This window comes from Oncorhynchus mykiss, chromosome 3 (genome assembly GCF_013265735.2).
Source record: "Oncorhynchus mykiss isolate Arlee chromosome 3, USDA_OmykA_1.1, whole genome shotgun sequence".
Taxonomy (NCBI): Eukaryota; Metazoa; Chordata; class Actinopteri; order Salmoniformes; family Salmonidae; genus Oncorhynchus; species Oncorhynchus mykiss.
The window spans coordinates 34,325,043-34,388,593 of NC_048567.1; the positions used below are offsets into that span (position 1 = coordinate 34,325,043).

General features: G+C 43.6%; 4 protein-coding genes across 8 annotated transcripts in view; 2 read left to right on the forward strand and 2 right to left on the reverse strand.

Annotated features, from left to right (window-relative positions):
* Window positions 1-3,781, reverse strand: part of klhl32 (kelch-like family member 32) — a 37,314-nt gene extending 33,533 nt beyond the window's left edge. Inside the window, exon 1 of one of the 2 annotated variants that reach the window (XM_036973916.1) lies at window positions 3,554-3,781. The gene's annotated coding sequence lies outside the window, so the exon portion shown is untranslated. The remainder of the gene's footprint in view (window positions 1-3,553) is intronic. The other variant, XM_036973915.1, reaches the window with a different exon arrangement.
* An 18,305-nt stretch (window positions 3,782-22,086) lies between these two features.
* Window positions 22,087-26,722, forward strand: LOC110519256 (calcium homeostasis modulator protein 6-like). Of its 3 annotated transcripts, none has more exons than XM_036973921.1 (3): window positions 22,087-22,374; window positions 24,364-24,600; window positions 25,826-26,722. In XM_036973921.1, exons 1-3 carry the CDS (start codon window positions 22,363-22,365, stop codon window positions 26,261-26,263), a joined length of 687 nt encoding a protein of 228 aa, XP_036829816.1. In that variant the 5' UTR covers window positions 22,087-22,362; the 3' UTR covers window positions 26,264-26,722. The 3 variants fall into 3 exon arrangements, with proteins under 3 accessions (XP_036829816.1, XP_036829815.1, XP_021452108.2); XM_036973920.1 differs by lacking the exon at window positions 22,087-22,374 and adding an exon at window positions 23,017-23,386; XM_021596433.2 differs by lacking the exon at window positions 22,087-22,374 and having other exon boundaries at window positions 23,463-24,600.
* Window positions 26,723-31,041: 4,319 nt separating this feature from the next.
* On the forward strand, window positions 31,042-34,470 carry LOC110519270 (calcium homeostasis modulator protein 5). The gene is made up of 2 exons (XM_021596437.2): window positions 31,042-32,945; window positions 33,203-34,470. The coding sequence occupies exons 1-2, from the start codon at window positions 32,403-32,405 to the stop codon at window positions 33,545-33,547; spliced, it is 888 nt and encodes a 295-aa protein (XP_021452112.1). The 5' UTR covers window positions 31,042-32,402; the 3' UTR covers window positions 33,548-34,470.
* A 3,490-nt stretch (window positions 34,471-37,960) lies between these two features.
* LOC110519284 (fasciculation and elongation protein zeta-2-like) lies at window positions 37,961-59,065 on the reverse strand. 2 transcript variants are annotated; one of them, XM_036973924.1, is made up of 8 exons: window positions 58,669-59,065; window positions 57,642-57,750; window positions 57,304-57,417; window positions 56,828-56,963; window positions 56,369-56,640; window positions 39,868-39,943; window positions 39,593-39,658; window positions 37,961-38,638 (listed from the first exon to the last, which is right to left on the reverse strand). In XM_036973924.1, the coding sequence occupies exons 1-8, from the start codon at window positions 59,037-59,039 to the stop codon at window positions 38,622-38,624; spliced, it is 1,161 nt and encodes a 386-aa protein (XP_036829819.1). In that variant the 5' UTR covers window positions 59,040-59,065; the 3' UTR covers window positions 37,961-38,621. The 2 variants fall into 2 exon arrangements, with proteins under 2 accessions (XP_036829819.1, XP_036829817.1); XM_036973922.1 differs by lacking the exon at window positions 37,961-38,638 and having other exon boundaries at window positions 39,205-39,658.
* Between the last annotated feature and the right edge of the window lie 4,486 nt (window positions 59,066-63,551).

Here is a 63,551-nt window from a genome sequence, read left to right on the forward strand (position 1 = left end):
AGTTCAGGAGGTTGCTGACTCAATACAGAAGGGTCTTGGGCCATCTTCAACCTTCCTGGTGTTTCCGACGCCATCGGAATTTCGTGATTACGGTCTCGTCGCTGCAACTCCCCAATGGGCTCGGGACAGGCGAAAGTCAAGTGATGCGTCCTCCGAAATATGACCTGCAAAACTGAGCTTCTTAACACCTGCTCGCTAATCCCAGAAGCCAGCTGCAACAATGTGTCGGAGGAAACACTGTTCAACTGACGACGAGGTCAGCCTGCAAAAGCCCGGCTTGCCACAAGGAGTTGCTAGAGCACGATGAGCCAAGTAAAGCTCCCCCTGTCAAACCCTCGGACGACGCTGGGCCAATTGTGCGCCACCCTATGGGACTCCCGGTCGGTAATGGCACAGCCTGGGATTGAACCCGGACTATAGTAATGCCGATGCAGTGCCTTAGACAGCTGCGCCACTCGGGAGGCACATGCCCCCTCCCATGCTATCGGAAGGAGTCGGGAACATTTCAGCCGACTCGTTGCTCTAAACAAATACCTGAAGAAACTTTTAAAGGTTTGGGGACAAAGATCGTACTTTTTGGAGAAATGTCCTCTGGTCTGACGAAACAAAAATAGAACTGTTTGGCCATAATGACCATCGTTATGTTCTGAGAAAAAAGGCGGAGGCTTGCAAGCCGAATAACACCATCCTAACCGTGAAGCACGGGGTTGGCAGCATCATGTTGTGGGGGTGCTTTGCTACAGGAGGGTTTGGTGCACTTCACAAAATAAATGGCATCATGAGAAGGAAAATTATGCGGATATATTGAAGCAACATCTCAATACAGAAGTTAAAGCTTGGTTGCAAATGGGTCTTCCAAATGGACAATGACCCCAAGCATACTTCCAAAGTTGTGGCAAAATGGCTTAAGGACAACAAAGTCAAGTTATTGGAGTGGCCATCACAAAGCGCATACCTCAATCCTATAGAAAATATGTGGGCAGAACTGAGAAAGTGTGTGCGAGCAAGGAGGCCTACAAACCTGACTCAGTTACAGCAGCTCTGTCAGGAGGAATGGGCCAAAATTCACCCAACTTATTGTGGGAAGCTTGTGGAAGGCTACCTGAAACGTTTGAGTCAAACTATTTGAAGGCAATTCTACCAAATACTAATTGAGTGTATGTAAACTTCTGACCCACTGGGAATGTGATGAAAGAAATAAAAGCTGAAATAAATAATTCAATCTGCTATTATTCTGACATTTCACTTTCTTAAAATAAAGTGGTGATCCTAACTGACCTAAGACAGGGAAGTTTTACTAGGATTAAATGTCAGGAATTGTGAAAAACTGAGTTTAAATGTATTTGGCTAAGCTGTATGTAAACTTCTAACTTCAACTGTATGTTACCCCTTGGCAGCGTTATCAGAAAGCATGGCATTGATTTTCACTGCTACCTAGACGATACACAGCTTTACATTTCTGTATCACCAGAGCCATTTCTGACCCATCATGATTTTATTACAAGCAGGCTTGAGTACGTTAATGCTTTCCTGTCTGGTCTAACCAAGAAAGCCATTGGTTAACTGCAAAACATACAGAATGCTACACACATTACACTGGTTTCAAAGTCTCTGCACTGGCTGCCTGTGCATTTTAGAATACATTTTAAGATTATTCTATTGGTTTTTAAATCATCCCACAATTGTGCACCCCAATACATATCAGTCATGCTTTTGAGTTATGTACCCAGTAGGTAGCTCAGGTCCTCTGGCACTGGCATTTTAGCTATCCCAAAGCCTAGGACCAAGAGGCATGGAAAGGTAGCCCTTAGTTACTATGCCCCCAGCCTCTGGATTAGCCTGCCAGAGAATCTGATGGGGGCTGAAACTGTGGACACATTTAAAAGAGACACCTTTTTAGCTTTGCTTTTACTTAGGGTACTTTTTAATTTATTTTTATTATTCAGTTTGCTCATTTTTCTTGTTATTCTTTTGTTTTTTAATCCTCTTGTGTTGTTTGTGTAGTAATAAATATATATAAAACCCTTTCCTGGGTAGCTTATATAAAACTGATATCATTATAATACGCTGTATTTCTAATCATTGTATTTCTCATAACAAATTCTTTTTCTGATTTTATTGCAGATAATGTTCAGCAGATGCCTTATCTGGTTGAGTTCAGCTGCAGCAGGGTGACACTTCTGCATAGATGTCTTGCTGGACTGTTGGTCTCTTCTGACTAGGGTGTTTTCCTGTTAGCATGGGTGGGTAGTGAGGTAAGGGATGCTGTCCACTCTGGAAGGGGCCCAATGGTGTAGGGTGGAGTGGTGCTGGTCTCTCTGGGTGGCTGATGGTCATGATCTTGGAGCATATATGGCAGAGTTCCTCTTATTTTGGTTTTTGCTTTGTCCCAGAGCAGTTTCTTTCAGTTTCCTAGCAAAGATGTTGACACCTGTTTTTTTCAAGTGTACTGGGTCGTACATCAGCTGGGGGTGAATATCAAAGGGATTGTTCTTTAGGGAAACATTGTCCAAGAGAGCTCAGCTTTGTTGCTCGGAATAATGTGGAAGGGCACATCTCCATGTGGCAACAGGGTGGACATAGTAATTTTGGCTGCCACATGCTGCATTGCAGGAGGTACATGTCCTTGCATTGCCATCAAATCATTGATAAATCATGTTAAAATGCAAGAGTCATGGATTTACAAAGGCCTACAATACTATTTGGCCTGTAATGTGAAATCACGTCAGATGGCTTGTTGTGTGCGATCGATTACATTAAGGTAGGATACGCTATGCATTTGTGATAATTTAATGATTATCTGAGTGCCTCAATTTTGGCCCACCTACATTTTTTTGCTGGCCCTGCCACCAATAGATTTCTGTCTACACCACTGGTTCACGGAGTGACCTTCAGATGCATGACCATAGGAATCAAGAGAACGAGAGAGAGTGACGGGATACCACATTACACATCTGTCCTGTCCAATACCTGCCTTTTATGCTGCTCCAGTGAAAATGCCACTTCTCGTTTTTCAAGCTTTGGACAAGTAGCCTAGGTTGGATATATGCTAACCTACTTTGCTGTACCATATTTTATTGCCAAACATAATGTCCATACATGACTCGCGAATTGAACGATGTTTGATGGTTAACACGATATGGCCATGTTTATACATGGATAACGTAGCCTACAATTGACATCGCATGAAAAAGTACGCGCTGGTAGATTAAATAGAAGCAGGCCGGCGGTGGTGAGTATTTAATCAGTGCCGCTTGAGCCCGTTTCAGCCGAGGAGTCCGCAGGCCTTGGTCATCCCCTCTTAAATATCAGAGCTGTCAAACGTTTCCTAGCAACAAGGCAGCGGATCGTTCGGCCGAGAGAGAAAAAAACACGGGGTATTTGGGATAAACCCCGGTCTCACCAAAGTGTCCTGACCGCATAAACCTAGTCTCCGAATTGAACCCAAAACATATTTCCCGGTATAAATATGCACTTCTCAAATTTAATAACCACCCAAACCACGTATGCAGTAAGATTCTCCTGATGATGCACACCCAACGAGCTTACGCACCTCATACGACTGTTCTCTGGCCCTGTCCCCTCAGCGGTTCCGTTTTGTTGACAATCTGTTTTCTCCCATTTGATATCCGTTCGTGTTGCATTTGTGGTGAGCAGTTGAAACGAGTGCTGGTAAACAAGTTGGTCTGCGGTTTTACAGTCAGTTGTCTTGGACACTTGAGATGGTTACATTGTATTAGCTAAATTGTCACATTCAAACCCCTCCTCTTGATGTGGTCACATGCATTCGGTCATGTGGTATACAGCGCCATCAAGTGGTGAAATTGCTGTATGAGTACGTCTAGTAGGTTATGGGGCTTAGCCGTTATATTTTATAGGCTAGTGATAGTCTATGGGCCCAATCGAGAAATGGTCCCAGTTTGTGCTCTTGATTTGAATCGATTTTTTAATTTGATTTTACCATTTAAAATACATGAAAATGTTAAACCAGGCATTTCAAATGTGCCGAATACAACAGGTGTAGTAGAGCTTACCGTGGAATGCCCATTACAAGCCCTTAACCAACAATGCAGTTCAAGAAATAGAGTTAAGAAAATATTTACTAAATAAACAAAAAAAAATAAAAAAATAAGAAAATGACATAACAGTAAGGAGGCTATGTACAGGGGGTACAGGTACCGAGTCAATGTGCGGGGAACAGGTTAGTCAAGTTGTTTCCATTGTGGTCCTCTAGCCTACTCTGTTGTCATTGTGAAGCTAAACATTCCATACAGAGTTGGCAAGAGAGCAGAAACAGACTGGAAACCAGGCTAAGAAATGGGGCCTATCGAAATTGGTAAGTCTTTATGTCCAATACAACATTCACTGCAGTGTGTTTGAATAGTAAGGCCTATGCTAATTACCAGTTTACAAAATAATGTCAACCCATTTACTTATTTAGCCTAGAACTCTGTGTTTGGAGAATGAGCTGACAGCCCAACCTAGCACTGGCCTCCTGGCGAAACTGAGAAATCGGGGGAGAAGGGCCTTGGTCAGGGAGGTAACCAAGAACCTGATGGTCACTCTGACAGAGTTCCGAAGCTCCTCTGTGGAGTTGGAAGAACCTTCCAGAAGGACAACCATCTCTGCAGCACTCCACCAATCAGGCCATTATGGTAGAGTGGCCAGACGGAAGCCACCCTCAGTAAAAGGCACATGAAAGCCTGCTTGGAGTTTGCCAAAAGGCACCTATTGGACTCTCAGACCATGAGAAACAAGATTCCCTGGTCTGATGAAACCAAGATTGAACTCTTTGGCCTAAATGCCAAGCGTCACGTCCAGAGAAAACCAGGCACCACTCATCACCTGGCCAATACCATTCCTACAGTGAAGCACGGTGGTGGCAGCAGGGAGACTAGTCAGGATCGAGGGAAAGATGAACAGAGCAAAGTACAGAGAGATCATTGATTAAAACCTTTCCAGAGCGCTCAAGACCTCAGAGGGGGGGAAATAACAACCCTAAGCACAAAACCAAGACAATGCAGGATTGGCTTTGGCTTTGGGACAAGCCTCTGAATGTCCTTGAGTGGCCCAGCCAGAGCCTGGACTTGAACCCGATTGGACATCTCTGGAGAGACCTGAAAATAGCTGTGCAGCGACGCTCCCCATTAAACCTGACAGAGCTTGAGAGGATCTGCAGAGAAGAATGGGAGAATCTCCCCAAATACAGGTGTGCCAAGCTTGAAGAGTCATACCGAAGAAGACTCAAGGCTGTAATCCCTGCCAAAGGTGCTTCAACAAAGTAAACTGATATCAGTTTTTTTTATTTTAATACATTTGCAAAAATGTCTAAAAAACTGTTTTTGCTTTGTCATTATGGGGTGTTGTGTGTAGATTGACGAGGAAAAAACAATTTAATCCGTTTTAAAATAAGGCTGTAACTTAACAAAATATGGAAAACGTCAAGTGGTCTGAATACTTTTAGAATGCACTGTAGCTAGGCTAGCTAGCTAGATTATTTATAGTTAAAAAATAATAAGGATCCACAGCAGGGAAAATATGAACTCCCTATGGACAGACCCCAGCCAATGTAAGTTAGTCTTTCAAATAATTTAGCTAGCTAGTTCCTGAACATTAACACCTTATTCTTCATCTGGTGTGGAATTGTTTTACTGACTCTGTCTCTGCATTATCCACAGGGTAACTGTCAATTTGTGAGTCTGGACACAGGAAGTTAAGGAATCTGCATTGTAAGTAGCAATTTGATGTTCATGATTATTTGTCACGACCTGATTAGGTTAGGCTACCTGATTTGGTCGGTGTGCATTGTAGCTTTACCCTAACCTAATTAACATAACCTGCCACTTTCCATTGCATTTGAAATGCATTTAATTACATTTCTTGTACATGCAGTTGAAGTCGGAAGTTTACATACACCTTAGCCAAATACATTTAAACTCAGTTTTTCACAATTCCTGACATTTAATCCTGTTAAAAATTCCCTGTCTTAAGTCAGTTAGGATCACCACTTTATTTTAAGAATGTGAAATGTCAGAATAATAGTAGAGAGGAGGATTTACTTCAGCTTTTATTTATTTCATCACATTCCCAGTGGGTCAGAAGTTTACATACACTCAATTAGTAGTTGGTAGCATTGCCTTTAAATAGTTTAACTTGGGTCAAACATTTCAGGTAGATTTCAGGTAGAAGCTTCCTACAATAAGTTGGGTGAATTTTGGCCCATTCCTCCTGACAGAGCTGGTGTAACTGAGTCAGGTTTGTAAGCCTCCTTGCTCGCACACGCTTTTTCAGTTCTGCCCACATATTTTCTATAGGATTTGAGGTACGCGCTTTGTGATGGCCACTCCAATACCTTGACTTTGTTGTCCTTAAGCCATTTTGCCACAACTTTGGAAGTATGCTTGGGGTCATTGTCCATTTGGAAGACCCATTTGCGACCAAGCTTTAACTTTAACTGACGTCTTGAGATGTTGCTTCAATATATCAGCGTAATTTTTCAATTCCTCATGCAGCCATCTATTTTGTGAAGTGCACCAGTCCCTCCTGCACCAAAGCACCCCCACAACATGATGCTGCCACCCCTGTGCTTCATGGTTGTAATGGTGTTCTTCAACTTGCAAGCATCCCCCTTTTTCCTCCAAACATAACCATGGTCATTATGGCCAAACAGTTCTATTTTTGTTTCGTCAGAACAGAGGACATTTCTCCAAAAAGTACGATCTTTGTCCCCATGTGCAGTTGCAAACCGTAGTCTGGCTTTTTTATGGTTGTTTTGGAGCAGTGGCTTCTTCCTTGCTGAGCAGCCACAACTGTCAGTAAGAGTGTCCATGATTGAGTCTTTCATGTTAGCACATATTGTATACAAAAATACAGTTAAACATCACACAATGTATAAATAAACCTATTACAGTTGTAGCAGGCCAATCCTGCTGGAGATCTGCTGGGTGTGCAGGGTTCTGTTTTAGACCAGCAATAACACACCTGATTCAATTCATCAAACCTAATGAGTTTATCATCAAGTGTGCTATTGCTGGGGTGGAACATAAGTCTGCTCCTTATTGTCCCTAGAATTTCTAAGCAAACAGTTGGAGGCAGAGCTTTCTCCTATAGAGCTACATTTTTATGGAATGGTCTGCCCATCAATGTGAGAGACTCGTTGTCCTGTTAGGGTGCGAAGGTGAAGGGCAAGGCACTGGAGTGACAAACCACCCTTGCTGTCTCTGACTGGCTGGCACCCCTCTCTCCACTGGGATTCTCTGCCTCTGACCCTATTACAGTGCATAGTCACTGGCTTACTAATGCTCTTCCATGCCGTCCCTAGGAGGGGTGCGTCACTTCAGTGGGTTGAGTCACTGATGTGATCTTCCTGTCTGGTATTGCAACCCATCGGGCTCGTGCGGTGGAGGAGATCTTCGTGGGCTATTCTCAGCCTCGTCTCAGGTAGTAAATTGGTGGTCTGTTGATATCGCTCTAGTGGTATGGGGGCTGTGCTTTGGCAAAGTGGGTGGGGTTATATCATGCCTGGTTGGCCCTTTCCGGGGGTATCGTCGGGATAGCGCCACAGTGTCCCCCTCCTCCCACTATGCTGCAATAGTTTATGTGCCGGGGCTAGAGTCAGTCTGTTATATCTGGTGTAATTATCCTGTCTTATCTGGTGTCCTGTGTAAATGTAAGTATGCTCCCTTGAATTCTCTCTCTCTCCCTCTCTCCCTCCACTCCCGGAGGTCCTGAGACCTAGGACCATGCCTCATGAATACCTGGCCTGATGACTCCTGGCTGTCCCCAGTCCACCCATTTGTGCTGCTGCTCCAGTTTCAATTGTCTGCCTGCGGCTATGGAACCCTGACCTGTTCACCAGACGTGCTACCTTGTCCCTGACCTGCTATTTTCGACTCGCTCTCCCTCTCTCTACCGTACCTTCTGTCTCGACCATCTTTAATGCTCGGCTATGAAAAGCCAACTAAGGTTGCATCCTCTACAACTACTGTGATTATTAATTGACCCTGCTGGTCATCTATTAACCTTCTGAACATATTGAAGAATAATCTGGAATTAATGGCTATGTACTCTTTTAAATCTCTACCCGGCACAGCCAGAAGAGGACTGGCCACCCCTCAGAGCCTGGTTCCTCTCTAGGCTTCTTCCTAGGTTCCTGTCTTTCTAGAGAGTTTTTTCTAGCCACCGTGTTTCTACATCTGCATTGCTTGCTGTTTGGGTTTTAGGCTGGGATTCTGTAAAGCACTTTGTGACATCTACTGATGTGAACAAGAATTTGTTCTTAACTGACTTGTCTAGTTAAATTTAAAGAAATGGCTTTATAAATACATTTGACTGATTGATTGCTCACCCAGTAGATCAGGCATCAGTAGAGCCATGTTGGACACTGCTGGTATGGAGTTTTTTTTGTTCACCTAAAACGATGCTTTAGTAATACTAGCCTTGCTTACTACACATCTTTACATACACTACCATTCAAAAGTTTAGGGTCACTTAGAAATGTCTATCACGGATCCCTCCGGAACTGTGTCATTACGCACACCTGGTCCCCATTCCCACTGAATGTATTTGCATAAATGTGCCCTTTGTTTCACCATTGGGTTGTCGATTATTGTTCCAATGCCCGTTGGTTGTGTGAGTACCTGTGCTGTGTTGTTTTGGCTTTCGTGCCAAGTGTATTGCGCAGATGATTACGGGTCTCGTCGCAGTATTGAGGGAGAGAGTCTCCTAATCCCCAAAAATGGGAGAATTATTTCTATTTTTGAGAATGTGGGAACGGTCCGTGGACACTTAAGGGACAGTCATGTCGAGTGTGTTTCATTTGGTGATCTCATGAAGGACAGGAAACACACATAACTATATCTCTTAATGTGTACATTTCCCAGCTATCAGGTGTTTCCTCCAGCTTCTTCACAAGGTCCTTTGCTGTTGTTCTGGGATTGATTTGCACTTTTCGCACCAAAGTACGTTCATCTCTAGGAGACAGAACACATCTCCTTCCTGAGCGTTATGATGGCTGTGTCGTCCCATAGTGTTTAAACTTGCGTACTATTGTTTGTACAGATGAACGTGGTACCTTCAGGCGTTTGGAAATTGCTCCCAAGGATGAACCAGACTTGTGGAGGTCTACAATTTTTTGTCTGAGGTCTTGGCTGATTTCTTTTGATTTTCCCATGATGTCAAGCAAAGAGGCACTGAGTTTGAAGGTAGGCCTTGAAATACATCCACAGGTACACCTCCAATTGACTCAAATGATGTCAGTTAGCCTATCAGAAGCTTATAAAGCCATGACATAATTTTCCGGAATTTTCCAAGATGTTTAAAGGTACAATCAACCTAGTGTATGTACATTTCTGACCCACTGGAATTGTGATACAGTGAATTGTAAGTGAAATAATCTGTCTGTAAACAATTGTTCAAAAAATTACTTGTGTCATGCACAAAGTATACATCCTAACCAACCTGCCAAAACTATAGTTTGTTAACAAGAAATTTGTGGAGTGGTTGAAAAACGAGTTTTAATGACTACAATCTAACTGTATGTAAACTTCCGACTTCAACTGTATCGGCTATGAGTTTCCCGCTCTAGAGTGGTCCACACCCCCTTTCCTTTGTCGTCATATCAGTCATATCAGTTTTGTCCGCTACGGGACTTTTTCTTTGCGTCATGTTAAGTAAACCATGTATGAACTAATTGTGTGTGTTTTAAGTAAATCCGTGATTGATTAAGTTAGTTAGAAAATAAATAAATGAGGCCAATTTGTTTTTTGCTGGTTCATGATTTTATGCAAGGGTTCGTGCAGATATCCAAGGGTTTGCGACGTTCAGTAATGACACTGATGAGGTAATACAATTCATTAATAAGCAACTGTTTTGATAAGATAAGAACATCTGAAGAGTTATATTCTGGGAAATTGTCACTATAAACAAATTTTCCGTGGTGCCCCGACTTCCTAGTTAATAAAAGTTACATGTTTAGTTTAATGGCATAATTAAAATACACATTGATTATTGATTTACAGTGATATACAGTCTTCACATTTAATGATATTCCAGATATGACAAGATCATTGGCCATTTTAATAAATGACTAGACACTTTAATAATGCTACTTTAAAGAACATTTACATATCTCACATTACTCATCTCATATGCATATACTGTATCCTTCACTATCTATTGCATCTTAGCCGCTCTATCACTGCGCATCCATATATTTTATACAATATATATTCTCATCCCATTCCCTAGATTGTGTGTATTAGGTTTTGTTGTGGAATTTGTTAATGTCATATTTTTTGTACATTTTTTTTTGTGAATTTTTACCCCTTTTCTCCCCAATTTCGTGGTATCCAATTGTTGTAGTAGCTACCTACTTGTCTCATCTCTACAACTCCCGTACTGGCTCGGGAGAGACGAAGGTTGAAAGTCATGCGTCCTCCGATACACAACCCAACCAGCCGCACTGCTTCTTAACACAGCGCGCATCCAACCCGGAAGCCAGCCGCACCAATGTGTCGGAGGCTACACCGTGCACCTGGCAACCTTGGTTAGCGCGCATTGCGCCCGGCCCGCCACAGGAGCCGCTGGTGTGCGATGAGACAAGGACATCCCTACCGACCAAGCCCTCCCTAACCCGAACGACGCTAGGCCAATTGTGCGTCGCCCCATGGACCTCCCGTCGCGGCCAGTTACGACAGAGCCTGGGCGCGAACCCAGGGACTCTGATGGCACAGCTGGCGCTGCAGTACAGCGCCCTTAACCACTGCGCCACCCGGGAGGCCTAGATATCAGGTTTTGTTGTGGAATTGTTAGTGTAACGGCTCTCGTTGGATCTCTAATGTCAGGGCGTGACAGTACCCCCCCCCCCCCCCCAAAGGTGCGAACTCTGGCCACAAACCTGAACCTGTAGGGGAGGGTCCGGGTGGGCATCTACTCTCGGTGGGGGCTCCGGTGCGGGACGCAGACCCCGTTCTGGTGCAGTGATCGTCTCCGGGACCTCCGGACTGTAGATCGTCGCTGGAGGCTCTTGACTGGGGACCGTCGCTGGAGGCTCCAGACTGGGGACTGTCGCTGCAGGCTCCGGACTGGGGACCGTCGCTGGAGGCTCCGGACTGGGGACCGTCGCTGGCGGCTTCTTTCCCTGGCTCATCACTGCAGGCTCCGTGCCATGGATCATCACTGCAGGCTCCGTGCCATGGATTATCACTGCAGGCTCCGGGTCATGGATCATCACTGGAGGCTTCGTGCCATGGATCATCACTGGAGGCTTCGTACGTGGAGCCGGAACAGGTCTCACCGGACTGAGAAGACGTACTGGAAGCCTGATACGTGGAGCTGCCACAACGCATCCTGGCTGGATATCCACTTTAGCTCGGTGAGTGTGGAGAGCTGGCAAAGGACGCACTGGGCTATGAAGGCGCACTGGAGGCATAGTGCGTAGAGCCAGCGCAGGATATACTGGGCCGTGGAGGCGCACTGGAGGTAGAGCTGGCACAACCTGTCCTGGCTGAATGCCCACTGTAGCACCGCAACTGCTGGGAGCTGGCACAGAGCGCACCGGGCTGTGAATGCGCACTGGAGACACAGTGCACATCACCGCATAACACGGTGCCTGACCGGTCACACGCTCCCCACGGTAAGCACGGGGAGTTGGCTCAGGTCTAAACCCTGACTCCGCCAATCTCCCGTGTGGCCCCCCCAAAAATATTTTTGTAGCTGCCTCTTGGGCTTCCGTCGATGACTTAATTCCTCGTATCGTCGCCGTTCCTCTCTCGCTGCCTCCATCTGCTTCCTTGAATGGCTATTCTCCCTGGCCCTCATCCAGGGTCCTTCTCCATCCAGGATTTCTTCCCATGTCCACTCCTCCTGGCCACGCTGCTTGGTCCGTTTTTGGTGGGATCTTCTGTAACGGCTCTCGTTGGTGGTAGAATGAGTATACCAAGGCGCAGCGTGGAAAGTGTTCATAATTTTAAAATCCAAAAACACTCAAACAAAATAACAAAAGTGAAAATGAAAGCGCACAGTTCTGTCAGGTGAAAAACATCCCACAAAAACCCAAAAAGAAAATGACAACCTATATATGATCCCCAATCAGAGACAACGATAGGCAGCTGCCTCTGATTGGGAACCATACTCGGCCAAAAACAAAGAAATAGAACACATAGACTTTCCCACCCGAGTCACACTCTGATCTAACCAAACAGAGAATAATAAGGATCTTACCTGTTAGATACTGCTGCACTGTCAGATCTTGAAGCATAAGCATTTCACTCCACTCACAATAACATCTGCTAACTATTTGCATGTGACAAATAAAATGTTATTTGAATTAACAGGTGTACCGTGTTAAAGGTTCATTTTGTGGAATTTCTTTCCTTCTTAATGCGTTTGACTTGTGTTGCGAGAAGGTAGGGGTGGTATACAGAAGATATCCCTATTTGGTAAAATACCAAGAACAGCTCAAATAAGCAAATTAAAATGACAGCCCATCATTACTTTAAGACATGAAGGTCAGTCAATCCGGAAGATTTCAAGAACTTGAAAGTTTCTTCGAGTTTCTTCTTCGTCTTGTGAGGATGACCACAGGAAAAGGAAGACCCCGAGTTACCTCTGGTGCAGAGGATAAGTCCGTTAGAGTTACCAGCCTCAGAATTTGCAGCCCAAATAAATGCTTCACGGAGTTCAAGTAACAGACACATCTCAACATCAACTGTTCGGCGGAGACAGGGGGAATCAGGCCTTCATGGGAGAATTGCTGCAAAGAAGTAACTACTAAAGGACACCAATAATAAGAAGAGACTTGCTTGGGCAAAGAAACACGAATAATGGACATTAAACAGGGGAAGAATATGTCCTTTTGTCTGATGAGTCCATGAGTCCACATGATTTGAAGGGCACACACCTGTCTATGTAAGGTCACTCAGTTGACAGTGCATGTCAGAGCAAAACCCAAACAAAGAGGTCGAAGGAATTGTCCATTTTTTCCCACAAAATGTGGAAAAAGTCAAGGGGTCTGAATACTTTCCGAAGACACTGTATATATTGTTTTGTTTCTCTGTAATACTACTAGTCACCTACCAATTTTATGAAGTTGGCTTTCGCTAACTCAGATAGGTTCCCAAATAAGCATGCCCCATTAAAAAAATGTAGAACTAGGAAAAGGATATAGCCCTTGGTTCACCCCAGACTTGACTGCCCTTGACCAGCACAAAAACATCCTGTGGCATTCTGCATTAGCATCGAATAGCCCCCGCGATATGCAACTTTTCAGGAAAGTCAGGAACCAATATACTCAGTCAGTTAGGAAAGCAAAGGCTACTTTTTTCAAACAGAAATTTGCTTCCTGTAGCACTAATTCCAAAATGTTTTGGGACACTGTAAAGTCCATGGAGAATAAGAGCACCTCCGCCCAGCTGCCCACTGCACTGAGGATAGGAAACACTGTTACCACAGATAAATCTACGATAATTGATCATTTCAATAAGCATTTTTCCACGGCCGGCCATGCTTTCCACCTGGCTACCCTGGCCAACATCTCATCACCCCCCCCCCCCCCCCCCCCCCCCCCAAAAAAAAATCTGGACCCTACAAATCAGCTGGGCTAGACAATCTGGACCGTCTCTTTCTGAAATGATCTGCCAAAATTGTTGCAACCCTAATACTAGCCTGTTGCCCGGGCCTCTAGCAGTCTCTATGGAGGTGCCACAGGCTTCAATTCTCGGGCAGACTCTTTTCTTTGTATATAAATATGATGTTGCTCTTGCTGCTGGTGATTCTCTGATCCACCTCTATGCAGACGACACCATTCTGTATACATCTGGCCCTTCTTTGGACACTGTGTTAACAAACCTCCAAATGAGCTTCAACACCATACAACACTCCTTCCGTGGCCTCCAACTGCTTTTAAATGCTAAAACTAAGTGCATGCTCTTCAACCGATTGCTGCCCACACCCTCCCGCCCGACTAGCATCACTACTCTGGACTGTTCTGACCTAGAATATGTGGACAGCTACAAATACCTAGGTGTCTGGTTAGACTGTTAACTCTCCTTCCAGACTCACATTAAGCATCTCCAATCCAAAGTTAAATCTAGAATCGGTTTCCTATTTTGCAACAAAGTTTCCTTCACTCATGCTGCCAAACATACCCTCGTAAAACTGACTATCCTACCTATCCTTGACTTCGGCAATGTCATTTACAAAATAGCCCCCAACACTCTACTCAGCAAACTGGAAGTAGTCTATCACAGTGACATCTGTTTTATCACCAAAGCCCCATATATTACCCACCACTGCGACCTGTATGCTCTCGTTGGCTGGCCCTCACTACATGTCCGTCACCAAACCCACTGGCTCCAGGTCATCTATGTCTTTGCTAGGTAAAGCCCCGCCTTATCTCAGCTCACTGGTCACCATAGCAACACCCACCCGTAGCACTCACTCCAAAAGGTATAATGCACTGGTCATCCCCAAAGCCAACACTTCCTTTGTCCTCCTTTCCTTCCAGTTCTCTGCTGCCAATGACTGGAATGAATTGCAAAAATCTCTGAAGCTGGAGTCTTATATCTCCCCCTCAAATTTTAAGCATTAGCTGTCTGAGCAGCTTACTGTACCTGTACACAGCTTATCTGTAAATAGCACAACCTCATCCCCATATTATTACTTACCCTCTTGCACCCCAGTATCTCTACTTGCACATCATCATCTGCACATACATCACTCCAGTAGTAATGCTAAATTGTAATTATTTTTGCCTCTAGGGCCTATTTATTGCCTACCTCCCTGCTCTTATACATTTGCACACACTGTAGATCGATTTTTCTATTTTTTTCTTTTTTTGTTATTGACTGTATGTTTGTTGTTTATGTGTTTATGTGTAACTCTGTGTTGTTGTGTGTCAAACTGCTTTGCTTTGTCTTGGCCAGGTCGCAGTTGCAAATGAAAACTTGTTCTCAACCAGCCTACCTGGTTAAATAAAGGTGAAATAAAATTAAATAAAACATTTAAATAAAATCCAACCATATGTAAACAAATCCAAAGTGCAGGTGTTGCCATTAAAGTAACAACAATTAAATATATAAACAAATCAAATGAACAGCACTGATTGTATGTCCGTTCTCTCCTTCATAAAGAAACAAGGTGCTGCTGGCCTAACATCCTGTATGGATGCATCTTTGTTCACTTGAGATATAAATGTAAAAATGTCATCATATTTACTTTGTCTGGTTTAAGTAGTGATCTGCAAGGTGGGACAATGTGCCCGCTGGCACTGAACACTCTCTTTGATGGCACGCTGGTTGCTGGGATGCACAAAAGCTTCCTGGCAACCCTGGCAAGGTGAGACAGCTCTGATGCATGGCCCCTCCACCACACCAGTGGATCCTCTTCTGCTGGAATGGGAGGCAGAGACAGGTAGACCTTGTCTCTTCTTTCACTCTGTCTTCTGGGGTGGTCGGAATCTGACCCTCTTCACCTGCCTTGTTGAGGTCATCTTTCTCAACAACCCAGCCAGGCCTTTCCCTTCCGATGCCGCTGTGGGGGTGTTGGTGGTGGAGCTTTGTGGTTCTTCCCTGACTTGTGCAGCTACCAGCTTCAAGGCCTCCTGGACACAGCTGTCAGTGTAAATGTTTTTATTTTATTTTTTACCTAGGTTGGTTAAAACTAAACATGGCGGTGCTCGCCTTAGCAATCTCACTAGGATAAAGACCTCCTCCATTCCTGACATTATTGAAAGAGATCTTTTTATTTTATTTATTTTACTAGGCAAGTCAGTTAAGAACAAATTCTTATTTTCAATGACGGCCTAGGAACAGTGGGTTAGCTGCCTGTTCAGGGGCAGAACGACAGATTTGTACCTTCTCAGCTCGGGGGTTTGAACTCGGTTACTAGTCCAACGCTCTAACCACTAGGCTACCCTGCCGCCCCCGTCTTGATACCTCACACCTCAAAATAGGGCTACTTAATGTTAGATCCCTCACTTCAAAGGCAGTTATAGTCACTGATCATAATCTTGATGTGATTGGCCTGACTGAAACATGGCTTAAGCCTGATTGAATTTACTGTGTTAAATGAGGCCTCAACTCCTGGTTACACTAGTGACCATATCCACCGTGCAACCCGCAAAAGCGGAGGTGTTGCTAACATTTACGATAGCAAATTTAAATTTACAAAAAAAAAAGCTGTTTCCGTCTTTTGAGCTTCTAGTCATGAAATCTATGCAGCCTACTCAATCACTTTTTATAGCTGCTGTTTACAGGCCTCCTGGGCCATATACAGCGTTCCTCACTGAGTTGCATGAAATCCTATTGGACCTTGTAATCATAGCAGATAATATTCAAATTTTTGGTGATTTTAATATTCACATGGAAAAGTCCACAGACCCACTCCAAAAGGCTTTCGGAGCCATCATCGACTCAGTGGGTTTTGTCCAACATGTCTCTGGACCTACACACTGTCACAGTCATACTCTGGACCTAGTTTTGTCCCATGGAATGAATGTTGTGGATCTTAAAGTTTTTCCTCATAATCCTGGACTACGGACCACCATTTTATTACGATTGCAATCGCAACAAATAATCTGCTCAGACCCCAACCAAGGAGCATCAAAAGTGCTATAAATTCTCAGGCAACACAAAGATTCCTTGATGCCCTTCCAGACTCCCTCTGCCTACCCAAGGAAGTCAGAGGACAAAAATCAGTTAACCACCTAACTGAGGAACTCAGCACAAGCATTTCGCTACACTCGCATTAACATCTGCTAACCATGTGTATGTGACAAATAAAATTTGATTTGATTTGATTTGAATTTAACCTTGCGCAATACCCTAGATGCAGTTGCACCCCCTAAAAAACAAAAAACATTTGTCATAAGAAACTAGCTACCTGGTATACAGAAAATACCCGAGCTCTGAAGCAAGCTTCCGGAAAATTGGAACGGAAATGGCGCCACACCAAACTGGAAGTCTTCCAACTAGCTTGGAAGACAATACCGTGCAGTATCGAAGAGCCCTCACTGCTGCTCGATCATCCTATTTTTCTAACTTCGCTGAGGAAAATAAGAACAATGCGAAATGTATTTTTGATACTGTCGCAAAGCTAACTAAAAAGCAGCATTCCCCAAGTGAGGATGGCTTTCATTTCAGCCGTAATAAATTCATGAACTTCTTTTAGGAAAAGATAATGATCATTAAAAAGCAAATTACAAAGCTCAGTTGTCCTGAGTCTGCACAACTCTGCCAGGACCTAGGATCAAGAGAGACACTCAAGTGTTTTAGTACTATATCTCTTGACACAATGATGAAAATAATCATGGCCTCTAAACCTTCAAGCTGCATACTGGGCCCTAAACAATGGATACGGAATGCTTCCATCTGGTTTTAAACCCCATCATAGCACTGAGACTGCACTTGTGAAGGTGGTAAATTACCTTTTAATGGCGTCAGACAGAGGCTCTGCATCTGTCCTCGTGCTCCTAGACCTTAGTGCTGCTTTTGATACTATCGATCACCACATTCTTTTGGAGAGATTGGAAACTCAAATTGGTCTACACAACACAAGTTCTGGCCTGGTTTAGATCTCATCTGTCGGAAAGATATCAATTTGTCTCTGTGAATGGTTTGTCCTCTGACAAATCAACTGTAAATTTCGGTGTTCCTCAAGATTCTGTTTTAGGACCACTATTGTTTTCACTATATATTTTAACTCTTGTAGATGTCATTTGAAAACATAATATTAACTTTCACTGCTATGCGGATGACACACAGCTGTACATTTCAATGAAACACACATGGTGAAGCCCCAAAATTGCCCTCGCTAGAAGCCTGTGTTTCAGACATAAGGAAGTGGATGGCTGCAAACTTTCTACTTTTAAACTTGGACAAAACAGAGATGCTTGTTTTAGGTCCCAAGAAACAAAGAGATCTTCTGTTGAATCTGACAATTAATCTTGATGGTTGTACAGTCGTCTCAAATAAAACTGTGAAGGACCTCGGCGTTACTCTGGACCCTAATCTCTCTATTGACGAACATATCGGCTATGCTTACCGGGGGGCTAGAGAGACCGGGCAGGCACCGTGTTATGCTGTGGAGCGCACGGTGTCTCCAGTGCGGGTGCATAGCCCGGTGCGGTACATACCAGCTCCTCGTATCGGCCGGGCTAGAGTAAGCATCGAGCCAAGTGTCATGAAGCCGGCTCTACACATCTGGTCTCCAGTGCGTCTCCTTGGGCCGGCTTACATGGCACCAGCCTTGCGCATGGTGTCCCCGGTTCGCCTGCATAGCCCAGTGCGGACTATTCCACCTCGCCGCACTGGCAGGGCGACCGGGAGTATTCAACCAGGTAAGGTTGGGCAGGCTCGGTGCTCAAGAGCTCCAGTGCGCCTGCACGGTCCGGTCTATCCAGTACCACCTCCACGCACCAGCCCTCCGGTGGCAGCTCCCCGCACCAGGCTTCCTGTGCGTGTCATCGGCCCAGTACCACCAGTGCCAGCACCACGCACCAGGCCTTCAGTGCGCTTCGCCTATCCAGGGCTGCCAGAGCCTTCCTCCTCTCCAGCGCTGCCGGAGTCTCCCGCCTGTCCAGCGCTGTCAGAGCCTTCCTCCTCTTCAGCGCTGCCGGAGTCTCCCGCCTGTCCAGCGCTGTCAGAGCTGCCAGTCTGCAAGGAGCCGCCAGAGCTGCCAGTCTGCAAGGAGCCGCCAGAGCTGCTAGTCTGCAAGGAGCCGCCAGAGCCGCCAGTCTGCAAGGAGCCGCCAGAGCCGCCAGTCTGCAAGGAGCCGCCAGAGCTGCCAGTCTGCCAGGATCCACCACTCTGCCAGGATCCGCCAGAGCTGCCAGTCTGCCAGGATCCGCCAGAGCCACCAGTCAGCCAGGATCCGCCAGTCAGCCAGGATCTGCCAGAGCCATCAACCTGCCTGAGCTTCCTCTCAGTCCCGAGCTACCCGTCAGTCCCGAGCTACCCCTCAGTCCAGTGGGGCCCTTGGTGAGGGTTACTAGGCCAAGGTTGGCGGCGAGGGTCGCATATCTAAGGACGCGTATTAAGCGGACTAAGACTTTGTTGAAGTGGGGTCCACGTACAAGAGCCCACCCGGAACCTCCCCTATGGGTTTAGGTGTGCGGCCGGGAGTCCGCACCTTGGAGGGGGGGGGGGGGGGTTCTGTCACGCCCTGGTCTTAGTATTTTGTGTTTTCTTTATTATTTTGGTCAGGCCAGGGTGTGACATGGGTTATATATGTGGTGTGTTTTGTCTAGGGGTTTGTTGTAGGTTATGGGATTGTGGTTAGTAGGGTTGTCTAGAAAAGTATATGGTTGCCTGGAGTGGTTCTCAATCAAGAGGCAGGTGTTTATCGTTGTCTCTGATTGGGAACCATATTTAGGCAGCCATATTCTTTGAGTGTTTCGTGGGTGATTGTTCCTGTCTCAGTGTTTGTTTGCACAAGATAAGGCTGTTTAGGTTTTCACGTTACGTTTATTTGTTTTGTATTGTTCATGTTTATCTTTTATTAAACATGTATCAAAATAACCACGCTGCATTTTGGTCCGCCTCTCCATCACCGGAAGAAAACCTTAACAAAGACACACACAGGTATCTGTAATCATGGCCGGGTGTGGCCTGATATCATTGGTTAATTCTCATATATTAAAATAGCATACAAAAAACATAAATGGATATCGTGCGATCATCAAATTATGGATAAAGCACAGATCTGGGAACTCTTCAAAAGCCTTGATCATGTTTGTTGCGTTGTCTGTGGTTATGCAGACCAGGTCTTTCTTGTTGATCCCCCACTCTTCCAGCATATTCTCAAAAAACTCTCTGATGTTGTGAGCCGATTGATCTTCTGGGAAGAACTGTGTTTCCAAGCAGTTTGATTCCAGTTGCCAGTTTGGGGTGAGGAAATGGATAGTGAAGCTGATGTAGGGTTGTCCACCCCTACATCAGCTTGTGTTGATGTGGGTCCATAAGCAGCCTGGCTTTTTAAATGCTTGCTGGAGTGTCTGTGTCACAACTGTAGATGAGGAGGGACCAGTAGCATCACTGGGTTTGCCTGCTGCACGCCCACTCTGTAAACAAAGGAATAGCAAATGTATTATTATTATTATTATTATTGGTGGTGTTACATTAGAATAATTTCTCTCACACACACACACACACACACACACAAAATATGTTGGTTGTGTGACTAAACTACATAACGTGTGCAATGGGCGAATAGAGTCTGCAGACACAGTACAGCATCAGAACAACGTGTGGTGTTTTTACAAGAGTAGATAACACTGAAAGCCTCAGTTTACATTACTGACAAGCTATTAGCAAGTAAGACAGTCAAATCATGACGTTTTCCCCCATTCCGAAGTTCCCACATGATGCACTTACCTTGCATTCGCTATAAAGTAGTGGGTGGTGGTCACAAAGATGACTCAAGAGATTTGAAGTGTTGCCCCCTTTCACAGCGATTTCTGAAAATTATTTTTGTATTTTTTGCATGTTCTGCAGACAGGGTGACCATCTTCGATTAAGTTTCCCTCAGCACTCTTGTAAAACCCAAAATACGACCACACTTCAGATTTGGTCCTCTCAGAAGGCTGAAAAATCTCCTGAGCGCTGTCACTGCCATGTTTTCACACAAAACAAAACGCACGTAGCATGCTGCGCCTGCATCAGACTGTTGCTAACTTTGGTTGCTGCTGGACAGTATTTTTACCATGACTTTTAATGATAATAAAAATTTGAAACGGTAATACTAATCGTCTGGAATTTTTCTGTGGTTTATCTAGAAACCGGTAACTGTTTCATCCCTAGTGCCAACTAACGTGACACAGCTCAGAGCATATCTGCCTTTACTTACCCACTATGGAAAGTTCATGGAGAATCTCTCTTACTCTCATCAAACCTATGACAGAGCTCTTACAGAAAGAGAGACCTTGGGTGTGATCAGAACAATGTCAGCAGGCATTTGAAAGAACAAAGACACGGCTGTCTTCCTCCACAGTGTTAGTGCACTCCGACCCACACATGCCAGTAATATTGGCTTGTGGTGCCTCACAATATGGGGTGGGTGCTGTCATCTCACACACAATGCCTGACGGTAGTGAGAGGCCTATTGCATATGTTCACGACACTCACTAAGTTCACGACACACAGAGTTGAAGTGTGTCCAAATAGAGAAGAAGGCCTTAGGGATCATATTTGGGGTAAGGAAGTTCCCTGACTACCTATATGGTCATAAGACCAATCCAAACTATCAAGTGTCATTTTTAGATGTACTTTCCATTTTAGCTAAGGACATAGCCAGGGAAACTACCAAGGACAAGGGTTTGGCAAAAGTGAAGCACTTCGCACTTACAGAGTGGCCTAACCATTATTGGGTGAGAAGGGATGTGCTCACTGTAGAAAGAGATTGTGGGTTATGGGGTATGAGAGCGGTGGTGCTGGCTACTGAAGGAGCTACTGAAGGAGCTACATGAAAACCACTGGTGCATGGTCAAAATGAAAGCTCCTGCAAGGAGCCACTTTTGGTGGCCCAGGTTAGACTCCGACATAGAAGACATGGTAAGGGGATGCCAGGTGTGTCAGTCTAATGGACATATGCAGAACCTTGCACCAGTGCATCCTTGGAAGTGGCCTGAGAGGGGCCCTGGCAGCGCATCCATATATATTTTCTCAAAAGGGAAACCACCCAGTTCTTAGTAGTTACGGATGCATGCTCACGCTGGCCAGAAGTAAAGTGTATGAGTAGTACCGTAATTTCCGGACTATAAGCCGCTACTTTTTCCCACGCTTATACAATGACGCGGCTAATTTATGGATTTTTCCCGCTTTCACAAAAATCATGCCGCCAAAAAACTGAGCACCGTCACATAATGTGACGTAAATCGAGCGCGCCCTCAAACTTCCCATCATTCTGATTACGGTAGTAATTTTGTCACCCTCATCATGGCAAAGACACAGAGAAATGCATATGATGCAGCTTTCAAGTTGAAGGAGATCGATCTGGCTGTTGGAAAAGGAAATAGAGCTGCTGCACGGGAGCTTGGCCTTAATGAGTCGATGATAAGACGTTGGAAACAGCAGCGTGAGGAACTGACTCAGTGCAAAAAGACAACAAAAGCTATCAGAGGGAAGAAAAGCAGATGGCCCGAACTAGAAAGTGAGCTTGAAGACTGGGTCAACACACAGAGAAACAGCAGCGTGACGGCCGAGGTGTTTCAACTGTGCAGATCCGACTGAAAGCCAAAACAATCGCCACCGCAATGAAGTTTGAGGATTTTAGAGGTGGATTTTCAATTCTGAGGCTATTCAACTCCAACACCGAAGGAGATGACTTCAGTGGTTTCAGTGCACAGGAGGAGGAAGATAGTGACCAATGACTTTCTTGGTAGGCTACTGTTTACTGCTATTTTTTTTCATTTTTGTTACAAGCCGTGTTTCGTTTAAAGGCCTATTAATTTTTGTAACAAGCCATGTTTCGTTTAAAGGCCTATTAATTGTTGTAACAAGCCGTGTTTCGTTTAAAGGCTGTGTAAAGTTCATTTGTTTCAATGTACCAGTAGGCACCTGCGGCTTATAGACATGTGCGGCTTATTTATGTACAAAATACATATTTTTTAAAATTCAGTGGGTGCGGCTTATATTCAGGTGCACTTAATAGTCCAGAAATTACGGTACTTCAGCTACAGCCACGGCAGAGACACTCCAGGGAATGTTCTCAGCCTACGGGTTAGTTGAGGAGTGTGTTTCAGACAATGGGCCACAGCTGGTTTCAAAAGAGATGGAGACATTCTTCCAGTTGAATGTGGTGAAACACATCCAGTAGGCTCTGTATCATGCAGCTTCAGATGGCGCCCAGTGAGACTTTTACAGAATCTAAAACAGGCTCTAGAGAAGGACAAGTCATCAGGACGGTCTGTACAGCATAGTGTGGACAACTTTCTGTTTGCCTACAGGAATACGCCACATGCCACAAATGGAAAAATTCCAGCAGAGTTGTTCCTAAAACGACAGGTTAGAACAAGGTTATCACTGGTTAAACACAGTTTTTCAGCTGGCATGCAGTCGTTGGGACAAACAGTGCTTGTCCGAGATTACTTGGGAGTAGAGAGAAATGGGTACCCGGGGTTGTGAAAAGGGTACTTGGTCCTGTAACCTACTTAGTGCAGACTGAGGGGAAACTGTGTAAGACGCATGTGGGTCAAATGATGATGCAACACAATGAAAGAGAAGACCTGAATGTGTCAGAGTGGAATGTTTCTGATTGGGACTTGGGAACTACGACTGTGACAGGCACACATACAGAGACACCGATTGTGCCAGGCCATGAGCCTGAGGGCCCAGAGCGCCGAGAGGCCAAGAGTAAGAAGGCCTCTGGACCAATTTGGATCTGTAAACAGGTTGTATATGAGTTGATAAGTGAAAAACTGTTTTAGAAAACCCATGATGTTCATCAAGGATGTTTTCAGAGGAAGTGAAAATTTGTGGAGAAGTGTGGTGTATTGAGAAATGTGTTAATGAGTTTAGAGGAAGTCACAGTGATGGTAAATATCCATTAAATTGCTGGGAGATGACACGTGGAGTGTGCGAATTTCTTTATTTTGATAGCTTAATAATGAGTTTAGATGTAAAAATGGTTGCAAATAGTCAATGGGATTTGTATGCAGGGGTTGAGTTATTTGAATGAACAAATTATAATGGGGTTTCCGGTCTTGCATTGAAGTGTTTGGATTAGGAGATGAAAGGGCGGTAAAAATTCAATGATGTATTGGAGAGTTGGGCTGAAGACACTGTAGAGAGTAGTCGACTAATGTGTTAAGGAGAACATTAAGTAAATCTGTTCCGTTTATTTTAAGTACGCTTCGGAGTCTTCAGTAAAATACCCCAGCATCTTAGGATGCAACAGTATCGTCCATCAATAAACTGTAGCCTAGTGAAGCGAGCCACACTCTGATTTGGGGGCGCGCCAGAGAGGACAGGGGAACTGAAAGTATAGCTGTCACGTCAATTTATATGGTTCCCATGACTTGCTTTCAGCAGAAGTGCCTGTGAGTCCTGTGCGTCTGGAAAGATGGATATGTTCAAAACTGTTCTTAAAATTGTTCAGAAACAGCAGACTAGTCTCGGGTTTGGTTTAGTTGCGTTGTTAACTGCAGGCGGGGAACAGATATTCTCGTCAGTGGTGTTCAAATGTCCTTGCAGTGGCTGGAACTTTTCATACGGCATGGTGTTTCTCTTAGTGCCTGCTCTGGCGCTGTTGGTGTTAGGTTACGTCATGAGCAATAAAACATGGAAATTGTTTACAGGTTTGTGTTTACGCAAATCCAAATTGTGTCGTTTTAAATATTTTTGCGCCTGTGGGGTGGTCTTCTTTCAGATCACCACAACAGCAGTCGTTGCACCTGTGAGTTGGATTGCAGTCGCTTTGCTCAATGGCAATTACTTTGAATGCGCCATAACTGGTATCAATGTAACTGTTTTCACCAACCACCTTTGCGATGGGAAGAGTCCGCAGTGCCAGGATGAACTTTATAAATTCCCCTGTGGGAGAGCCACCCACGTGCCACAATCTGACAGCAATGATGTGCTGGCAACCCTCCACGCTGAGTCGCAGGTGAGATAATATTCACACTAATAGAGCCAAGTTATGGTTTGATTTATCATTTTTGATCATATCTTCTTTGCCCCACTTTACACACTTCAATATGTTTTAATGGGCTATATTTGTTTTTGTCGACTGCCTGTTGGAGTGTAGGTGATTAGACTGACAGGTATCAGGTTTCTGCTAACAGTAATTGACACCCCTGGATGTGTTCTGCCAGCTAAAGGAGTTGTATGTATGTATATATATATATATATATATATATATATATATATATATATATATATATATATATATATATATATATATATATATATATATATTTTTTTTTAAATTTTACCCCTTTTTCTCCCCAATTTCGTGGTATCCAATTGTTGTAGTAGTTACTATCTTGTCTCATCGCTACAACTCCCGTACGGGCTCGGGAGAGACGAAGGTTGAAAGTCATGCGTCCTCCGATACACAACACAACCAAGCCGCACTGCTTCTTAACACAGCGGCATCCAACCCGGAAGCCAGCCGCACCAATGTGTCGGAGGAAACACCGTGCACCTGGCAACCTTGGTTAGCGCGCACTGCGCCCGGCCCGCCACAGGAGTCGCTGGTGCGCGATGAGACAAGGACATCCCTACCGACCAAGCCCTCCCTAACCCGGACGACGCTAGGCCAATTGTGCGTCGCCCCACGGACCTCCCAGTCGCGGCCGGTTACGACAGAGCCTGAGCGCGAACCCAGAGTCTCTGATGGCACAGCTGGCGCTGCAGTACAGCGAGGGAGTTGTATATTTTTAAACTGAGCCTCTGACATTATGAAGTACACATTTTTGCTTTGAAGGCATTTGTTGCATCACATTTCATTTGGAAATTCCAACATTAAAATTCCCCAAAGCAAAAGTTCCCCAAAGCATAGGCTACTTCCATTGTTCTAAAATAGCAGTTCTTCTTCAGTCTGACTCAGTTTCTGTATGACTTGTTCTCCTTAATGTACAAAACTTCCCAGTGTTTCCCATATATTGCAACCTTCCAGTTACTAGTCCAACACTCTAACCACTAGGCTACCTTGCCGCCCCAATATGCTTCCCAAATACATTCTCCTGCTATATTTATTGATATGGTTTGAGTTTGAGCAGAATACTGTATGTGGGCAATTATAACTGTGACATTTACTCAGGTATTCCAGGTAAGGGGTTAAGCAGAATAGTTGAATATTGTGTTGAATGTTTTGGTTTTGATTTCAGGTCCTGGGTTGGCTACTGATCGCCTCCATCATGGTCTTCAACCTCCTGCTGACCTGTGTTGCCCGGTGTAACTCCCCAGTCAGCTACCTGCAGCTGAAGTTCTGGAGGGTCTATGCCCAGCGGGAGAGCGACCTGCTGGAAAGCTACACGGCAGATCACGCCGAAAAGCTTGCAGAGAGGAACCTGAAGAGCTTCTTCCAGCAGATGCCTCCAGAGCCTGTCACGACCCCACCTAATCAGGCCTGGGAGAAGATCTCGTCCCTCTACAGGTTCAGCACCAGAGACCACTACTACAGCATCCTGCACAAGTACGTGGAGAAGTGCCAGGACCCTGCAGAGGCCAGGGACCACAGGATGTCATCTGTCAGGTCAGACGGTCCAGACACTGCTAATCCGTCTGTGCTCACCTTTGTGGATGAGGGCAAGATGATGCTGTGAATGGGCATGCATATGATCATAGGAACAGCGGTGACAGCATCACTATCATGACCCTATCTGTAAACATCCTCATTACTTTTAGCGTCAAAGTTATGACTCATTATAGAGGATTGTTGTCATGATTATACTCTTCGTCGTCATCATCATGATTATCGCTGTGCGTCAGGGGATTTTTCAGTAGAAAGACCAATCACATCTGATTAACCACTCTCAGGTCTTTGCTTCAATAAAAATGCTTCCCAATTTTATATTGTGCTCAGAAGGGATTTTTATTTATTTTTTAAATAGTTGATCGTACTTTCTTTCTCTTTTACTTTTCTGTTTAGTATTTTTATGCTCCTCAGACTTGGCCGACATACAGGTAGTGGCATTAAACAGAAAACGCATGGTCTCGTTCTACTAAATAAGGAGCTAGTTTGTGCACTGCAAAATACTTTCAATAAAAGCCTGTTACCAGTGTATATGTAGCATCTTTATGACGGTAACCCACTATAATATTCAGTTTGACCTTACAAGCTTGGTCTCCAAAGTATTTATGCGTTATTGTTCTTTATATTATTGCACTGTAGACCGACCGTTGCCACAAGTGAACTGCGATGAACATCAGCTCTGAATTGAATGCAAACTTAGCGTAATTGTTAGATTCGTATCTCTGTGTAAAGCTTAAGTAGTACTAGTCAGAGATCGGCAGTATTTCTGTTTCATGTATTTGACATACATATTTCAATTAGATTTGTGTATTACAGTGGGGCAAAAAAGTATTTAGTCAGCCACCAATTGTGCAAGTTCTCCCACTTAAAAAGATGAGAGAGGCCTGTAATTTTCATCATAGGTACACTTCAACTATGACAGACAAAATGAGAAAAAAAAATCCCGAAAATCACATTGTAATTTATTTGCAAATGATGTTGGAAAATAAGTATTTGGTCAATAACAAAAGTTTATCTCAATACTTTGTTATATACCCTTTGTTGGCAATGACAGAGGTCAAACGTTTTCTGTAAGTCTTCACAAGGTTTTCACACACTGTTGCTGGTATTTTGGCCCATTCCTCCATGCAGATCTCCTCTAGAGCAATGATGTTTTGGGGCTGTTGCTGGGCAACACGGACTTTCAACTCCCTCCAAAGATTTTCTATGGGGTTGAGATCAGGAGACTGGCTAGGCCACTCCAGGACCTTGAAATGCTTCTTATGAAGCCACTCCTTCGTTGCCCGGGCAGTGTGTTTGGGATCATTGTCATGCTGAAAGACCCAGCCACTGTCAGGATTTGGCCAGGGTTGTTCCGGTTTTGGTCACTAGATGCCCCCATTGTGCTTTTTGACCCTTTTGTTTTCCCCTTGTTCCCAGTTATTATTTGCACCTGTGCCTCGTTTCCCTTGATTGTATTTAAACCCTTAGTTTTCCTCAGTTCTTTGCTCTGTGTTTGAATGTTAGCACGCAGCCCAGTGATGCTGTGATCATTTGTTGCGCCAGTTGGACGCTCTTGTGGTACTCTGTGTTTGTTTGTTTTTGATTAGCTTTTGAGGCTTTTTTCTGCTGTGCCTACCACCTTGTGGATTTACCTTTTTGACTTGGAGGATTACCTTTGTTCTCTTGGAATTACTTTTGATGTTGTGGATTTTTATTTTTGCCTGAAGAACTTTCCTTTTACTCTATTAAAACACCGTCTCAAGTACTGCTGTGTCTGCCTCATCTTCTGGGTTCTGCCGACTATTCGTGACTCAGTTTGCTAAGTGACTGTTTTTCACACCGGAGACCCGGGTTCGTAACCGGGTCCTGACAGCCACGTTTAATCTTCAATGCCATTGTTGATAAGGTTTTCACTCAATCTCACGATACATGGCCCCATTCATTCTTTCCTTTACACGGATCAGTCGTCCTGGTCCCTTTGCAGACAAACAGCCCCAAAGCATGATGTTTCCACCCCCATGCTTCACATTAGGTATGGTGTTCTTTGTATGCAACTCAGCATTCTTTGTCCTCCAAACACGAAGAGTTGAGTTTTTACCAAAAGTTCTATTTTGGTTTCATCTGACCATATGACATTCTCCCAATCTTCTTCTGGATCATCCAAATGCTCTCTAGCAAACTTCAGACGGGCCTGGACATGTACTGGCTTAAGCAGGGGGACACGTCTGGCACTGCAGGATTTGAGTCCCTGGCGGCGAAGTGTGTTACTGATGGTATGCTTTGTTACTTTGGTCCCAGCTCTCTGCAGGTCATTCACTAGATTCCCCCTGTGTGGTTTTGGGATTTTTGCTCACTGTTCTTGTGATCATTTTGACCCCACGGGGTGAGATCTTGCGTGGAGCCCCAGATTGAGGGAGATTATCAGTGGTCTTGTATGTCTTCCATTTCCTAATAATTGCTCCCACAGTTGATTTCTTCAAACCAAGCTGCTTACCTATTGCAGATTCAGTCTTCCCAGCCTGGTGCAGGTCTACAATTTTGGTTTCTGGTGTCCTTTGACAGCTCTTTGGTCTTGGCCATAGTGGAGTTTGGAGTGTGACTGTTTGAGGTTGTGGACAGGTGTCTTTTATACTGATAACAAGTTCAAACAGGTGCCATTAATACAGGTAACGAGTGGAGGACAGAGCAGCCTCTTAAAGAATAAGTTACAGGTCTGTGAGAGCCAGAAATCTTGCTTGTTTGTAGGTGACCAAATACTTATTTTCCACCATAATTTGCAAATAAATTCATAAAAAATCCTACAATGTGAATTTCTGGAAAATACATTCTCATTTTGTCTGTCATAGGTACACTTCAACTATGATGAAAATTACAGGCCTCTCATCTTTTTAAGTTGGAGAACTTGCACAATTGGTGGCTGACTAAATACTTTTTTGCCCCACTGTATATACATTTTTATTTGTAACAAGATACTTCATAGAATGGTATTTTGTATTTTCAAAATAATAAAAATACTTTTTCTTCAAAAAAAATGTGTAGTGGTTCACAGTTTTGTGGCCCAATATCACCCCAAATTTGCTGCATTGGTATCAGAAGTCTTATGGTGTGAGACCATGGGAGCTCTTGTTGGATGAGTGGAAGAACTTGAAAGAAAGTTGAAGCACAAGTATTCACTTTAAGTATGAGGATAGTGCAGTGAATTTGGTCCAAAAGGGGATAGTAAACTTGACTTCGAAAGGGAACAAACACACTATGTTATTGCCACACTGTCACTGCACTCACTCTCATTCAGGAAGTGGGTCCTGTGTCTCGACTTTCTTTCAAACACCTTTTCACCTCCTCCAGCACATCTGATTACGTCACGCTCACAGTATTTGAGGTAACGGGGCCACAAAGTTCTGAAGACAAACATATAAACTATGAAGATAATTCGGAAAAATCGAAATAACTTCACAGATCTTCATTGTAAAGGGTTTAAACACTGTTTCCCATGCTTGTTCAATGACCCATAAACAATTAATGAACATGCACCTGTGGAACGGTCGTTAAGACATTAACAGCTTACAGACGGTATGCAATTAAGGTCACAGTTATGAAACTTAGGACACTAAAGAGGCCTTTCTACTGACTCTGAAAAACACCAGAAGAAAGATGCCCAGGGTCCCTGCTCATCTGCGTGAACGGGCCTTAGGCATGCTGCAAGGAGTCATGAGGACTGTAGATGTGGCCAGGGCAATGAATTATAATGTCTGTACTGTGAGATGCTTAAGACAGCGCTACAGGGAGACAGGACGGACAGCTGATTGTCCTCGCAGTGGCAGATCATGTGTAACAACACCTGCACAGGATCGGTACATCCGAACATCACACCTGCGGGACAGGTACAGGATGGCAACAACAACTGCCGAGTTACACCAGGAACGCACAATCTCTCCGTTGTTGCTCAGACTGTCCGCAATGGGCTGAGAGAGGCTGGACTGAGGGCTTGTAGGCCTGTTGTAAGGCAGGTCCTCACCAAACATCACCGGCGACAACATCACCTATGGGCACAAACCCACTGTCGCTGGACCAGACAGGACTGGCAAAAAGTGCTCTTCACTGACGAGTCGCGGTTTTGTCTCACCAGGGGTGATGGTCGGATTAGAGTTTATCGTCAAAGGAATGAGGGTGACGCCGAGGCCTGTACTCTGGAGCGGGATCGATTTGGAGGTGGAGGGTCCGTCATGGTGCGGTGTGTCACAGCATCATCGGACTGAGCTTGTTGTCATTGCAGGCAATCTCAACGCTGTGCGTTACAGGGAAGACATCCTCCTCCCTCACTGCTCGTTCTGTGCGTGATTTCCTGCAAGACAGGAATGTCAGTGTTCTGCCATGGCCAGCGAAGAGCCCGGATCTAAATCCCATTGAGCACGTCTGGGACCTGTTGGATCGAAGGGTGAGGGCTAGGGCTAGGGCCATTCCCCCCAGAAATGTCTGGGAACTTGCCTTGGTGGAAAAGTGGGGTAACATCTCACAGCAAGAACTGGCAAATCTGGTGCAGTCTATGAAGAGGACATATTATTCCTGATATTCCTGATGTGCCTGGTGTGGCTAGTACAGCCCTGTTACAAGCCTGTCTGTGGGAGAAATCAATGCACTTCCTGATCTGGTTCACCTGTCCTTGTGATTGTCTCCACCACCCCTCCAGGTGTCGCTTATTTTCCCTGGTGTATATATCCCTGTGTTTCCTGTCTCTCTGTGCCAGTTCGTCTTGTTTGTCAAGTTTGTCAAGTGGTTTTCCTTGCTCCAATCCCCCCCCCCCCCCCCCCCCTGCTGTTTGTTTCTAGTCCTCCTGGTTAAGACCCTAGCCTGTCCTGACTCCGAACCCGCCTGCCTGACCCTTCTACCTGTTCTGACTTCCAGCCTGCCTTATCCCCTTGTACTGTTTTGGACTCGGATCTGGTTTCTGACCACTGCCTGGCCTGACCTCGAGACCGCCTATCGCCTGGTACTGTTTGGACTCTGACCTGGTTTATGAACTCTCGCCTGTCCCCAACCTGCCTTTGCCTACACCCTTTGTTGTAATAAAAATCGGAGCGCTGCCGTTTGCCTCCTGCGCCTGCATTTGGGTCTCGCCTTGTGCCCTTATAGCACTCAGAGGCCTTTTAGGGTGAGGAGACTATAGCTTCATCCTGTGTGAATTGTAGAGCACAGAAACTCATCACAGGCTTCTATAGGAAGTGGGAGAGGAAACCCTTCTCTTTACCAACCACTAACTCAGAACACATGTTTGATCTGCCCTTTTCTCCTTTTTCTGAAACACTAGTAGGTCTTATGCAAGTCTAATGTAATGTCTAGCTAGCTATATATGATTGCCTATAAAACTGTCGTGCTCCGTGTTATATTTTTGGGTATTGCACGACACGCATCTACGTGAGCTTGCATAGCTCAGTATGAAAATTTTTGCAACTGCTTATGAATGCACTGCAGCTTTTGTGCCGAAATACCACGTTGCGTGGCGTGTGTGGTGTTTTGTGCATGAAAGGGAAAAAGAGGGCGAGAGAGAGCAAAGAGTGATTTCATATACTGTATAATGTTGTAACTGGGTCAAGCTGTATGTGCATTTAATACAGACAATACATCATGGTGCTGAAATCTCTATGCTGAACTGCTCAAATAACTATCCAAGGGAATCTGGTTAAAGTGAAGTTGTTGTTTTTTTGACAGACTGCATGACCCTGTGGCTGCTTGTCATATGACATCACTCTGAGAGGACAAAGGCAGCTGCATGGCCTGAAGTAAAAAACCAGATCTGCAGGATCTCAGCCAGTTTAGTCACTTTTGTTTTATTACCTACGCCTAGGAAAGGAGGGGGGAGTGGGAGAGAAGGAAATTTAGAAGGAAGAATCAAGGTGGGGTTTGAGAGTTGGAGAATACAATCTCATTGGATTAAGAGTTCGGACAAGGGTAGGAAAGAGAGATAAAGTGAGGAAAAGAGGGAGGAGTTGGTGAGAGAGGAAGATTGAAAGAGAAAGAACAGGAGGGAGGGAAAGGGAGGGGCAGAAATAGGCTCTGAAGAGCTTCAGTGTGTTTGTGCTCAGACAGCACAGGAAGTGGAGTGAGTGTTGGAGACGCAACCCTTTGCGTCAAAACTATTTCACTGCCTTATTTTTCCTCTTCTAAATCTTCATTCTCTGTGAGTTATTTCGGTTTTTGCTGAGCGTGCGTGAAAACTCCTTGTCGACACCATGGATAACTTCCAGACCGTCCTGCGCTTTTTCATGAACCAGAAGGCCACCATTGGCTACAGCTTCATGGCCCTCCTGACCATCGGGGGAGAGCGGATCTTTTCCATGGTCTCCTTCCAGTGCCCTTGCAACCACGACCAGAACTTTGCATACGGCCTGACCTTCCTGTTGGGCCCAGGCCTGGTGCTTCTGGTGCTGGGTCTTTTCTTCAGCAGCAGGCTGTGGCGCCTCTACACTGGCTGTTGCCTCAACCCCGTTAAGCTCTGCCCCGGTGGCAACTGTTTCACCTGCCTCAAGGTGTTTGTCAAAATCTTCTTCGGTGCCTGTGTGGCCCCTATCATGTGGCTGTGTGTGGCACTGTTGAACGGGACCTTCTACGAGTGTGCCGTCAGCGGGCTGGATAATAACCTGGTGCTGGATATGTTCTGTAAGAACAGGACTTTGATGTGCCGGGAGGAGCTGGCCCGTGTGCCCTGCAGCAAGTCCAAGCTGCCCAGCGACTTGAACATGGAACTGTTGCTTATGTTCCGGGCTCAGTCACAGGTGAGTGCAAGCAGCAGTCAGACCCTGTTTGTGACTTTTGTACGGTGGAATGTCATATTTTTCAATGTCATATTGTACAGCTGCAAATGCTGGTGCGAGTCGTTGATATACTTTACTCTCTGTAATTCAGTTGACTGTAAGCAGCACTATTGAAGTTTATTCTAAACAATTATTATTATTATTTAAAAAAAAACTGTTGGCATTCTTTATTCATTTTATGTGAGCGTGAGTTTTGGTTCCTGGTTGTACATTCGCAGATACTGGGCTGGTGTATCATCATCATTTCAGCCGTTCTAGGGCTCCTCGGGACCTGCTACACCAACTGCCGCTCGAAAGTCAGCTACCTGCAGCTCACCTTCTGGAAGCACTACGTAGAAAAGGAGAAGGAGCAGTTCGACACATTCTCTATGGAGTACGCATCCAAGCTGGCCGAGAGGAACCTGAAGAGCTTTTTTGAGAACCGTGAACCGGAAATATTCCCTTTCCCCAACCACAAGGCCTGGGAGGAGATCTCAGCCCTCTACACCTTCTCCAAGAGTGAGCAGTACTACAGCACCCTGCAGAGGTATGTGGAGCGTGATGACCAGAGACTACTGCCCTGACAAAAGACCAGTCATGGAGCTGGACCACGGCACAGAGATGAGCTGAGAGAGCGGTGGATAATGGCATATAAATGCATATCCATATTTCACGAACACTAGATTGGGACATTGTTTGACACTTTTTCTATTGACAGTGTATGAATGATAGTATATCCTATTTGTTTTACCTTTTATAAATGACATGCAGTATATACTATAGGTTTAACTCACAGACTGAGGAGAGGCGTTGTTTCCTGCATTTCCCCCAAAGCACTGAGATCTACACAGAACACCATTCAGAAGGTTACTACCAGTGACACAGCAGTTATTACCAAAGAATGCAGCCATTGCAGAAGTGGTGAAACAGCAGGGCTTCTTGTCTGATGTGGACAAGGATGCATGTTAAGAATATTTATTTTCTGTAGAGGCTTCCTTCTTTTTACTCTGTCACTTAGGCTAGTATTGTGGAGTAAATACAATGTTGTTGATACATCCTCAGTTTTATCCTATCACAGCCACAGTGACTGGGTGTATTTCTACACCATACAAAGTGTAATTAACAACTTCACCATGCTCAAAGGGATATTTGTCATTATTTTGTACCCATCTATCAATAGGTGCCCTTCTTTGCGAGGCATTGGGAAATCTCCTTGGTGTTTGTGGTTGTATCTGTGTTTGAAATTCACTGCTCAACTGAGGGACCTTACAGATAATTGTGTGTGTGGGGAACAGAAATGAGGAAGTCATTAAAAAGTATTGTTAAACTCTATTATTGCATCTATTAGTCCATGCAACTTATGTGACTTGTTTAAGTACATTTTCACTCCTGAACTTATTTAGGCTTTCCATAACAAAGTGGTTGAATATTTATTGACTCGAAGACATTTCAGCTTTTCATTTTGAATTGATTTGTAAAAAATGTAATAAAAACATTATTCCGCTTTGACACGATGGAGTATTGTGTATAGGTCAATTCAGGCTGTAAACCAACAATGTGGAAAAAGTCAAGGTGTGTGAAAACCTTCTGTCACGGCTGGCTGAAGGACTGAACCAAGGTGCAGCATGGTGAGCGTACATTTTAACTTTATTTAAAAATGACGCCGACAAAACGAAGAACAAAAAAACAACCGCGAAGCTTTGGGCTATGTGCCCTGAACAAAGTCAAAGTTAACTTCCCACAAAACAGGTGGGGGAAAAGGGTACCTAAGTATGGTTCTCAATCAGAGACAACGATAGATGATGTCAGAAGCTATCAGCCTATCAGAAGCTTCTAAAGCCATGACATCATTTTCTGAAATTTTCCAAGCTGTTTAAAGGCACAGTCAACTTAGTGTATGTAAACTTCTGACCCACTGGATTTGTGTTACAGTGAATTATAAATGAAATAATCTGTCTGTAAACAATTGTTGGACAAATTACTTGTGTCATGCACAAAATAACCTAACCTAACCGACTTGCCAAAACTATAGTTTGTTAACAAGAAATTTGTGGAGTGGTTGAAAAACTAGTTTTAATGACTCCAACCTATGTATATGTAAACTTCCGACTTCAACTGTATATAATCTTGGTATGAAACTCGTCATATGCTTTTTGCAGATGAGGCCGCTATGAGATATTCTGTCCTGACATGTCTCCATTTATTTATATACTCCATTTAGCAATAGTGAATGAGTTTATCTCAGTTTACGTTGTGTGTCCATGATGAGAATTTGATCATCTCAGATATCAATATCAGTTTCCTATCTTGAAATGTAACTCCATTTGAATATAATATGAAGCAGTGATATTATCTCTAGACATGATCTTTGTGTTTCATTCTCATTCCAAACAAGAGTGATATTCTTGTGGTATCTTTAAGTTCTTCATGGGGTGCCATGTGTTGGTTTGGTTGTCACATGGCCTGATTTGGTATTTTTCATCTCACTCAACACGCAATCATGTTCCCACTGGTAGCTACCTACTGGCTTGGCCTAGCTGCCAAAATACCCTTTCATTTAGTTCATCTGGTTCCTCTCACCTAGCTGGATATGGTTCGGCTGACACGTGGTCAGCTGATTATAAAACAACAGTGTGTTTTGGAGTGTTTGTTTTTGTATTTCACGTGTATTATATGCACGTGCGAGTTACTCTTATCCTCAAGTATCTATAAGCCTACTGGTGAAGTGAAGGGCACTGGTACTGAAGGAGCCATCTCTCTCACATTTGCACAAACCATTGGATCCATATAAGCTGTTCCTCTCTCTAATGTTTTTCTCCTAGTTGGAGTTGGATAAATGAGTTGTCAATGTTTTGTGTTCAATATAACACTAGCTTCATGATTTCCCCATGTTCCAATGAGGATTAGAGTAAAGTGGCATTGACAGAGCATGGCTGCCTGTTAAAACCAGGGCTGCGTTTGCATAACTAAATAAGTTGTTGTTCCATATCATTGTCGTTGACGGATAGCTGGAGTATGCTGTGTGAGCAAGGAGAGGAAAAAAAAGGGAGTTGACTCAGTAATGAAACAAAAACAGATTCAATTGGGTTTACCATTGACTTTATACATTTAGCAGATAAGTAGCTCAGTATAATAACATTTGGTTAAAAATTAATTTACAAATGTACAAATGTTTTTTGCAAATAAAAAGGCATCTTCATTTCTTGTGTATAGAAATATAATAATGCCCAGCTTGTGTGCACAGCCTTCATAGACTGGCCAGGTCTGGGCTGCATGGTGCCTCTGATTCAGTGAGTCATTGTTTACTCAAATGCATAGCTAGTAGTCACATCAGTGCTCTGTAATTAATTATAGTTCTGTTCACATTACCTTCGCAATTCCTTCTAAGTATGACAACAATGGTACTACTACAGTATTTAGCTATGACTAAAACATATACAGTGCCTTGCGAAAGTATTCGGCCCCCTTGAACTTTGCGACCTTTTGCCACATTTCAGGCTTCAAACATAAATATATAAAACTGTATTTGTTTGAAGAATCAACAACAAGTGGGACACAATCATGAAGTGGAATGACATTTATTGGATATTTCAAACTTTTTTAACAAATCAAAAACTGAAAAATTGGGCGTGCAAAATTATTCAGCCCCCTTAAGTTAATACTTTGTAGCGCCACCTTTTGCTGCGATTACAGCTGTAAGTCGCTTGGGGTATGTCTCTATCAGTTTTGCACATCGAGAGACTGACATTTTTTCCCATTCCTCCTTGCAAAACAGCTCGAGCTCAGTGAGGTTGGATAGAGAACATTTGTGAACAGCAGTTTTCAGTTCTTTCCACAGATTCTCGATTGGATTCAGGTCTGGACTTTGACTTGGCCATTCTAACACCTGGATATGTTTATTTTTGAACCATTCCATTGTAGATTTTGCTTTATGTTTTGGATCATTGTCTTGTTGGAAGACAAATCTCCGTCCCAGTCTCAGGTCTTTTGCAGACTCCATCAGGTTTTCTTCCAGAATGGTCCTGTATTTGGCTCCATCCATCTTCCCATCAATATTAACCATCTTCCCTGTCCCTGCTGAAGAAAATCAGGCCCAAACCATGATGCTGCCACCACCATGTTTGACAGTGGGGATGGTGTGTTCAGCTGTGTTGCTTTTACGCCAAACATAACGTTTTGCATTGTTGCCAAAAAGTTACATTTTGGTTTAATCTGACCAGAGCACCTTCTTCCACATGTTTGGTGTGTCTCCCAGGTGGCTTGTGGCAAACTTTAAACAACACTTTTTATGGATATCTTTAAGAAATGGCTTTCTTCTTGCCACTCTTCCATAAAGTCCAGATTTGTGCAATATACGACTGATTGTTGTCCTATGGACAGAGTCTCCCACCTCAGCTGTAGATCTCTGCAGTTCATCCAGAGTGATCATGGGCCTCTTGGCTGCATCTCTGATCAGTCTTCTCCTTGTATGAGCTGAAAGTTTAGAGGGACGGCCAGGTCTTGGTAGATTTGCAGTGGTCTGATACTCCTTCCATTTCAATATTATCGCTTGCACAGTGCTCATTGGGATGTTTAAAGCTTGGGAAATCTTTTTGTATCCAAATCCGGGTTTAAACTTCTTCACAACAGTATCTCGGACCTGCCTGGTGTGTTCCTTGTTCTTCATGATGCTCTCTGCGCTTTTAACGGACCTCTGAGACTATCACAGTGCAGGTGCATTTATACGGAGACTTGATTACACACAGGTGGATTGTATTTATCATCATTAGTCATTTAGGTCAACATTGGATCATTCAGAGATCCTCACTGAACTTCTGGAGAGAGTTTGCTGCACTGAAAGTAAAGGGGCTGAATAATTTTGCACGCCCAATTTTTCAGTTTTTGATTTGTTAAAAAAGTTTGAAATATCCAATAAATGTCGTTCCACTTCATGATTGTGTCCCACTTGTTGTTGATTCTTCACAAAAAAATACAGTTTTATATCTTTATATTTGAAGCCTGAAATGTGGCAAAAGGTCGCAAAGTTCAAGGGGGCCAAATACTTTCGCAAGGCACTGTATGTGCAGTGCTTTTAGGGAGGCCAAATGGTGGACTGAGTTGTGTAGAACAATGTTAGTATTTAGTTCAAGGTTTATTTTATTAATGAAGCACTTTTAAACAAATCTATATCCCTGATATTACACGTGCTCAGTCGTTTCTGAGACCTTCAGATTTAGGTTAATCATATTAAGACACAACCCTTTGGATATGAGTAGCTTCGATCTTACTTCAGGGCCAAAAGAAGTAAGTTCCCCTATCGTCCAAAAGTCTGTTGAAATCAGCCACATATAGTAGATGCTACACTAGAATGTATGAGTATCTTTCTTATGACTTTGAGTACTGTATTTTACACTGCACTTAAAGTAAAAACAATAAAACAATACCTGAAATCACCATGCTCAACACAGAGAAAATAAAACTGAATGAGGTATAAAACATCTATGGGGTGTTACACAAAAAGGAGCAACTTGAGGTAAAATACCATGCATCCTAAAGAATCAATTCAGTGTGCTTATGTTTTTACTTTTTATACACCGAGTCCTCTTCATTTTGCTTGTTGACATTGAAACCAGATCCCTCACCTCGTTTCCAAAATGTCCATTATCGTCCTTCCAGTCTCTATGTTGGGCAAAGCACTGTGGAAAAAACACATATTAATGAGTATGGCTGAGACTATGTGTGAATGCCAGTTAGGCAACTACGGGAAAATACAAAGTAAGAAATAGAACAGGCTTGGGTGGAGAAAAAGGAATGAAATAGTAAAACTGGAGAAATAAAATACCTGTAAAATAAAATACCTGTATCTATCTAGGTTTGATCAGGAAAACAGTCTCAAGGAATCCAAACACACTTGAAACAGCAACGGCAAAAATATGACAATACAGCCATTTAGTATTCAGTGAGCCCAGAAAGAGAGATAGGTTCCAATGGTTGTAAGAGCAGGGATTCCCAGGGAGCGTTTCAGGGGAACCCATCAGGTCCATTTGGGATCACTTGAGGATGTGAAGGGATACGCAATGCAAGGTCATGGGTCAGGGATAACTTTGTGACACCAACGGGAGCTGCAATGGGGTCTACCATACCCTAAACAGCAGCAGTGTGACAGTGAGGGGAGGGGAGGGGAGGGGAGGGGGGGGGGGGGGGGCAGTGACAGGACACAAGGGCAGGGTACGGTTACATTACACTAAAGCTCTCCCCGCAATGAGTGAACTACACTACACAGTACAGTGTCTGTGAATGTGTGCCACAAACCTCTCTGTCCACAGCTCTCACACCAGAGCTGGCAAGTACAATGCAGCGAGACATTGAACAGAAAATGAAGAATGGAGAGACATGTTTTTAAAGAAATGAAAAAGGAGATCACTCAACTGTAAATTGCCCTGTACCATACACACAAAAGAAAAGGCACAACAACTTAAACAGTAGAAAAGCCTATCTTAAAATAGCCTAAAATAGCCGGTTATCAATAACCGTTGTGCTCTTGAATTCTACAAAAATGCAAAGACAACAGTATGCCAATAACACATACATCCCTGTAATATAGCCTACTAATGTTAAAATGTACATAGAGAGAGGCTGAGTGTATTCACCTTTGAGAATGTAGTCTGTCAGAAGCCTGGGCACCTTGTCACTGTCGTCTCTCATAGCTTGCAGGACTGCAACAGAAACACAAACCAATCAGAAAAATATATTTATTCCAGGAATTTATTTGACCACGGTATGTCAACCATCTATAACACCAGATAAACAACTGTACCCTGTACTTCAAGTAGCACAAATGTTTTTATTTATTCAAGACTCATTTGATGGGCGGGGGATAAATGCTCTGCACCTGAGAGGTGCCACTTACTAAGGTGCCACTTACTTTGGGTAAGGATCTGAAGATCTTCCACCGATGGAGGGCCTCCTTTCTTCTCATATGGAATGACTGTGGTCAGATACTAAGAGAGACCATGGGGTAGAAACAACAGAGAAAAAGAGAGAGAGTATAAGTACAGTGCCTAGTGATAGTGTAAACACCCCTTGTACACTTTTTCACATTTGTCTGCCTTAATTCAATTACACGTTATATTGTTTTCCTACTGATCTACACAGCCTATCCCACATTTTCAAAGTGAAAGAAGAAATATAGAACATTTTACAAATTAATACTAATAAAAAAAACAGTCTTGATTGCATATGTCTTCACACCCCAGAGTTAATACCTGGTGCAACCACCATTGGCAGCCATTACAGCTGTGAATCGTTTTGAATGAGATCCTACCAACTTTACACAAATGCTCCTTTCACAGATGCAATGGCTGTCAAAAGTTCTTCCACCAAGTATTAACTATGGTGTGTGAAGACATATGCAATCAAGGCATCTTTGTTTTGTGTTCTAATTAATTAAGAACATTTTCTAGAATTTTCCTTTACATTGAAATTGTGTAGCAGGTTGTGTAGACTGGTCGGGGGAAAAAATCTAATGTAATTTGCATTTACATTTCATTTTACGGCAGAACATTTAGAAAACTGTGGGGGGGGTAATGGAGAGGTAAGACAGCAAGTAAATTCTGTTCAGTTTATGGAAATGTGAAGCTGGGTGGATCAGCATTTTTAGGTGGGACTTGCGAAGCAAAAGTCCAGACTTTAAATCTTCGTCATACTTCAGACTTGTTATTATTATTATTTAGCACCGTTCAAGCTAGAAACGCCGTGGAAACATTACAACATGTAGACAACCTTTTTTAATTATGTTTTTTTGTTCTCCATCCACTTTCATGGCAATTTTCTCAACATTCCATTCACTGTAAATGAAACAATGCAACTTTTTACACAAATCATCTAATTTAACCACTTGGTCAACAACTATCACAAAAAGAGCATATGAAATCTTCCTCTACTTCTCTGCTTTTCAAATCTGAATGCGGAACAAAAATATCTTGTTCTGAAAAGTTGTTTTAGTAACAGCATCAACAACATTTTCTGTAACATTTTATAAACTGAAATTTGTACCACTTTAGACAAAAAGTTAAAAGGGTGTGATATATTCGTCTACTTCTCTGCTATTCAAATCTGGCAACGGATTATGAATACCTTCTACCAATCAATTGATAGAGCTGTTTTAGTAACCCATCACCTGCTGTTCGCGGTTTTCAGGCCAAATCGGGCTACTTTGAAAACGATGTTGCGGGTGAAAATGTACTGGTCACAGGTTGCAGGTTTTTGGGCTATTTCTAAGTTGCACCGCAACCGCCATAGCATTTCTCTTAAAACATATATATTTCACTGTGACCTGTTCCTGACTGTCAGGCAGTGAGACAGACTGGTCCTGAGTGATTGACTAGTGGGGAGAGCCAGAGGGGTGTATGTATGTGTGTGTGTGTGTGTGTGTGTGTGTTGAGAGAGCACTACAGTTATTGGCTGAGTCAGGTGAGCGAGAGGAGCGAGAGCAGCACACGGGTACGTTGTGACAACTTTTCACCAGTTGTAGGTAGGCTATTTAGAATGTCATTATGGAGACACCTTTTTCCAAACATTTTTTTCCATAAAACATATTAATACTCTAGAACTGATGCACATCAATAAATAATTGACAAAGCACTGGAAAATGACTTTGGGAACGCACTGGAACGCATTACATAAATCTGCTTGGAGGTGGTTTAAACTGCATTCTAATGTTGACTGCTTAGGTATCAAGCAAAGTGCTTCATGCATGCCCAGTTCTTGGGTCTCAGGAGCTGCCCGAGTAGAAATGTTAAATGGAAGTTATGGAACTCCCTCGCCTGGTTCTTTTTTACGGGGAAAAGTCCTCAATGAAACTGACATTAGGCTAAATGTGGAGAATTATACATGTGCCTCTGTTGGCCATCAAGTAAACCTATTCATTTATATGACATTGGAGGCTACCATTTGATACAATAATTGTTGTTGAAATGACGATATCACTGGAGTCATTGCAAATTAATTTGTGCCGCTTGTGTAGCCTTGTATAGCCTTTGTCCCGCGTGTGGAGCTGGCAAACCAATTTAATAAATAGCCTATAACTTTGTTGGTGTAGCCTTGTGTTATTATCGTCAGATTAGGCTACAGGTAAAAACCCATTCAAAAAAATAAACACTGGCTGTGTCACGGCCGTCCTCCTCTTCATCTGAAGAGGAGAGACGAGATGGATCTGAGGACCAATACGCGGCGTGGTAAGTGTCCATGGCAAATCTTTAATCAAGAAAGACTGAACACTATACAAACGAGTAACAAAAACAATAAACCAAATTCGACCGTGAAGCTACAAAATGAGACCTGTGCTGAAACAAGCCATCAACATAGACAATCACCCACAAACAAACAGTGCAACCCAGGCTACCTAAGTATGATTCTCAATCAGAGACAACTAATGACACCTGCCTCTGATTGAGAACCATACTAGGCCGAAAACATAGAACTGCCCCAAAACATAGAAAAACAAACATAGACTGCCCACCCAACTCACGCCCTGACCATACTAAATAAATACAAAACAGAAATAAAGGTCAGAACGTGACAGGCTGTTGTTGACAAGCATATTAAGTTCATATATATATTATGAATATTTAATTCAGTGATGGAAATTATGACCACATTCTCAGTAGCCTTATTCCAGTCGGCTATTGGGGAAACAAGTTACTTCTTATTGCGATATCGCCTCGCTATTCATGTTGAATAAATGTGTCTTAATTTGAACTAAGCGAGCTGCTCAATCATTCAGTTTACATCTTGCCTACATCTTGTCTAGGATACTGTAGACTATCTGAAATGAGATGTAGGCCTATCAGGTGCTATAGGCTACCTGCCTTTATCTCAGCAAACTATGGTAAAATTGAATTAGAATCAAAAACCCTGATTTTAGTCTAAAGCCTATGTCTATTGAAATGACAAGTCAATGACAGATTGTAGTCTTAACATCTGTCACACAATAACAGCCCAATTGCCGGAAAAGAGCCTAACATTAGTTTTTTCATGTTTGTCCAAGTGTTTCTTGCTCAGAGATTTCGAGATCCTCTGTCCAACTTTCATCACTCAAACTCTCCTGTAGGAGTTATCTATTGTTATGCACATGCACAAAGGAGATTTATTTACAATTATAAACCTGATTTGAGCCCTGAACGCTGATTGGCTGAATGCTGATTGGCTGAAAGCCGTGGTATATCAGACCATATACCAACGGTATGACAAAACATTACTTTGTACTGTTCTAATTACATTGGTAAACAGTTTATAATGACAATATGGCCACTATACCACAGCTAACGGACTTTTCTTTTCTTTTGTCACAAATTCCTATTCCTTTATTACGTCATGTCATAGCTTGCAATAATTATTATTTTGAGGAAACCTGCATTTTACAAGTAAGTATGATATTCCTTCTTGTCTCGATAACGTTATGGAATTTTTTTTATTGTCTATGTATGGCAACTCCTCTCTTGCCTGATTTAAAAAAACAATTGGGCTAGTTTTCAGGCCTTTTGGGCGGGTTTTGAGAGGTCATTGGGCTAGAAATTTAAGCTAGACCTGGCAACCCTGCTTCTCATAGCACTTCTTTCAGTTTTCACATGCAACAACTGTAGTTTAGACACTGACCACAACCACACAACTACTGACCACAACTACTGCTCTTGTCTGCACTAGCTCTGGTACAGCTCTGGCCCTGGGTGTACTCTGGTTCGCACGAGCTTTGGTCTGCACTATAAATTTGAAAAACTTAAATGAGCATAAGTTAGCATATAATACCCACCAACAATAATTGTAACTCTTGAACCGTTCAAGCTAGATACTCCAAACCAACTTTCATATTTTCAGACTATCTTAGCTTTTCAACTACCTACTTTTTCAACTATAACCAGTCACCACCATTAATACTGCAGGCACTACCACTACTATAACATATTTCAAAACCATACATACTTTAAAACAAGTTAGCAAACAAACCACATTTACTTCAGGAAATGTACTTTTAGCAATAAAGAGTTCATTTATCAGCTAGGACTTAAAGCTAGCTATCAGTAGGTCTACAAACAAATCTATTCTACATACAGTGTAGGGCTGTCTCCGAATAAAACTAATCTTAGTTGACCAAGAGTCTTCTGATTGGTCGAATAAAATGTACTTGTATTTTTCCACGTCCTATGTTTGAATAAAATCACCTATATGTAGGCTACTGAGCTTGTCTGATGCTTTAAGGACTGCGATTAAAAATGAAGACACATAAATTACTAAAGAGAGAGCCAGAGATCAATATAGCCTAACCAGAAGAAAAACACCTGCTCCCGACCTTCCTCCTCCCGCTGCCCGCTGCTGCTGGCTTTCACAGATTTGCCTCGGCTGTTAAGCTCCTGAATTTGCAGGTAATAGGCTAAACCAGCGGATGGCAACCTTTTCCATTTGGAGTGCCATGTTATCATACCATTTCTACTGATCTGCATGTCAGTTATGATTTTCATATGCACATTTTCATGGAACAGTTGAATTTAATTTATAATAAAGCCTTCATATCTCAAAATCAATGTTATGTGGTAAATCTAAATGATATGTAAATGAAAATGATACAAATCTAAAAGTAACTTTTATTTTCATTGCCAATATGTACAAATAGTCTCTACATAACTACATAAAGCCAAACATTTTGAACATTGCAACCTGCAGGTAGAAAATAAATATAATCTAAATCACATTGTCTATGCATGACCTGTCTGGAAGAAACTATTATATTAACTTGGTCTGGCCTGAAGCTCCTGCTAGCTAACTTGCAACATTGTATAAAATATTCTGGATCCTCAGAGTTTTCAGCTCCAGTGAGCTCTAGACAGACAGACAGACACAGCTGCAGGCTATTTTGCAAGGGATAAGACGCAATCAGGTAGACCTATTTTATGACGCTTCCACCGGATCAGAGCATGACATTCCTTCCCCCTTTCATGCTGAGCGTTTAATCAAAAGGGAGCGAGCTGTAAAGATTTTTCAAATAGGCTCCGTTGAGGAACAACTATAATTTTCAATGGATGTAAAAACAGACTTTGTCTACTCGCTGCTTGAGGTGAAGAAAAAATAACTTTCAGAAATTCCACAGTGACGGTAAATTAAGACAATAATAAATAGTATTAGATCCTCAAATGGGCACAATTATAGGCCTACATTTGCTCGCAGACTAAGTAGACTAGTCCTACTTCTATATGCGTAATCAGTTGCGTGTCCTTTACTCAAGATTGACAGGAGTGCTCCAAACAAAAGACAATTCATAAATTGACAACTTGTAAATGGAATGAAATAAACCCAAACTTTTTTTTCTCACAGCCTAGGTTGTGTGCTCTGCAAACGTGTCAGATCCTACAGTGACACAGTAAGACTGTAATAATAATATATTGAGGGCATTAACAGAAATTACCGTAACAAACAAGATTAGAAATGATGGGAATTAACACTAAATGTACTACTGGAGATACTGCTGTGCCTTCCCTGCGGCCTCCGCAATGGATTAGTCCACAGACAAGCGTGAATCAGACAGGTGTCTTGTGTGACATAAGTTATTAATGCACGCTACATGGCCAATAGTATGCGGACACCCCCTCAAATGAGTGGATTCAGCTATTTCAGCCATACCCGTTGCTGACAGGTGTATAAAATCGAGCACACAGCCATACAATCTCCATAGATAAACATTGACAGTAGAATGAAGAGCTCAGTGACTTTCAACGTGGCACCGTTATAGCATGCCACTTTCCCAACAAGTCAATTCAACAAATTTCTGCCCTGCTAGAGCTGCCCCGGTCAACTGTAAGTGAAGTGGAAACGTCTAGGAACAACCGTGAACAAAGCCGAGTTCTGAAGTGCGTAGCACGTAAAAATCCTCTGTCCTGGGTTGCAACACTCACTACCGAGTTCCAAACTGCCTCTGGAAGCAACATCAGCACCAGAACTGTTCATCGGGAGCTTCATGTAAATGGGTTTCCATGGCCGAGCAGCCGCACAGAAGCTTAAGATCCTCATGCGCAATGCCAAGCATCGGCTAGAGTGTAAAGCTCGCTGCCATTGGACTCTGGAGCGACGAATCATGCTTCACCATCTGGCAGTTTGACAGACAAATCTGGTTTTGACTGATGCCAGGACAATGCTACCTGCCCGAATGCAGTGCCAACTGTAAAGTTCAGTGGAGGAGGAATAATGGTCTGGGGCTGTTTTTAATGGCCCCTTAATTCCAGTGAAGGGAAATCTTAACGCTACAGCATACAATACCATTCAAGATGATTATGTGCTTCCAACTTTGTGGCAACAGTTTGGGGATGGCAATTCCCTGTTTCAGCATGGCAATGCCCTATGCACAAACCAAGGTCCACACAGAAACAATCGGTTAAGAACGGTTTGGAATAGCTTTACTGGTCTGAACAGAGCCCTGACCTCAAGCCCATTAAACACCTTTGGGATGAATTGGAATGCAGACTGCGAGCAAGGCCTAATCACCCAACATCAGTGCCCGACCTCACTAATGCTCCTGTGTCTGAATGGAAGCAAGTCCCTGCAGCAATGTTCCAACATCTAGTGGAAAGTAGGGCTGGGCGATATATAGAATTAATTTGAATGAATGTTTTTGAACAATATTCCAAATGCCTGTATCGCAGAATCAAGGTTTTTGTATTTTTTTTGTTTTTATGCGCATTTATGTCTGCTTGTTCTCATGTTGTCTTTTTGGTCTCGTCTCGTTCGCTCCTTCTGTGCTGTGCACCTTCCCATTTACACCAGAGATCTGTATATAATGACAAGGTGCTCATGTCTTCGCCATAACAACGGGTGTCGTTGTTCGAAAGGCGGGCAGGCAGGCAACAAGCTTAGGTTCAAAATAAGCACATAGAAACGCACTTCGCCTCTTTCTCCCAAGACCCTCCCCCTACAACTCACAAAAAAAAGATGAGAGATCACTTCTTCTTCTCTGACAAACGGTTTCAATATGCTATTTGCATTTGAGGTTTGGTCCAACAGAATTGATCATATGGACACCGAAACACATGGAGACATTATTTTACTGTAATAGAGGAGAAGTTAACCTTTCGAACCATACCCTGTTTATGTTTTAACTCCTCAAATTTCAAGCAGAGCAGACACTACTAAAACGGATGTCCCAATGAACATTCATTCTGGAAAATGAATGATCAGTTTGTAGTGCACGCAATGTATCGTTGGCAGCATTTTTGTTGAATAAAGATAGTTATACTAGCTGTTTAGGCTGTGTTTTATAAATGTGCAATAAGCATAAAACAATTATATAAAGGAATTGGCAACTCGTTCTCATTCTGATAAATAAGGTAGGCCACTTGATTTCAACATCTGTTCAAACAGTTGGAGAATGACAGAAGAATGTGTTCAGTAAAATGCAACTGTTTTGCTTTGCTGACTGAATTCAGAGCTTGTGAAATTATACCTAGATCCAAGTTGGCTAAACTTAAAAAATAAACATTAGCTGGCTACTTACTAGCACGTGTGCTTGTGCTTGAGAGATTGTTTATGAGACCGGTGTTCATTTTCTATGCCTGATACATTATTAGTTGATGTGCATTATGCATGGTTCTGGTAAATTTGTAACAAAAATATCATTTTCATAGACAGACCTGAAAGCCAGATCAGTGATTATTACAAAAAAAAGCAGGTACAAGTATTTTGATAAAATAATTAAATTATTAGTGGGTCTGGTCTTATGGCTGTTGAAGGCATATATTTAGCCTAGGTATAATTTCACAAGCTCTGAATTCATTAGATTATTGCTGACTGTTTTAAATGCAGCGTAATTTTTCTTTAAATTGTACAACAAAGCTTATTTAGAGAAAACATTTTGTAAAATCTATATGTACAGTTGAAGTCGGAAGTTTACATACACTTAGGTTGGAGTCATTAAAACTCGTTTTTCAACCACTCCACAAATTTCTTGTTAACAAACTATAGTTTTGGCAAGTCGGTTAGGACATCTACTTTGTGCACGACACAAGTAATTTGTCCAACAATTGTTTACAGACAGATTATTTAATTTATAATTCACCATATCACAATTCCAGTGGGTCAGAAGTTAACATACACTGAGTTGCCTGTTTTTTTTATTTTTTTTTATTTGATTTCACCTTTATTTAACCAGGTAGACTAGTTGAGAACAAGTTCTCATTTACAACTGCGACCTGGCCAAGATAAAGCATAGCAGTGTGAACAGACAGCAACACAGTTACAAATGGAGTAAACAATAAACAAGACAATAACACAGTAGAAAAAAAAACATTTAAAAAAGTGTTACGGTGCGTGAATGAGGACCCAAAAGCGAATTAACTTAAACAGAGCTTCTTTAATTACCAAACATAGGTAGGCTCAGACGGACCGGCAGATTCCGACAGGACAAGACATGGTTACAGCAAACATGACGACAGTCTGGTTCAGGCATGAAACACAACAAACAAGAATCCGACAAGGACAGGAACAAAAACAGAGAGAGATATAGGGACCTAATCAGAGGGAAAAGGGGAACAGGTGGGAGAAGGGGTGACGAGGTAGTCAAGAGGAGACAAGGAACAGCTGGGGGAAAGCGGGGGAGAAAAGGTAACCTAACAACGACCAGCAGAGGGAGACAGGGTGAAGGGAAAGGACAGAGACAAGACACAACATGACAGTACATGACAGTACCCCCCCACTCACCGAGCGCCTCCTGGCGCACTCGAGGAGGAAACCTGGCGGCAACGGAGGAAATCCTCGATCAGCGCACGGTCCAGCACGTCCCGAGAGGGAACCCAACTCCTCTCCTCAGGACCGTACCCCTCCCAATCAACGAGGTACTGGTGACCACGGCCCCGAGGACGCATGTCCAAAATTCTACGGACCCTGTAGATGGGTGCGCCCTCGACAAGGATGGGGGGTGGGGGGGGAAGACGAGCGGGGGCGCGAAGGACGGGCTTGATGCAGGAGACATGGAAGACCGGGTGGACGCGACGAAGGTATCGCGGAAGAAGAAGTCGAACTGCGACAGGATTAATGACCCGAGAAATACGGAACGGACCAATGAACCGCGGGGTCAACTTGCGAGAAGCCGTCTTAAGGGGAAGGTTCTGAGTGGAGAGCCAAACTCTCTGACCGCGACAATATCTAGGACTCTTAGTTCTACGCTTATTAGCAGCCCTCACAGTCTGCGTCCTATAACGGCAAAGTGCAGACCTGACCCTCTTCCAGGTGCGCTCGCAACGTTGGACAAAAGCCTGAGCGGAGGGGACGCTGGACTCGGCGAACTGAGATGAGAACAGCGGAGGCTGGTACCCGAGGCTACTCTGAAAAGGAGATAGCCCGGTCGCAGACGAAGGAAGCGAGTTGTGGGCGTATTCTGCCCAGGGGAGCTGTTCTGACCAAGACGAAGGGTTGCGAAAAGAAAGACTGCGTAAGATGCGACCAATAGTCTGATTGGCCCGTTCTGCTTGACCGTTAGACTGGGGGTGAAAGCCGGAAGAGAGACTGACTGAAGCCCCAATCAAACGGCAAAACTCCCTCCAAAATTGAGACGTGAATTGCGGACCTCTGTCCGAAACGACGTCTGACGGAAGGCCATGAATTCTGAAAACATTCTCGATGATGATTTGTGCCGTCTCTTTAGCAGAAGGAAGCTTAGCAAGGGGAATGAAATGAGCCGCCTTAGAGAACCTATCGACAACCGTAAGAATAACAGTCTTCCCCGCTGACGAAGGCAGTCCGGTGACAAAATCTAAGGCAATGTGAGACCACGGTCGAGAGGGAATAGGAAGCGGCCTGAGACGGCCGGCAGGAGGAGAGTTACCGGACTTAGTCTGCGCGCAGACCGAACAAGCAGCCACGAAACGACGCGTGTCATGCTCCCGGGTGGGCCACCAAAAACGCTGGCGAATGGAAGCAAGCGTACCCCGAACGCCAGGGTGGCCGGCTAACTTGGCAGAGTGAGCCCACTGAAGAACGGCCAGACGAGTAGGAACGGGAACGAAAAGAAGGTTCCTAGGACAAGCGTGCGGCGACGGAGTGTGAGTGAGCGCTTGTTTTACCTGCCTCTCAATTCCCCAGACAGTCAACCCGACAACACGCCCCTCAGGGAGAATCCCCTCGGGGTCAGTGGAGGCTACTGAAGAACTGAAGAGACGAGACAAAGCATCAGGCTTGGTGTTCTTAGAGCCCGGACGATAAGAAATCACGAACTCGAAACGAGCGAAAAACAGCGCCCAACGCGCCTGACGCGCATTAAGTCGTTTGGCAGAACGGATGTACTCAAGGTTCCTATGGTCAGTCCAAACGACAAAAGGAACGGTCGCCCCCTCCAACCACTGTCGCCATTCGCCTAGGGCTAACCGGATGGCGAGCAGTTCGCGGTTACCCACATCATAGTTACGTTCCGACGGCGACAGGCGATGAGAAAAATACGCGCATGGGTGGACCTTGTCGTCAGAGAGGGAGCGCTGAGAAAGAATGGCTCCCACGCCCACCTCTGACGCGTCAACCTCGACAACGAACTGTCTAGAGACGTCAGGTGTAACAAGGATAGGAGCGGATGTAAAACGATTCTTGAGGAGATCAAAAGCTCCCTGGGCGGAAACGGACCACTTAAAGCACGTCTTGACAGAAGTAAGGGCTGTGAGAGGAGCTGCCACCTGACCGAAATTACGGATGAAACGACGATAGAAGTTCGCGAAGCCGAGAAAGCGCTGCAGCTCGACGCGTGACTTAGGGACGGGCCAATCAATGACAGCTTGGACCTTAGCGGGATCCATCTTAATGCCTTCAGCGGAAATAACAGAACCGAGAAATGTGACGGAGGAGGCATGAAAAGTGCACTTCTCAGCCTTCACAAAAAGACAATTCTCTAAAAGGCGCTGGAGGACACGTCGAACGTGCTGAAGATGAATCTGGAGTGACGGTGAAAAAATCAGGATATCGTCAAGGTAAACGAAAACAAAGATGTTCAGCATGTCTCTCAGGACATCATTGACTAATGCCTGAAAGACAGCTGGAGCGTTAGCGAGGCCGAAAGGAAGAACCCGGTATTCAAAGTGCCCTAACGGAGTGTTAAACGCCGTCTTCCACTCGTCCCCCTCCCTGATGCGCACGAGATGGTAAGCGTTACGAAGGTCCAACTTAGTGAAAAACCTGGCTCCCTGCAGGATCTCGAAGGCTGAAGACATAAGAGGAAGCGGATAACGATTCTTCACTGTTATGTCATTCAGCTCTCGATAATCTATGCAGGGGCGCAGAGACCCGTCCTTCTTCTTGACAAAAAAAAACCCCGCTCCGGCGGGAGAGGAGGAGGGGACTATGGTACCGGCGTCAAGAGCTACAGACAAATAATCTTCGAGAGCCTTACGTTCGGGAGCCGACAGAGAGTATAGTCTACCCCGGGGGGGGGGTGGTTCCCGGAAGGAGATCAATACTACAATCATACGACCGGTGTGGAGGAAGAGAGGTGGCCCTGGACCGACTGAACACCGTGCGCAGATCGTGATATTCCTCCGGCACCCCTGTCAAATCACCAGGCTCCTCCTGTGAAGAAGAGACAGAGGAAACAGGAGGGATAGCAGACATTAAACATTTCACATGACAAGAGACGTTCCAGGAGAGGATAGAATTACTAGACCAATTAATGGAAGGATTATGACAAACTAGCCAGGGATGGCCCAAAACAACAGGTGTAAAAGGTGAACGAAAAATTAAAAAAGAAATGGTTTCACTATGATTACCAGAAACAGTGAGGGTTAAAGGTAGCGTCTCACGCTGAATCCTGGGGAGAGGACTACCATCCAGGGCGAACAAGGCCGTGGGCTCCTTTAACTGTCTGAGAGGAATGTCATGTTCCCGAGCCCAGGTCTCGTCCATAAAACAGCCCTCCGCCCCAGAGTCTATTAAGGCACTGCAGGAAGCTGACGAACCGGTCCAGCGTAGATGGACCGACAAGGTAGTGCAGGATCTTGAAGGAGAGACAGGAGTAGTAGCGCTCACCAGTAGCCCTCCGCTTACTGACGAGCTCTGGCCTTTTACTGGACATGAAGTGACAAAATGACCAGCGGAACCGCAATAGAGACAGAGGCGGTTGGTGATTCTCCGTTCCCTCTCCTTAGTCGAGATGCGGATACCTCCCAGCTGCATGGGCTCAGCACCCGAGCCGGCAGAGGAAGATGGTAGTGATGCGGAGAGGGGGGCGACGGAGAGCGCGAGCTCCTTTCCACGAGCTCGGTGACGAAGATCAACCCGTCGCTCAATGCGAATAGCGAGTTCAATCAAGGAATCCACGCTGGAAGGAACCTCCCGGGAGAGAATCTCATCCTTTACCTCTGCGCGGAGACCCTCCAGAAGACGAGCGAGCAAGGCCGGCTCGTTCCAGCCACTGGAGACAGCAAGAGTGCGAAACTCAATAGAGTAGTCTGTTATGGATCGATTGCCTTGACATAGGGAAGACAGGGCCCTGGAAGCCTCCTCCCCAAAAACAGATCGATCAAAAACCCGTATCATCTCCTCCTTAAAGTCCTGATACTGGTTAGTACACTCAGCCCTTGCCTCCCAGATTGCCGTGCCCCACTCACGAGCCCGTCCAATAAGGAGAGATATGACGTAGGCGACACGAGCAGTGCTCCTGGAGTAAGTGTTGGGCTGGAGAGAAAACACAATATCACACTGGGTGAGGAACGAGCGGCATTCAGTGGGCTCCCCAGAGTAACACGGCGGGTTATTGATTCTGGGCTCCGGAGATTCGAAAGCCCTGGAAGTGGCCGGTGGATCGAGGCGGAGATGGTGAACCTGTTCTGTGAGGTTGGAGACTTGGGTGGCCAGGGTCTCAACGGCATGTCGAGCAGCAGACACTTCCTGCTCGTGTCTGCCTAGCATCGCTCCCTGGATCCCGACGGCTGAGTGGAGAGGATCCGAAGTCGCTGGGTCCATTCTTGGTCGGATTCTTCTGTTACGGTGCGTGAATGAGGACCCAAAAGCGAATTAACTTAAACAGAGCTTCTTTAATTACCAAACATAGGTAGGCTCAGACGGACCGGCAGATTCCGACAGGACAAGACATGGTTACAGCAAACATGACGACAGTCTGGTTCAGGCATGAAACACAACAAACAAGAATCCGACAAGGACAGGAACAAAAACAGAGAGAGATATAGGGACCTAATCAGAGGGAAAAGGGGAACAGGTGGGAGAAGGGGTGACGAGGTAGTCAAGAGGAGACAAGGAACAGCTGGGGGAAAGCGGGGGAGAAAAGGTAACCTAACAACGACCAGCAAAGGGAGACAGGGTGAAGGGAAAGGACAGAGACAAGACACAACATGACAGTACATGACAAAAAGAGTCTATCTACATTGTGTGCAAAAGGCATGAGGAGGTAGGCGAATAATTACAATTTTAGCAGATTAACACTGGAGTGATAAATGATCAGATGGTCATGTGCAGGTAGAGCACTGGTTGCACTGGTGCACTGCACTGGTAGTTGCACTGGTGTGCAAAAGAGCAGAAAAGTATATAAATAAAAACAGTATGGGGATGAGGTAGGTAAATTGGGTGGGCTATTTACCGATGGACTATGTACAGCTGCAGCGATCGGTTAGCTGCTCAGATAGCAGATGTTTAAAGTTGGTGAGGGAGATAAAAGTCTCCAACTTCAACGATTTTTGCAATTTGTTCCAGTCATAGGCAGCAGAGAACTGGAAGGAAAGGCGGCCAAATTATGTGTTGGCTTATTGTGGGAAGCTTGTGGAAGGCTACCCGAAACGTTTGACCCAAGTTAAACAATTTAAAGGCAATGCTACCAAATACTAATTGAGTGAATGTAAACTTCTAACCCACTGGGAATGTGATGAAAGAAATAAAAGCTGAAATAAATCCTTCTCTCTACTATTATTCCGACATTTCACATTCTTAAAATAAAGTGGTGATCCTAACTGACCTAAGACAGGGAATTGTTACTAGGATTAGTTTAAAGGGAATTGTTACTAGAACTGAGTTTAAATGTATTTGGCAAAGATGTATGCATACTTCTGACTTCAACTGTATATATTGTGAATCTCCCATAAGCTGAGAAAATCGAGATATGAGTTTTAGGCCATTTCACCCAGCCCTAAGCCTTCCCAGAAGTGTAAGAGGCTGTTATAGCAGCAAAGGGGGGACCAACTCCATATTAATACCCATGATTTTTGAATGAGAGATGTTCAACGAGCAGGTATTCACATAGTTTTGGTTGTGTAGTGTATATTTGCCACAGCTCGACTAAGTAAATCTCGGTCGACCAACAGCCTATCAACCAAACAATCAACCAGTCGACTTACTAGGGTCAGCCCTATTTTATTTTACCTTTATTTAACTAGGCAAGTCAGTTAAGAACAAATTCTTATTTTCAATGACGGCCTAGGAACAGTGGGTTAACTGCCTGTTCAGGGGCAGTTATATACAGTGTTATTCATACCCCTTGACTTAGTCCACATTATGTTGTGTTACAGCCTGAATTCAAAATGGATTCTGAATTCTACACACAATACCCCATAACAACAAAGTGAAAACATGTTTCTGGAAATGTTAGTAAAACAATGTTAAATGAAATACAGACATATCTCATTTACATAAATAAGTACTCACACCCCTGAGTCAATACATGTTAGAACCCCTTTGGCAGAGATTACAGCTGCAAGTCTATCTAAGTAAGTCTCTAAGAGCTCTGCACACCTGGACTGTACAATTATTATTTTTTAAATTCTTCAAGCTCCGTCAAGTTGGTTGTTGATCATTGCTAGACAGCAATGTTCAAGTCTTGCCATAGGTTTTCAAAAATATTTCAATCAAAATTGTAATTAGGCCACTCAAGAACATTCAATGTCGTCTTGGCAAGCACCTCCAGTGTAGATTTGGCCTTGTCCTGCTGAAAGGTGAATTTGTCTCCCAGTGTCTGTAGGAAAGCAGACTGAACCAGGTATTCCTCTAAGATTTTGCCTGTGCTTAGCTCTGTTCTGTTTATTTTTATCCTAAAAAACTCCCTAGTCCTTGCTGATGACAAGCATACCCATAACATGATGCACCACCCTGATGCTTAAAAATTATGCCCCAAACATAACTCTGTGTACTAAGGACATAAAGTTAATTTCTTTGCCACATTTTTTGCAGGTTTACTTTAGTGCCTTATTTGCAAACATGATTCATGTTTTGGAATATTTGTATTCTGTACAGGCTTCCTTCTTTTCACTCTGTCGTTTAGGTTAGTACTGTGGAGTAACTAGTATTGTGTGTAGACCAGTGACACAAAATCTCAATTTAATCCATGTGAAATTCAGGCTGTAACACAACAAAATATGGAAAAAGTCAAGGGGTGTGAATACGTTCTTAAGGCACTGTAGTTCATCAACTACCACACAAATACTTTTAAAGAGTTGTCACCACTAGATATTTCTCTCCAAAAAGAATAGCTTACAACTTTCTAATCATTACATCATCATTCACCTAAAATCAAACTTCCTTCCCACTGAACGTTTTACAAATGTAAATCGTGCATCTATTTATCTGAAACCCATAGCGTGATTGATTCCGAGTTTCTTTGCTTTCCTAAGAGTGTTGTCCACTTGATCCTGCTTTTTATTCCCATCTTCTAACAAAAGATTGCTTTGTTCTTTGTCTTTCTTCTTTTAGTTTTCACACGCAACAACTGTAGTTGAGACATTTTTGTGATCTAACTGCCCCATAATCTAAATTAATATGGTTGATATAGTAGTTCATCAAAAATCATTATTTTACTACAATAAACTTTGACTATATGCAACTGCTTTGCTTTAAATAGTAAAGTAAAATGTTTTAAACTTCTACCACTACCACACAAATACTTTATATCCACCTATTGTACTTCATGTACAATTACCATCTAGTTGACCAACAAAAACACACACACACAGCACCAATGAAGAGGGCAACAGACAGAGAGAAAGAGAGAAATATAGGCACCTGTCTTTCACTCCCACCACTCCCAAAAGTTTGCCGGAAGCCATTTTGAATGGCAGAGGAGAGCCCCACCATGCTAAAGCGCTAGAGAGGAAGGAAGTGAAGTAGAGATATGGGAAGTAAGAGGCACACAAACAGGAAACAAGCAGATGAAAATCGAAGGAACCATGTCCAAGGTTTAAAAGGTCAATATTTCCCAAAACAATAAACCAGTAAATTAGTTTGTAAAAAGAGTGAAGTAATAAGGTATCAAGATAGTCTTGCAGGGGGACATCTGTACAAGCAAGAAATACGTTTGATAAGGTTTGAATACATTAAAAGGTTACTAAGCAATGCCATTAAACAGTGAATCAGCAGGAATTGTGTGTGTGTGTTTGTGTGTGTGCACGCACAGCATGGATGGTGTCACTCACTGATCCTAGTGCTTGTGTTCTCTCTGGTCGGCCCTGCGGGGCCCCGGCACCACTCTTGAGTTTTTTATTTTTCTTCAGTAGTTCCCTGTGTTCCTTCTGTCTGTTTTGCACATCTATCAGGATAGAGATGAAGCTGTTCTTCACCTCTTTTTCAAAGTCCAGCTCGTCCCTGAGGGCCAGGTGTTGAATCAGCTCCTCACTGTAATGTCTGATGGCCATCTCCACCTCCTCTAGTCGCTCATTCAGCTCTGCTACACACAGGGTCATCTCTCCTGCACACACACACACACACACACACACACACACACACACACACACACACACACACACACACCACACAGAAATGTAGCATAACGATGCAAACACACTTTCAACCTCCCCTCCCTCACACTATTTACACACACACACACACACACACACGTGCACACACACACACCTAACTGACAGAGATATACTCACGCTCTTCATAGCTGTGGTTTGTTCTGGGGCGCTGGATGTCCAGAGAGAGCATGGAGAGATCTGACTGAGAGGGGTGGTTCTTCTCTGCCCCCAAGTCAGGAGAGTCCTGCATCATCTCCTCTATCTCCTCAATAACCTACAATACACACGGTAACACCACACATTTGGGATCAGTTCCATTTCTATTCCTGTCTGTTGCATTGGACCTGTAGTGCAATTCCAATCCTTGGAATTAAATTGTATTCCTGAATTGACTGGAAATGTCAATCGAATAGACCCCAACTCTGGTTAACACACAAACACCGGCTCAGTTCACCTGTCATCTGTCTATGTGAAGCACATTCAAGCAACAGGCACAAGCCCCATACCCAGCTCTGCTACACTGTATTCTATCTTTGATAAAGTGCAGGTCAGTCTTGGGCTATTCCAGGCAGAGCTGTGGGTTGGAACTTTGGTAAATTGGTGGGTAGCCCTACCTGTTCTGCGGTGAAGAGGGGTTCGTCATTGAGGCAGGAGACGATGATGGTGTGCATGTCCATCTGTTCCCTCAGCTCATCGTCGGACAGCTCCAGTGTTACATCATCCACCCTCTGACAGGTCAGGGGGAGGGGATTTAATCAAAACTAAATCCTGGCACAATGAATTCTGAATTTTAGATTGGAGCGATAAACAGATTGGACAGGACGGTAGGGGCAGGGAGAGGGGGAGTGGTAGGGAATAGGGATAGAGGGAGAAAGAGAGAGAGAGACAGAGACTGGGGATGAAATGAAAGGGGCAAAGAAAGAGCCCTCTATGAAGCAAGAACTTGACTCACTGGTTCGTCTTTGAGGATTAGAGTGGGGAGATGGAGGGAGCGCGTTCGAGACTGTTTCCAATCCACTGCCATGACATTACCATAATTATCTGCGAGAGCATCCCAGATCCTGTGGGGGAAATGAGATGAGAGACACATAAAAGTGAACACAACCACCTGTAGGACCAAAAGCTCATGTAGATAAGTGATAGCTAACTTCTAATAATGGTCAACAGTGGTTATATTTGTCATATTGACACTGCACTTGGAAGCAGTAAGATGTAACGAGAACTAATCGGCCAGCTGTGCGATACGTTTGGGCTGTTGATAATGCTACAGCCGCACCGCTTTAAAACGGTATTATGAATAGTGAAAAGGGGAAGGGCGAGACATTAATAACTAATCTATCATTTATAAACAGAATAGTATTGGGCTAACTATTTATTAACCACAAACAGGTTAGTGGGATCAACTATCTCTACCCAAGACATGAGCCAAATCTTTCATCTTTTAGGAGGGGATAAATGTGAATTGTCCGATTTATTCTGAACTCCAGGGAAGGGTATTTGGGTCAACATTCTAATCTAGAGTTTAATGGGATGTCGTTGTTAGGCACATTTGGGAAACCATGCACTGACATGTCAACCTGAGATTATGTGAGCTCTAAGATCTAGTGTGATGGAGCAGTCACATGACCATTGATAACATTGTTTATTGACAAGTCATCAGCGCAACTGACAGTACGTGCAGAGCAACAATAATGCATGGGGGAAAAAGCATCATTATAAACGTAAACTTCTAGTGAAGTGAACGTAGCATAACTGTAAGCCTATAGCAATATTCTCGAATAGGTGTAAATATGATAAGCTTATCTGATACAATGTTGAATGCCGGCAGCTTGCATCAACCATCAATACTCGTGACAGCATTTATGAGTTGGACGCTATTTATTGTGCAGGGCACGACATTGACATTTGATAGTGTGTTGCAAGGGAGGAACGGTGTTGTTACAAACTAACTTTGGCCCGGAGTCACTTCGCATACTCACTCGTCGTTCCTCAACGTTGTGTCCTCGGCGATAATGTTTACAGGGGCAATGTTCTCCGTTTGGGTGTTGACATTTCGGAAACACACTGCCAATTTCTCGTCGAAATCAGTCACCAGATCTTCCATGGACTTGAAGCTGCCTATTTCGCCCGAAAAGCTGTTGTTGAGCTCTGGAAGGACCCTCAGAACGCCTGTCAACTGCTCGGCAACCAAGTTTACTCGGTCCATCCGAGTCCCCTGCTCTGAGACCGGCTCAAATTCCTTAAAATCGTGCCACTCGTCATCGAAATGTGAAAGGAGCGCCGCCATGGCTGCACCCAAAGTGCCTCTGATGAATGATGTATGCGACGACGGAATGTCAGGACACAGCATCCTCCGGTGGGAGCTGTGTCTCTTTGGACCGGTCCGAACACTATTTTGTCACCACTTCCAATGTCCTAATCTCTTGAGGTTTGCACATCTATTAAAACGGGATAGGCGCAAGCAATATGGTAATATAACAAGATTCGGGGAGACTACGCCTTATTGCTTACACCTTTCTGCGTTTTACAGATCTGCAATCACTGAACACTAAAGGTCAACGCAAAATGGTGCCAGGGGTTCCTTTCAGGCCTGGGCTCCCCTCTCACAAAATGACCCTTTGACACAAAAGAAAGCGTAACCAAATGTATTCACAGAGATTTGTTTTCAATAATCTAGAACATTAAATCATTTGTAGTCCCAAGACCCAAACTATGGCATTTAATGACATTTACACAATAATAGTAGTTTAGCTAGGCTACAATCAAATTCAGACCAGTCACCAGAGAATGACTAGACATTTTGATGCTTCAGGGACTCATTTTACATTGGTTTGCAAACATTCTGGGTCAACACCATTTTGCTCTTGTATAGCAACACTACAAAGCGGCACCCCAACATTTGAAACAGAATAAATAGGTTTCCTTAGAAAAAATAACAGAATGTTCAACTGCACAAAACATAATTCTTTCATACTAACACTTTCCTTGACACCCAGCTTCATAACACGTTATGACAGTCATAACCCTGTCATAATATGTCATAACAGCTGACATAACTTGTCATATCCTGTCATTATGGTCATAACACTGTCATGACCCATATATTTACACCTGTTTTGACATATATTGAGTTATTTTATGTTTGGCTATGACACCTACATAAGAGTGTGAAAACCCACATTTATTCAAATGTCTTTTTTCCCTGTCAAGAAGTTTCCTTTCGTTTGAAAATGTGTTTCTTAAGTCCGTTGTTGTTGTAATGAATTCTTTAAAGTCATGTTTTTTTTCTCATCATATTCTAAATAACTTGTAGAAAATACACTTTATGACACTGTCATGAAGCATTATGACCATCCTGTGCAACTTTACTTGGACTAAGAAAATGCACTTTATGATACTGTCAAGAAGCATTATGACCATCATAATCATATAGGCCTATCACATACATGCCGTTATGTCAGTCATCAGTCAAAAAAAAGGAAGTCTTGTCCTGCTTCTGAAATCTTCTCCGGCATTCATCCCAGTCATCAGCAACAGAGCATTGGGGTCGGTGCATGTCTGACATCAATTTGTGCGCAATTACACAAATAATTGAATATGGTCAAGTTCAGTAAATGTTTCATAACATAAACATCATGTTGAAAAGTCGGCTATGGTGTAAAGGAAGTCGCTCTGGATAAGAGCATCTGCTAAATGACTCAAATGTCAAATGTAAATGGAATGTTTTGTCTTGTGTGGTAGGTTTAGTGAGTTTTGAAACCTTTATGTAGGTGTCATAAGCAGCCATAAAATAACTACCGTGGCAGGTTTTGTGGGTTTTAACACTCTTATGTAGGTGTCATAACCAGCCATGAAACAACGCAATATATGTCACAACAGATTTCAATATATGTGTCCTGACAGTGTTTTGACCATATTATGACAGTTTAGGACTCAGCTGTTATGACATGGTTATGACCGTGTCATAACGTGTTATGAGGCTGGGTTCCACGTTAAGTGTTACCTATTGTTATTTATGTTGTCCTATAGGCTATTACTGTGTTAGTCTGGTGCTATTATAATTGAGTAATCTTTGCAGTGATAAACACTTTACCTTCGTTTTCACCATTGCTTTATCAGTGCCAGAGGGACTATCTTTCTGCACCTCTCCCTTTTTGCAATTGGTTAGTCTGATTCGTGCATTCAAGATGAATTCCTTTCCAATGATGATCTGTAATGGCAAGAACAAGTTCACTGGTTCAGTAACAATCATACAATTAACAACAACATACAGTAGGTTACAGTGATCCCTGACAACCATTGTCATTACAACGTGACCAATGGAAAACACAAACAGCAGAACCTTAGAGAATTTATATAACAATACAACCAAAAGTTGTGTGCTCAGTGTGTGCTCAGAACTTTGTAGAGATACTCCTCATTAGATTTTTGGTTGAATGAGCCCAGAGCAAAGGCCAGCTGGACATTATACCCCAGTACGCATATAGTTGCCAACACTAAACAAAGCAGTACCAATATCTGGTACTTTGGCCGTGCTATGTGTCATTTCTATTCTCAAGTCACCTTTACTTTGTAACTCAAGCAGGGCTGCATACTACTCTGCAATGGAATCTCTGACCTCCGAAATACACTAAAGAGTAATAGAGAATGGGTGTGGGGGCAGGAAGTTTCACCGTTCACTCTCTTAATAAAACATTTTAATCAAACAATGCAATCACGGTCTAATATTTGTACTACTGCGACAGGTGTTGGTTGATATAAATGTTACAATGGCATTTGTGATGCATATGAGAGTGAAAAGTAGCCAAACAATATGACTGAGAGACTTGTCTAGATAGAGTGTGGGAAATAGAAAGATTGCGTGGCCAGCCAGTGTTTTGAGACCAATATACGGGTAATGACTGAAGAAACCTTTCAGAGAGCAAACTCTGTCTTTCCTTGTTCACAAAGCTGAAACTATATTTAGGATATATATTTAGGATATGTTAACTTGGCAAAAAAAGAAACATCCTCTCACTGTCAACTGCGTTTATTTTCAGCAAACATAACATGTGTAAATATTTGTATGAACATAACAAGATTCAACAACTGAGACATAAACTGAACAAGTTCCACAGACATGTGACTAACAGAAATGAAAAAATGTGTCCCTGAACAAAGGGGGGGTCAAAATCAAAAGTAACAGTCAGTATCTGGTGAAGCCACCAGGTGCATTAAGTACTGCAGTGCATCTCCTCCTCATGGACTGCACCAGATTTGCCAGTTCTTGCTGTGAGATGTTACCCCACTCTTCCACCAAGGCACCTGCAAGTTCCCAGACATTTCTAGGGGGAATGGCCGTAGCCCTCACCCTCTGATCCAATAGGTCCAAGACATGCTCAATGGGATTGAGATCCGGGCTCTTCGCGGCCATGGCAGAACACTGACATTCCTGTCTTGCAGGAAATCACTCACAGAATTAACAGTATGGCTGGTGGAATTGTCATGATGGAGGGTCATATCATGATGAGCCTACAGGAAGGGTACCACACGAGTGAGGAAGTTGTCTTCCCTGTAACGCACAGCGTTGAGATTGTCTGCAATGACAACAGGCTCAGTCCGATGATGCTGTGACACACCGCCTCAAACCATGACGGACCCTCCACCTTCATATCGATCCTGCTCCAGAGTAATGCATGGTATAACGCTCATTCCTTTGACGATAAAAGTGAATCCGACCATCAAAAACTTAAACGCGACTCGTCAGTGAAGAGCACTTTTTGCTAGTCCTGTCTGGTCCAGCGACAGTGGGTTTTCCCCATAGGCAACGCTGTTGCCGGTGATGTCTGGTGAGGACCTGCTTTACAACAGGCCTACAAGCCCTCAGTCCAGCCTCTCTCAGTCGGAGCACTGATGGAGGGATTGTGCATTCCTAGTGTAACTCGGGCAGTTGTTGTTGCTATCCTGTACCTGTCCCGCAGGTGTGATGTTTGGATGTACCGATCCTGTGCAGGTGTTGTTACACTGCGAGGACGATCAGCTGTCCGTTCTGTCTCCCTGTAGCGCTGTCTTAGGCGTCTCACTGTACGGACATTTGCAATTTATTTGGCCACATCTGCAGTCCTCATGCCTCCTTACAGCATGCCTAAGGCATGTTCACGCAGATGAGCAGGGACCCTGGGCATCTTTCTTTTGGTGTTTTTCAGAGTCAGTAGAAAGGTCTCTTCAGTGTCCTAAGTTTTCATAACTGTGACCTTAATTGCCTAAGCTGTTAGTGTCTTAACAACCGTTCCACTGGTGAGTGTTCATTAACTGTTTATGGTTTATTGAACAAGCATGGGAAACAGTGTTTAAACCCTTTACAATGAAGATCTGTGAAGTTATTTGGATTTTTACAAATTATCTTTGAAAGACAGGGTCCTGAAAAGGGGACCTTAATTTTTGTGCTGAGTTTATATATATAGAGATATACATATACAGTGGGGCAAAAAAGTATTTAGTCAGCCACAAATTGTGCAAGTTCTCCCACTTAAAAAGATGAGAGAGGCCTGTAATTGTCATCATAGGTACACTTAAATTATGACAGACAAAATGAGAAAAAAGAAATCCAGAAAATCACATTGTAGGATTTTTTATGAATTTATTTGCAAATGGTGGAAAATAAGTATTTGGTCAATAACAAAAGTTTCTCAATACTTTGTAATATACCCTTTGTTGGCAATGACAGAGGTCAAACATTTCTGTAAGTCTTCACAAGGTTTCCACACACTGTTGCTGGTATTTTGGCCCATTCCTCCATGCAGATCATCTCCTCTAGAGCAGTGATGTTTTGGGGCTGTTGCTGGGCAACACGGACTTTCAACTCCCTCCAAAGATTTTCTAT

Coding starts and splice junctions, on each gene's coding strand:
- LOC110519256 (XM_021596433.2), top strand. CDS start 24,058: ATGGATATGTTCAAAACTGTTCTTAAAATTGTTCAGAAACAGCAGACT. Junction 24,601..25,825: donor CCCTCCACGCTGAGTCGCAG/GTGAGATAATAT, acceptor TTTTGATTTCAG/GTCCTGGGTTGGCTACTGAT.
- LOC110519270 (XM_021596437.2), top strand. CDS start 32,403: ATGGATAACTTCCAGACCGTCCTGCGCTTTTTCATGAACCAGAAGGCC. Junction 32,946..33,202: donor TGTTCCGGGCTCAGTCACAG/GTGAGTGCAAGC, acceptor GTACATTCGCAG/ATACTGGGCTGGTGTATCAT.
- LOC110519284 (XM_036973922.1), bottom strand. CDS start 59,039: ATGCTGTGTCCTGACATTCCGTCGTCGCATACATCATTCATCAGAGGC. Junction 57,751..58,668: donor ACAACGTTGAGGAACGACGA/GTGAGTATGCGA, acceptor TTTCCCCCACAG/GATCTGGGATGCTCTCGCAG. Junction 39,659..39,867: donor TCTTCAGATCCTTACCCAAA/GTAAGTGGCACC, acceptor TTTCTGTTGCAG/TCCTGCAAGCTATGAGAGAC.